Source organism: Cryptomeria japonica, chromosome 2, assembly GCF_030272615.1.
Source record: "Cryptomeria japonica chromosome 2, Sugi_1.0, whole genome shotgun sequence".
NCBI lineage: Eukaryota > Viridiplantae > Streptophyta > Pinopsida > Cupressales > Cupressaceae > Cryptomeria > Cryptomeria japonica.
This window is the reverse complement of record NC_081406.1, coordinates 587589535-587661623: the sequence shown is the minus strand read 5'-3', so window position 1 is coordinate 587661623 and position 72089 is coordinate 587589535. Positions and strand designations below refer to the sequence as shown.

Below are 72089 nucleotides of genomic sequence, written 5' to 3'. Positions count from 1 at the left end.
CATATTTGCACTCACTATTCATCACAAAGTGCTGCTCATATTTTAGTACTCCCTGTTCATCACAAAGTACTATATCTTGGTACTCACTGTTCATCACAAAGTGCCTTGATCTATCCTATCCTAGGGCCTCTGCTTGAGTGAATCCTCTTGAGAAGTTTCCTAATTGGCAACGTATGTTCTATCATAGAATTGTCAATCCTAGCCCTATTTGTTATCCTAGTCTTCCCTAGAGGACCTGCTTGAGTGTATCCTCTCAGCAACTTATCCAATCGACAGCGTATGTTCATCACAAAACTACCGATTTGACCTAGAAGACACAAATTCACATTTTTGGACACAAACGTGCTTTCATGACATAAACGCTCTTTTAGACCGCATAAACACGCCTGGCACCAACACAGATGTGCCTACACATTTTTGACATTTTTTGGACCCTATTCTAAGTGCATACCCTACCTAGCATGCATTAATGACAACAATAAATGCATCAAAGTACAAGGAGGTTTTGTGGTACTTACTGGCTCTCCTGCCTCTGCTGGCCTCTAAAATCAGCGAACGTGATCGAATCTGTGAACCAATGCCATCGCTGCTGACTGCTGCTGCTCTTTTCTCTCTCTACACTCTAATCTCTTGGAGGTGTAGATTACAATGAGGATGTATTTCCCTCGTGGTCTATCTTATAGACTACCCTAGCCCTAGTCTCCTATGTCAGTCTTCATTATCCCGTGACTTTGTCACTTTATCCAGTCAGTCCATTCTATCCTGTCTTTCTTATCGAGAGATTGTCTGCAATCTTTTCAAACATTTTCATCCAATCTCTTGAGGGGGCATATCATTCCCATCTTGGGGCAACTCTGTATCAGTTCATCTTATCTTCTTTGAAACAACGCAACAAGCCACATTGTCTCAAAGAGGGGCAAAATGTAGACACCCAAAATTGTCCAGTCTAATTAAGTAAATATTTTATTTATTTAATTATCTAAGCTTAATTCTTCTATTAATTAAATAAATCTTTATTTATTTAATTAATTCATTTATCCTCTTCTAGCCTTATTTCTCATTTAAATAAATACATTTATTTATTTAAATTATCCTTTTCCTAAATTAAATAAATATTTTATTTATTTAATTGATCCCACTTCTTCTATTAATTAAATAAATCTTTATTTATTTAATTAAGTCACTAACCTTTTCTTACCATGACACATGTCATTCATCTCTTAATTCATACACTACCTATCCCTTTCATTATTTTATTATTTCTTTTACCTACCCTCTAATCATAGCCGACCATTTATCTTTTACACCTCTCAATCTTTTCCCTCCATTTTTTATAGTGTCTTCTATATAAGGAGATACTTCCTTCATTATCAACCCTAATCAATCATTCTAATCAATCTATGCATCCTCACTATGCATTCAGTCCCTCATTGACTACTTGACTACACTACGCTTTTGAACATAGGCGATCCTACTTGCAACCACATTCCGTTCTTTGTTGAGCTCTTGTGCACACATAAAATTTCAGAGCAAATATATCAAGCAAGATCAATGGAGATAGGAAGAATGGAGATCCAAACCCTATTGGACATGTGATGGTATAATCTTTGTGATTTCATTTGATTTGCATTGTCTTAGGTAATCTTCATATGTTATGGTGGATCTTTGTTGTTGTTAGGCTAGGGTTTTGTGGTTGAATTCATTTAGCCTTTCAATATCGTTATTATTTTTATCCATTTTCACCATATACAGTGTCCAATATTGGATTCGCTTGGTGTACATAAGAGGGAATGTATGGATATGCTTGCGAAGCCCACACCAGCAGAAGTCACTGAGAAAGAAACACTTGCACATTTACTGAGTGGACTTGTATCCATATTTGAATATTCAAAACCGACTGGGATACCTATGAACAGTTGCTAGAGAAAGCTTACCCAGAAATCTTGAAATTGGTCAAGCTTCGGTAAAGTAATCTATAATTACTCTTTCAATTCTTTCACCCATCTTTGGCATTGATGCTAAAGGGGGATTATATGTATGTGAAAAATATATAATCCTAGGGGGAGGATATTAGACAAAGAATATTTCAGACAGAGTCAATCAGGTCAGAGGGAGCATGTTTTAGTTGAACCGGTAGGGAATCAATTTTTCACATGAGTGTTGCCATCAATGCCAAAGGGGGAGATTGTTAGCAATTGAAACTCATTGGATTCATATGTTTTCATTAATGACAACACGATTCTCTAGAAGGCATACACTAGGAGATACCAACATTGGAGTAATCAGGGTCATCACTGGCACCGACACCGACATCCAGCACTTCAGTGAAGCCGACATCAGTCTGAATCCGAAAGGTTTTATTTGTAAAATCATTTTGTAGTTATTTTATAGGACCGACATTGAATATCTTTTGTATTGTAAGCCGACATAAGGCATATTATTTGTAAAGGGTATATAAGTCAATATGTTAGGTTATTTTGATATATGACAAGGTACTAGAATAAGGTGATGGAAAGGATATGTATGTAGGTCATCTTGTATGCGAAAGTAATATCATGCTATGATCAATAGATGGTTTGTAAAGCATTATTGGAGAAAAGGAGATACCGCTAGAAGGGTTCAGGGTTTATGAACCGGTACATAATAGAGCTATAACCGGAACTCTTTTAGGCATTGTAGATGCATTTTGTGAGTTCATCATTACCGTTTTATCTCAGCAAAAGCTTGTAGTCAGTGAGACTCTTTTGTGTTGAGCAGTGTGCTCTAGGCAGTGTGCCTTTCTGCATGTGCAGGCCCCCATGCTATGTAATATCTTTCATATGGCCAGTTAATTGATATTGTGGGTCACAAATCCCACCGTGCTTTTTCCTCTTTGAGGTTTTCCACAAATAAATTTAGTGTGTTATGGTGTTCATACATGTGGTTGGTTTATTTACTTCATGTTTTATGTTTCTTTATTTACTAGTTTATATGTGTATCTTATAAAAGGTTAAAATCTTGTATTACCAGCAGAACACTGATTCAGCCCCCCCTCTTAGTGTTCTTGGATTCATTGTATTCCAACAAGTCAAGTATTTATTAAATCAAGGATTTCAAAAAGTGTCTATCAACAACAATCTTTACTTTAAAGTTGAATCAAATAAGATCTTAATTGTTGTTGTATATGTGGATGACACATTTTTTAGAGGAAAGATGGCATGTGCAAGAAGTTTTCTAGTGAAATTAAAAAAGAATTTGAAATTTCTATGATTGGTGAGTTGAATTAATTTCTTGGATTGTAGGTCAATCAAAACAATAAAGGTATTTTCATTTCTTAGTCAAAGTATGTTAGAGATTTGTTGAAAAAGCTTGGATTGAAGAATTTTAAACCAATAAGTACTCCTATGACAAATGGATGCAAGTTGACTAATGGTGACAAATCTTCTAAGATCGATGCAAGAAAGTATAGATCAATGATTGGAGCTCCCGACTGATATACCTGACTACTACCAGACTAGATATCATGTATTTTGTTTGCCTTGCAACTAGATTTTAACAAGATCCAAAAGAGTCACATGTTGTTTTAGTAAAGAGAAATTTTAGATATTTGAAAGGTACAAAAGATTTTAGATTGCGATATCTTAGATGATCAGATTTTATGCTAAAGATTATATTGATGCAAACTGGGTAGGAAGTGTTGATGACAAAAAGAGTACCAGTGGTGGAACATTTTTCCTTGGCTCATGGTTAGTTGCATGGTTAAGAAAAAGGTAGGTTTTTTTGTGTCTTTATCAACTGCAGAAGTTAAGTAAATTGCAGCTGCATCATGTTCCACTCAGATACTCTAGATGACACATACAATGAAGGATATTGGTGTGATATTTGATGAACCAATATCAATCATGTGTTCTAATACAAGTGTGATAAATATCTCTAAGAATCTGGTACTACATTCTAGAACAATGCATATCTCTATTCGGTATCACTTCTTAAGGGAAAAGGTGTTGGACAATGAAATAAAATTGAAGTGTGTTCCTAAAAAAGAGAAAGTTGTATATATCTTTACGAAGGCTCTGTGCAAATATACCTTTGAGTATCTCTAACTGAAGTTGGGGGTATTACCCCTTCCTAGTTTGAACTAGTGCATTTAGCAGTGGATTTGTCAAGGGAACTTCATGCATATTTTAGTCTAGACTAATCATTGGGACTTCTTCTTAGGGGGATCTATGTGGAATTTGAAGATAGTTGAGTTGTTTCTCACCTTTGACCTTGATATAAAATGGGGAGAGATTAGATAGAGTTTGATTAGAGAGTCTGGAGATGTTTTTGGGAGAGATGAGTTATGATTTTGAGTTTATATTTTTCATTGATGAAAGTTTTTTATTAAAAAGAAAGCGGGTTTTACAAGGACATGAAACCACAAAGTTATAGGCTATATGAAAATAAACATCCAAAGTTCACAAAAATAGAGAAGTTGTCACATAGACAAAAAGGATAGCAGACCGAACCAAAAGACAACATAAAGTTGAAACCAGACATACACTAACCTAAGGACTTTAAAGTCTCTGCAATCTCAAATATGAGGATGTTCATCTCTTGATTCGCCTTCTTTAGGTCTCAGAACTCCTGAGTGGAAAACTCCACCTTTCTCTTGAGGTTGGCTCTGGTTCTCTTAGAGGGACAATAATCCTCTTTTTGGCTTTTTCCTTTGTCAGCATCCATGTCCATGATCAAGGTACCCTGTTGGGTCTTATCCAACTTCTCCACTAGTGTACTCAAAGAGGCAGCAAAATTCTTCACAATTTTATGGCTTTGCTTCATAATGGTGCTCATTGTTTCCCTGATTTTACCAATTTACCCTTCAAGCGGCATGGTCTTTTTCTCATTTTCCTTTTTCATTTTCTCCATTAGTTCCACGGTTCTTTGGATACAATGTGCCATCGACAACTTCTCTTCTTCAGTCCACACTACCCCTGTAGTATTCTAAGGCTTCCCTTTTTCTATCTTTCATCTAGTTTTCTAGACACTGCCTTGTTCTTGAAGTTAATGTCTTTTATTTCATGAAAAACCCATTTAAAAACCCTAAAGAAATCAACAACACCATTTTTGGCAATTGCCAGAATATCATCTCAAAATTCCCAGTCTGGTTAAAGTAATGGTCTTCAGGTTTGAGGTCTTTAGGGATTCTAGGCGCATTCTCTCTGTAAGTGGCAGGGTGACAATAGTAGGATCCTTCAGAGGGATTAGTGGCATCAAAGGAGTCTTTTGATGTGTCCTCAGAGTAAGAAACCAACTTCTTCTTAGGAGGGGCCTTCACCTTGTTTTTAGCTTTAGAAAGGGTTTTCACAAAGAGATGTTTTTTACTCGAAGGCTTACTCAAAAGGGTTTTCTTAGGCACCTTATTAGAGGGGGGAGTATTTTCCTCTTCCCAATCAAAATCTAGTTCATCATTTCCCTTAGACAAACTAGTTTGAGTATCATACCCTTTCAAGGCCAGGACTGAAATGGGATTAGACAAAGCTGACATGTTAGCAAAGTGCTCATGACTAAGCTGTATGAGACCCGCATGCATGATAAGGTAATTACTAGGGCTATTATGGTGTTCCTAAATACAATGTTTTAGAGAGCACAACAAGTAGTAGGGAAGATAAATCCTAACCTTGTGCTGGAAGTGATTGAGGAGGACAAAATGGTAGTTGCAGACTCTGGTAAATCTACCATCCATAGTGATGTATTCTATTAAAACCTTGAGCACCTCCCTCCAAAGCTTCTTAATGCTACCGACCTCAAAATAGTTGTTCAAAATTTTAACAAGCACTTCCCTTTCCTCATTGGTTTTAAGAAATTTAATAACCACTTCATCCGAGATCTTTCTGTCATGAAAGAACTTCATCCCATTTGTAGAAAGGCCCATAACTTCCCGAATAATATTCTCGTCTATCTTCACCTTTCTCCTAGAGAGAACAATTACTTCCTCCTTCCAATTTTTTGGCAAAATACTTCACTATATCTGGGTTAGTGCCATGAAGTTTCTTGAGGAAAGGTCTCAGCCCTCCTCTATCAATTTGCCTCCAAACCTGCTAGTTTTTCTTATGCTTCTCATAGCTTTTCAGCTCCACCCTCTTCCTACTTCCCCCCATTTTTCATTGATGAATGTTACCATCAATGACAAAGGGGGATTCTTGCAAACATGAAGATGATGGTGTGTTAGTAAGGTTGTCATTGATGTCAACATACTGACTCTATGTTTCTATGATTGGTTTGTGCTCTGTATTTTTGATGTGTTGTAGTTGTAATTATGAGGTTTTGGTATATTGTTAGAAGTTTCTTTGGGATGTCATGCTTATGATTTGGTGCTCCAAAAGTGTTCTCAGTGATGTTGGTAATATTTGATAGTGTTTGTAGTGCTCTACTTTTCTATGCATTTTTGTTTTCGATGATGATATTTTGGATTTAAGCTATTCATGTCTTTATCTTTGTTATCCTAATTTGGGACGTGTTGGTGTACTCCGGAGTTGTGGTTGCTATTTTGATCATTCTAGGTCTGTTTGACCTTGAATGTTTTTGTCTTTGCTTTGGTGAGTGTGGTGTATATACAGCTTGTTATTTTGATCTATGTAGTGCATTGTGGTTTGGTGCACTTCTCATTCCTTTCCACCACATGAATGTTTAGTACAAACCTATTTCAAATTATATTCCAGTGAATTGTTCTTGGCCAAGTTGGGAAAAAATTATTTCAAAGATTAGTATAAATAAAGACGGCGATAATGAATGACACATAGAAGAAAGTGGATTGAAAAGGAAGATCTATTTTCTATGATTGTGTGTAAGGTTATGGTTGAGTAATGTGATAGTGTACTATTACTATTTGGTATCAAAGGAAGTGAGCCAAAAGTTTCTTTCGATATTGCAGTGTTGTAGAAATTGTGCTTTAGTTGTGGATTGTTTCTTCTTCTTTTGGAAAATATGCCCTTCTTTTTTGGCAGTTGTAGTTGAGTAGTGATCCCACTTGCAATGTGCATTTTGGTAGTGAGCCACCCTTTGTAAAAATCATCTTAACTTGTGTCACCCTAACAGGTGTTTCATAACTGAGGATTAGCATTCTTTGTGGTTTTTCCCTCCTTGGACCTTGGAGTTTCCACATAAAATCTGGTGTTCGTGTATATTTTATGTCTATTCTATTTCATACTTATATCTATTTATGGTTAAGTAATCAGAAGTTTATTTGTTAAATCTGAATCTGTGGAATAAGTAAAGGATTTTAATTGATACAACTGATTCGTCCCCCTACTTAGTTGTCAAGATATTCAACATCCTTTTACCTTGCACTCATACCTTGAAACTTATCAAAAAGTGAAAAATAAATATGACAAATTTCAATCACTCAAGGAAACATTAGGAATTTTCTTTGTTGGCATACCTTAAAGTTGAAGTATAAAATTTCTAATCAAGACTAGGAGACTTACCAAATGGTTATTGATTCAATCTTTTTGCATTTAAACCAAAGATTATGTGTTGTGACAAACCTTGACCTGGATATGCTCAAAGTAGTTTCTAGATTCTTCATTTCAAAGCTAGAAGCTCTCTAATTGATATTCTTAGTTTTCTTGCCACTTGTGTACGTTGTATCAACTTAGTTGTCACTAGTAGTTGCATTCCTCTTAGTGGATATAGAAAAAATATTCCAAGGCATTTGGTCTGTGGTGTTGGAGCCTAAGTTGGCTCATTTTTCTTAGTATTTATTCTATCAACGACTTCCTTTGGAAACTTTTATCACTTATATGGAAAAAACTAGTCCTAATTTCTATTTTTATGGTCAAGTTGACTCCCTCGAGCATCTCCTTTTATTTTATCCTAGAGATCAATAACCTTGGAATTGGATTCAATATTTCTCTAGTACTTTCAATCCTAAAACTTTCTCTTGGCATATGGTTTTACTCAATTATTGTTCGTACATCCCTCACAAGTATACCTAAATTTGGCACACTTGCGCGTTGGAAATTCTCTTTAGTATATAAAAAAAAGGAATGTTCAGATTATTTTAATTAGATTTTTTTTAATAATTACTTTTCATTGTATTTTATGGTTATCATTTTCTATAATGTTCTTATGCATATTCAGGTGCAAGAAAGAAGAGAATCACTTTAATTTATGAATCTCAAAGAGTTGTTGAACCATTGGGATAATGTCCCTTGCATTATTATTTAATTTCTTCTTGACTCCACATCTTCACATGGATGTAAACATAGATGTTGCCTCTCCCATCTCCCAGGTCAGACTTTGGCTATCTAGATACTATCAAGTTCTTGTGTGTGTCTCACAAACTCTCTAGTTCTCACTCAATAGCATTTTGATGGGAATAAAGATGTTGCTTATCTTACTAGATGGTGGTCAATTGATGAATTCACCATTGATAATGTTTGGGTGTAGTTGATGATAATGATCCTCCTCCTCCACTTGGAATAGTCATGGTAGTAAAGTTATGTTTTAGGGATAGGCCATTTTTTTTATTTCACGGTTGTACTCACACGTGTGCATTTTTACCTCCCTCTTTTATTTAATGTTGTTGTATTTTTCATTTATTAACACAAATTTAAATAAGAAAAATTGATATAAAAATAATTAAATTGACTTAGACGTACTCAAATAATCACTTTTTTGAATGAGATGGTGCCTATACATTATAATTGATTACATGATTTAAAATGAGGTCTTAATTTGGACATGGGGTGTCTTATCTTTTAATTGGCAAAATTTTGGAGAACAATGACATATATAATGAATATATATATTTGGGAGGGTGAGGCAAATAGGATTTAGGAGAAAAGTTATTGAAGAATGAGTGTAGTCCAAGATACTAAATGTGACAAGTATTATTTAGATATAGATTTTAGGCCAATTAGCACTTCAAGGGTTTAACTACTCTATAAAATTTAAAATTAAGTGTGTTATCCCTATGCTAACATCTTTATGGATCTTAATTTATCTAAATCCCTCGACATAGAGAATTTTTTTAAAAATTGACAAATCATATTTGGAGTTCAATTTTGGATCGTGATGGCATCCATCTTTTGTACAATTGGTACTTCTCAACAAGACTCTTGGCATTATATTGTTTTCATATTAAGGTCTTGAGATCTTCCTCCTAATAGAAGAATGATCTACATTTATACCTTACTATATATTTTGTCAATAGGGAGGTAGCCTCTTCTATTTCTATTGTGTGTTTCTCCTTGTCAATTGGATACTAAGACAATTTTTGTAGGTGGTGTAGGTGTGAATTTACTAGAGTTTGTGTTGGATATTTCATTTAATAGTTTTTTCCTAATTGTACACTCCTATCCTCATTTTCTATAACCATTTGGGGCCTCAAAGAGTTTTTTCAGTCTTCTCTTTCTCTCATTTTATTAGATTTTCAGATTATGATGTTTCTTGTACCATTGTCCAAAAAGGAAAGAGAATTATTTTTAAACAAGTGTCATAGTCACATGCTTTGACCAATGGTGTGAAATTGTTTAGGTCTAGGTATGATATTATTTAGTCATTTTATGTCATTATTTTTCTTGGCATCTTTACTATAGTTTTTCTATAATCCAACCATCAAGTGCACTAGTCCTATCTTTTAACTCTTCATTAATAAGGGACCCTTTCAAAAATTCTATTTATTTAATCAAAAGTGAGGGTGTTTGTGAAGGTATAAATCGAGAGGGAAAAATATCAACTATGTACCTCTTTACCTCTATTTTTTTCCTCCACTTTAATCTACTTTAAGAAATAAAAAATTAACTATGCTAGAGTACATAAAATTATCTTCACTAAAATTAATAAAATTGATAGTAAAGCGTTCTTGAATAATGTCACTTTACTATTAATTTTCAAGAATATTCTTTAGATATATAAAACACCTAAGATGTAAAACATATATTATGTTAAAATATTGTAAAAAAATATTCTAAACATCTTAAGTAATTCCATTTTTTCCTACATTAGATCTTAGAGAGGGTAATCATAGATTTAGAATAGTTGTGACTTGCATGAAACCTGGAATTAGAGTTTGGGAAAGTAAAAGTTGAGGGAATAATGTTGCATTTGATAGTCATGGAGTTGTTATATAATGGGCCTCCAAGAAGGATATAATACATGATGAATAGATGTAGTTTAGGATCCATTAAAGATCATTTTTATTGAAGATAAAATTTAGAATTTGTGTAATCATTTAGGTTAATTTTTAGCATACTAAATATTGAGAATTTCTTTTGAAAGTTAATTTCATTAAATAATATGTTAGATTTATTCTAACTAAAAGATGTCTTGGAAACAAGTTTTTAAATGAAAAATTCCCTTAGATATATATATGTGGAGTAAAATTGGTTGGAAGTTATGAAGAGATAAAACATTCCGACAAATACAGTACCCCCATAGTTCTACTAATGTAAATAACCTTCTTTAATAAAATAAAAATATATTTTATCTATCTAAAAGTATAGTTTTTAAGAATATAGGTTCAAAATTATTATCTATTATTTGTTGTTTATTTTGACTAAAAGCTAATCATCGAAGATCAAATATTAGGTTTGACTATTTTCTATGAAAAAAAATAGTATAAGTTTTATTTAAAAATTTGAAAATAATATGACACACTAACTGAAAGATTCCATGTCAACATGCTATTATCACTTTTTTACCCTAGATAAATAGTTCTAATTATATTAAAATAGGAGAGGCTCAAATAATTACATAATTGCTAAATTGAAGAAACCAAGAGTCTCATGAGAAGTGAGAACCCTAAACTAGATAGAAAAGTTATCAAAAAAGAACAAAACCCAGCTGACACCCAAAGCCAAACATAAATAAACTATACTAAGATGAGACCAGCCAAAAAAATGAGAAGTAAACAGACACACCCACCACCAAAGACATGAACCAATGGTTTATCTAGTGGGAGTTTTCAATTTTCCAAACTTGAATCATCACTTTTACTTTCTCAAAGAAGGAGAGATTCTTGTTCTAACCTTTGCCTAAAGAAATAGCAGGAGACTTTGTTGTAGCTTTCACCCTTGACATTGACAACTCCATCTAAATAGAAGAAAATGACTCCATGTGTCGTTTCTTCTTAGCATGCCTTTTGCCAATTTTCTCCTACATGGTTTGGAGAGTCATAGAGTTCTTCTTTGACATTTTGTTGTTTAGGACCATATACTTGCCTTGAAGCTCCTCAATTACCCTGAGCCTCTCCCTCCTATCTTCTTTCTAGTCTATCTTCTCATAGAGCCCCTAAAATTACTCTTCCAACCCATCCCACTTCTCAAGTTCATTTGATAAATCATTTAGTGCTCACCAAACCTTTTTATCCTTTTCATCCATTAGCCAACTAGAGCCTTTAATGTTTTCCTGAGCCAGGGCCTCAAGCCTATTAATTTCCTTATTTTCCAAATTGAGTTGGCTAAGGAACCAACAAATTATGGCTTCTTATTTGTTGTAGGCATCACAAAGCTTATTGACCTTATCAATATAGGATGGAAAATCTCATTTCCTCAAGTTGCTAGCAAGGGAGGAGGGAGGAAAACCAAAAGGGGGGGTAGAAGGGGTGACAAAATTACCAGAAGGGTTTTTTAGAGTCTACTTTGACCTAGTAGACTAGGACAAAGAAGAGTCCTCAAAAAAATTCTCGTCTACCTCCAGCTCTTCAATAATGTATTAAATAATGGTAGGGGCTAGGGGATTCTTGTTCATACCTTAGATAAATAGTTGAGAGAAAAAATGTGGATGCACCTTTAAAATTTGGTTTTAGTACATAATAGTTTAAAGATTTATCACAAAAAAATATAGTATCAAAATATAAATAAATTGTGTGTGAAAGCTTTAAATATTTTCCTATTGTAAAGACAATTTTAAAGGAAAAAATCATTTCGAATTCATTCAATAATGGAGTTCAAATAATAAAATAATGTGCATATTATAGATTCATTTCCTAATATTTGTAGAACATCCACACCATATTATATATGTGTTACTTGAGCCAATTCAAGCAATTATAATACAAAATAAAAAATTATCTTGAATATACTCAATTTGTTTTGCTAGTGTGTTTGTATAGAATGATATACATACACTCCAACTCTATAAAATTTACTTAAAATTCCCTTGAGCAATTTTCACCTTACATGCATACAAATATCTTCCTTATCCTACATGATTTTCAAATGACCCTTTACTTTGGTGGATTCTATAGCTTAATTTTTTATAGTCACAGTACCAAATTTTTTTAGCCTTGAATTATAAATAATTATGTTGGAAGAATGCATGCTTTAAATAGTTAAATTTAAGGGAAAATTCAAATATAACGATATTTAAATAAATTGACATATTTTGTCATCATTACATGAGGTCTATCCTACATATAGTGTAAGCCAATATTATGTCTTTTATATAATGGATTATTTTTATAGAGACTTGTTCCTCTAATATATTCTAGATAAAAATGTCAAGTATCATAATGCAATTACTACTACTTGGTATAGGGATCATTCCTCTTATATATTTTATTTTTCTTTGAATATAAAATAAATTGATTGGAAATTAATATCTGCTAGAAGGAAATGTTTTATTAAATTTCTTTATGAATTTATAGTTATATTTAGATGGTTTATTATAAAGTAATGAACACATCCAAACAAGAGGACACTAGATTTATGTAGAAACCTAGAAGAGAGAAAAATAGCAAGAAAAGCTACTTGGATCTACATGATATGTATTAGATCCTAGACCTATGGGTGCAATTACTACTAGTTGGTATAGGGATCATTCCTCTTATATATTTTATTTTTCTTCGAATATAAAATAAATTGATTGGAAATTAATATCTACTAGCAGGAAATGTTTTATTAAATTTCTTTATGAATTTATAGTTATATTTAGATGGTTTATTATAAAGTATCAAGTATATAGTTATATTTAGATGGTTATTATAGATTCATCATGCATATAATGGATTATTTTTATAGAGACTTGTTCCTCTAATATATTCTAGATAAAAATGTCAAGTATCATAATGCAATTACTACTAGTTGGTATAGGGATCATTCCTCTTATATATTTTATTTTTCTTCGAATATAAAATAAATTGATTGGAAATTAATATCTACTAGCAGGAAATGTTTTATTAAATTTCTTTATGAATTTATAGTTATATTTAGATGGTTTATTATAAAGTATTAGATTAAAAAAAATATTTATATTTCATTAATAAATCTAACTAAAATTCCCCAAATCATATAAAATCTAGTGTATTATGATAGTTCTCAACCTCTTTGTAAGAAGTGGCTATCTAATTCATATCTAGGTAGGTCTTACATGGTGTGATTATAGAATCTTATCTATATTATAAATTATAGATTCATCATGCATATAATATGATTGATAAAATAATTTTAAGTTATTAATGTCCCATTAAGTTTTTTTAATTTATCGTCTACATGCCATACTTGGTGGCTTTACTTAAGAAATCTTGTTGATATGTGTGTTAGACACACAAATACTAAGAAGGGGATGAATCTGTTAGGTCCCAGAGACAATTGAGAGGGGGGGGGGGTGAATCAGTTGTCTAATGAATTTAAACCAAAAACCAATTAACCAACTTAATGCTTAATACTGGTAAACCAGTTAAGTGTGTTGGTAGATAGTGTTAATAGTAGATTACTATACCGGTAGAGATTAATGCATGAAACATAAACGTAGAGTCATCCACAACACATAACACCAATATTTTGTACGTGGAAACCCTGTAAGGGGAAAAGCCATGGTGGGAAACCTTACCCACAATCAGATGATACTACTGTAGATAGTAAGTGTACATAAATGGGGTTTGCACATGCAAAAAGGCCAACATCCTAGAGCTCACTGCTCAATCACAAAATGGGAGTCACACTGACTACAGTCGGATGGTTAAATCCAATAAGAATGTACTGCACAAAATAGCATCTTCATATGTTGGATTCAGTATCGGTGTAATGCTGATATGCTTCTACAAAAACCTAGCTTCACCTTCAAATGATGTCTTCGTGTATACCTCTGGTTAATCTCGCATATACCTTCACATAATTCTTTTTCGCATTCCATATTCAATCTTACAATTAAGATCTTATATTTATACCATAACCTAAGACCAATTTTAGTAGATCAGCTCTACAAGATATTACAATAAAAACATTTTACATACAATATAATATCAGATGCAATATCTGATTAAACATGTCATCTTAATGCATTTACAACAATAATAAATCATCTTCATAGCGTGCCATGCTGATCTGGAAAAGATAAACCTGCCGGTGTAACCCTAGATAACCCTAGACCTATTTGTTGGTAAAAGAAAATATGCAAATATGAATATACCAATGATCAATTCTTCAAAAAAAAGTGTCCATACGATGTCTTCAACATTATCAAGTGTCTTCCATATCATTCTAGGTATCGGTGAACATTATATCCTATCGGTGAACCATATACCAGTAACTGTGCAATAGTTACATGCTTGCTGGTGAATGTTGTTGGATCTCCAAAGTGCTAGTGTTTCAGTAGGTGTTGACATCAATGACAAAACCATACCAAAATACCAACAATCTCCCCCTTTGGCATTGATGGCAACACAAGATAGAAAAACCATCAAAGTGCCAAAACAGAAATGCCAAATACCAAAAACCAACAATCTCCTTTAAACAACAATTTCTCCCCCTGGGAGCAACATGTGTTTATCCAAAGATTAATCTTTAATAGAAATCTCTCCTAAAAAGATAATGTGTTTTTCCATAGATATCTCTCCCCCTTTGACATTAAATGCCAAAGATACAAAAATCAAGTACATACAAAATACCAACTACTCCCCCTGAGAAGTAGCTTCCTCATCAAAGACCAAAGTAAAAGATTTGTCTTTCAATTCTGCCGATTGATGACAATCATCAACTGTCTAAGTCTCTACCGGTGGTGATATGACTCCAAGCTGATCTCTGAGATATTCAAAGGTTTCCTTAGGCAAAGGTTTTGTGAAAATATCTGCAAGTTGTTCTTTAGTATTCACATAAACTAGTTTTATCTCCTTTTCTTCAACTTTTTCCCTTAGAAAATTTAGTTTGATAGAAACATGTTTTGTTTTAGAATGTAATACTAGATTCTTAGATATATCAATTGCTACAGTGTTATCACAATATATAGTAATGGGTTCCTTGCATTTTACCTTTATGTCTTTCAACATTTGCTTAAGCCATAGTACCTGTGTACAGTTAGTTGCTACTGCAACATATTCTAATTCTGCTGTTGATAAAGATGTACAACTCTATTTCTCACTCAACCAAGAAACTAATCTTTTTCCAAGAAAGAATGCTCCTCTAGTGGTTCTTTTTCTATCATCCACATCTCCTACCCAATTTGCATCTGTGTATGCACATAGGTCAAAATTTTCATCTCTAGGATACCATAATCCAAGATTTGTTGTGCCTTGTAAGTACCAAAAAATCCTTTTTACTGTTGATTCATGATTTTCCCTAGGATTACTTTGAAATCTAGAAACAATACATACTGTATTCATAATATCAGGCCTTGTTTGTGTTAAATATAGTAAACCTCCTATCATAGATTTGTATCTAGTTGGATTAACAGGTGTAGATTCATCCCTTTGAGATAATTTGTCATTTGTAGTCATAGTTGTGCTTACCGGTTTAGAGTTATCCATCCCAAATTTCTTTAGTAATTCTTTCAAGTACTTGGATTGACTCAAAAATATACCTTTATCAGTTTGTGAAATCTGCAATCCTAAAAAGAATTTTATTTCTCCAATCATAGACATTTCAAATTCTTGCTGCATTTTAATAGAAAATTCCTTACATAATCCATCTTCTCCTCCAAAGATTATATCATCAACAAATACTTCAATAATCAAGATGTCATCATTAGTTATTTTGTAATATAAATTGTTATCTGCATTTCCTTTAGCAAAACCAATCTTTAAAAGATACTTATCCAACCTTGCATACCAAGCTCTTGGGGCTTGTTTTAATCCATACAAAGCTTTTCTTAACCTACAAACCATATCATTGTCATTTGTCAAAGAAAATCCATCAGGTTGTTCAATATATACTTCTTCTTCAGGATCTCCATTCAAAAATGCACATTTAATATCCATTTGATAAACTTTGTAGTCCTTGTGAGCTGCAAAAGCCAAGAATAATCTGACTGCCTTAATTCTGGCTACTGGTGCAAAGGTTTCATTGTAATCAACTCCTTCTTTCTAAGAATATCCTTTACACACTAGTCTTGCTTTATTTCTGATAGCCTTACCATCTTCATTAAGTTTGTTTCTAAATACCCATTTGGTTCCAATTACATTTTTATCTTTAGGCCGGGGAACTAATGTCCAAGTATTATTTTTCTCAATTTGTCCTAATTCTTCTTCCATAGCTTTAATCCAAAATTTATCTTCACATGCCTCATTGATAGATGATGGTTCAATTTGAGAAATAAGACATACCTCTTCATTTGCCAATCTTCCTCTCATCATAACTCCTTTAAATTTGTTTCCAATTATCTGATCTTTGGAATGATTCAATCTTACATACCGGGGTGTCTTAGTTTGCTATTGTTCTTCAATTACTGTGGAATCCTCTGATGATACCGGGGTAACTAGATCTTCATTCTGTACCGGTTCATTTGTCACAATTTCTGTTACCGGTTCAGAGTCTATATACCTTGAAGTTCCTCTGAATTGTTCATCAATCTTTACATTTGTACTCTCAACAATTTTTTGCTATCTCTTATTAAAACATCTACATGCCTTGCTCTTAGATGAATAACCAAGAAATATTCCTTCATCACTTCTAGGATCAAATTTGCCAATATACTCATCTCTTCTAATATAACATTTACTTCCAAAAATTCTGAAATACTTAAGGGTAGGAGTATTACCAAACCATAGTTCATGAGGGGTCTTACCGGTTTCACCTTTGATGTGAACTTTGTTGAATGTATAGACAACAGTGCTAACTGCTTATCTCCAATACACGTGGTAGATTTGCTTCAGATAACATACTTCTTGCTGCATCCAAGATAGTTTTGTTTTTCCTTTCAACAACTCCATTCCGCTGTGGTGTCCAAGGTGCTGATAACTGTCTTCTAATTCCATTCACTTCACAGAATGTATTAAAGTCCTTAGATGTGAATTCTCCTCCTTGATCTGTTCTTAAACATTTGATTTTCTTACCGGTTTCATTCTCAACCATTGCTTTGAACAGTTTGAACTTTCCAAGTGCTTCTAATTTTTCTCTGAGAAAAGTAACCCAACACATTCTAGAATAATCATCAATAATTAGCATAAAATATCTATCACCTTGTAAGCTTTTAGTTCTAGCTGGACCGCATAAATCAGTGTGAATCAAATCAAGAACATTATTGGATTTTTCTGGAATACTTTTGAAACTAGCTCTAACTTGTTTTCCAAATTGACATTCCTTACAAATTATATTATGAGGTTTCACAATTTTAGGTAGATCTCTAACTACCTTAGAAGTACTGATCTTTACCATGCAATCAAAGTTTACATGACATAGTCTCTTATGTCATAACCAACTTTCATCTATATGTGCAATCAACCATGCCTTTTCACTATTATTCAAATGAAAGATATTACCTCTAGTTTGATTATCGGTTGCAATTTCCAAACCAGTTCTATTCATGATTTTGCATTTTCTATTTTTAAATTGTAACTGAAATCCTTTCTCAACTAATTGACCAACACTTGAAAGATTATGCTTTAATCCTTCAACATAGTAGACATTGTCAGTGTTATGCTTACCATCAAGAGATATTGAACCCTTACCTTTGATTGAACAGGCTTTGTCATCTCCAAATCTTACTAAACCTCCATTCTATTCTTGAAAGTTGAAGAATTTACCTTTGTCTCTTGTCATGTGATGTGAGCATCCTGAATCAATGATCCATTCATCCTTTGCTTCAACTTTGGCTGCTAGGGCTTGTTCTACCGGTTGAGCAGTAGGTGTCGGTTGATCTTCTGTTATAGCAACAAAAACCCATCCATTGTCTGTTGGATCCTCATCAGAATCATCAGTCACACCTTTATCAGCAATGTAACAGGATTTGTTGTTGTTCTTCTTAAATCTGTATCTCTGATATTTAGGATTAGGCTTGTATGTTCTTCTAGCTTCTTCTCTTAGTCTAGCATGTCTATCAGGGCATCTCGAAGCCATATGACCAATCTTATTGCAGTTGAAACATTTAAAGGGTGCTTTACCTTCATACTTACTTCCAACTGGACCTTTTGGCATTTTTCTTGCAAATAGTGCTTCAAGTTCTTCAAGCTCTTCATTCTCCTTTTTGGTTTCTTCAAGTTCTCTTGCATAAAAGGCTTTCTAGTCTGATTTGTCAAATGATGGAGTAGATTATGTTGATGCTTTAAAGGCCAAATCAGTTTTTATAGTAGCAACAGGACCAAATTCCTCTATTTCAAAGGCTGAAAGTTTTCCAATCAATGTATCCCTAGTTACTGATGTATTAGGCATTGTTCTCAACTCATTTATAGCAGTAACCTTCATTTTATATGTTGGTGGCAATCCTCTTAAGATTTTTGAAACAATTTCATCCTCACTCAAAGTTCCTCCACAACATTTAATACCCAAAACAATTTCATTTACTCTTTCCATAAAAGTAGAAATCCTTTCATCTTCTTCCATTTTTAGATGTTCATACCTGACTTGGAAGCTTTCAAGTTTTGCAATCTTGACTGTGGAATCTCCTTCATTTAGTGTTTCCAAATGATCCCAAATAGCTTTAGCAGTAGACCTATCTGATAGTCCCATGATTTGTTGATCTGATAATGTGCTTAGAAGTGCTTCTCTTGCTTTGCAATCATTCTCTTCATCTTTAGCTAAGGTAGTTGGAGCAATCTGACCAGCTACAGCAGCAGTATAACCATTCTTGGTAACTTCCTAGATGTCTTTACTGATGCAATTCAGATGTGTCTCCATCCTGATCTTCCATATCCCATAGCTGGTTCCATCAAGTTTAGGGCTGTCCTTCCTAAAATAATTAGTAGACATTGGATCTCCTCAAGTTGTTAAACTAATGCAAAAGAGGACTAAGCTCTGATACCAATTGTTAGGTCCCGGAGACAACTGAGAGGGGGGGGGGGGGGAGTGAATCAGTTGTCTAATGAATTTAAACCAAAAACCAATTAACCAACTTAATTCTTAATACCGGTAAACCAGTTAAATGTGCCGGTAGACAGTGTTAACAGTAGATTGCTATACCGGTAGAGATTAATGCATGAAACATAAACATAGAGTCATCCACAACACATAACACCAATATTTTGTACGTGGAAACCCTGTAAGGGGAAAAACCATGGTGGGAAACCTTACCCATAATCAGATGATACTACTGCAGATAGTAAGTGTACATAAATGGGGTCTGCACATGCAAAAAGGCCAACAGCCTAGAGCTCTCTGCTCAATCACAAAATGGGAGTCACACTGACTACAGTTGGATGGTTAAATCCAATAAGAATGTACTACACAAAAAAGCATCTTCATATGCTAGATTCAGTACCGGTGTAATGCTGTTATGCTTCTACAAAAACCTAGCTTCACCTTCAAATGATATCTTCGTGTATACCTCTACTTAATCTGGCATATACCTTCACATAATTCTTTTTCGCATTCCACATTTGATCTTACAATTAAGATCTTATATTTATACCATAACCTAAGACCAATTTTAGTAGGTCAGCTCTATAAGATATTATAATGAAAACATTTTATATAGAATATAATATCCGATGCAATAACCGATTAAACATGTCGACTTAATGCATTTACAACAATAATAAATCATCTTCATAGCGTGCCATGCTAATCTGGAAAAGATAAACCTGCTGGTGTAACCCTAGATAACCCTGGACCTATTTGTCGGTAAAAGCAAATATGCAAATATGAATATACCAATGATCAATTCTTCAAAACAAAGTGTCCATACAATGTCTTCGACATTATCAAGTGTCTTCCATATCATTCTAGGTACCGGTGAACATTATATCCTGCCGGTGAACCATATACCAGTAACTGTGCAATAGTTACTTGCTTGCCGGTGAATGTTGTTGGATCTCCAAAGTGCTAGTGTTTTAGTAGGTGTTGACATCAATGACAAAACCATACCAAAATACCAACAGAATCAACATTTAATAATTTTTAATTTAAAATAGCAGATTCATTACACCATCAAGATATTATAAATAAAAAAACAAGTAATGAACACATCCAAACAAGAGGACACTAGATTTATGTGGAAACCTAGAAGAGAGAAAAATAGCGAGAAAAGCTACTTGGATCTACATGATATGTATTAGATCCTAGACCTATGGATGCAAACTAAGATCTTGAATATCCATCACATTATATTAGAACATAAATAGGTTTAGCTATAGTCCTAATAGAATATCTAAACACTTGATTTTGTGTTCCTTTGTTGCAATGAATTTTTTAATCTGGATAATATGAGATTAGATTATAAAAGTAATCCCAATATTGTTTTACCTTCTAAATTAAACAAGAAACTACATGCTATATAGAAAAAATGAAAACATATAATATTAATCAAAATTTGATACATTTTTTTTTGGAGGATATGTAGACTAGATTATTTTTTACACTAAAGGTAACTGTACCCCTACATGGTTCTCTATTAAATTAAAAAAAAAAAACAATGATAGATATTAATTATCACATTTAAAGACCTAGGAAGATTTAAAGGAATGGAATAGGTACATGTCCTCACTTAATGAGAGAGATACGAAAAGTAAATATACGATAAATTAAATATTTCATTAAACACTTTGTATATGAATATAGACTCACTTAGTATGTGAATATATATATATATATATATATATTTGATTTTGGAAAATAATTCAATGTCTTATCCAAATACTAATTTAATCCTACATTTAATTATATTGTAATAAATTTAATTAAAAAAAGGGTGAGAAACAAATGTAGAGAATAATTTTATTTTATTATATTTTTGAATTTAAATAAAAAATTTACAAAGATAATTTAAAACCACTCTTGAATAACTATTATTCATAATCATAGTGATATAAGATGATTCATCTTCTAAGGACTATTAGCTACAAAATTGGTAAAAGGAGCACCTTCATATTGAAAATTTTGGTGATCATAAAGATGATTTTGTAGTGTAGAAAAATTAATCTTTGTGAAGAAATATAGTTTCCTTAAGAATCAATATCCTACCTTATAGTTGTATGAATTAGAATTTTTTATTTGTAACTAATGTATCCTTTTAAAAATAGTTATAACTAGAAATAAATGTATGAAATTTTCATTTATCTCATTGATTGTAGCTGTAATAAGCTAGTGGAAATATATTTTTAATATTACAATAATAATAATAATCTAATTTACATAAAAATAGAAAAGATAGGCTTCAAAGATGATTATGTGATGTTGTGAAAGTTTTGTACATGGACACTAGTGCTTAGCATGGACATCCTTGCATCACACTATCTTCAAACACAAATTTGAAATGAAAAGTATAGAATGCTTTAAAATCAATACGTACAAATGTAAAATATATATCATGAGCTCACTATGTATGAATAATAATTATAATACTAAAAATGGAGAGAGATGTACTACGAAGCTTCAGTATAAGGATTAAATTAATTATTGAGAAATAAAAAAAAAATGTTACATATACAAGTTTGTGCTCTCATTGATGTCAAACTTGGTGATTTGTTGGTGGTTTGGATTCTGTGAATTTTGATATATGTGTCAAACTCATTGGTGGTTTGAATGTTGATTTGGAAGTGATATGATGTAGAGGTATATGAATATCTTGTGAATTATATACAGTGTGCTAGTAGGGATCTATGATGATGAAATAAGGTACTTTCAAGACTATATGGATATTCTATTTCTGTCTAGAATTAGAAAGGTATAAATATTGGCTTGTGGATCAACAATGAGATGACATTAGGTATTTTGGATGGCAAATATTGATGATATGTTGTGTTTCCAAAGGATTGATGTCTTTATGCTTGGTCCAAAAATTGTATAACTATTTCAGGTGACTGGTCTAGTGAACATCATCATTGTATGGTGGTTTGCGGTTATACTAGATATGTATCAGATGGATGTATAGTTTGAAGTGCAATTATTATGGAAGATCAATCTCTCCATATTTCTATTTACAAATGCACAAATGTGTTACAATTGGAGCTATTTTTGTTAGTGTTCAGGGATAATGCAGTTACATGACATTTCAAAGGAATATGTTGCATTTCTCAACTTACTAGTAATCTAAAGGGTGTTATAGATATTTGATCTATGTTTCCTGTCACTTTATATTTCTTTCATGATAGTTTGAAAGTCTTATTATTTTTTATTTGAATTAAAATATAGATTGGTATGTGTTGTCCTTACATGTATTTGGGTCTAAGCGGTTGTTTGTGGTGTAGTGTAGAACCTTTTTGGAGATAATTGGAACATGTGTCGATATGGTGTGAATCTTCACACATATCTTTCTCCTTCTGCATGTGTGTTATAGATTATTTTGGGTTTGTTAGTGCATATACACGCTACATTTCTATAGGTTGATCTAATAGAGGATATTGAAGATCCAGTTGATGTATAAAGGACATATTAATTGATTAATTATGAGGAGATGATGGATATAGATATGAAAGAATGATGTGAGTTTAAGGTAATGTGTGACATGCGAAGCTAAAGTGTAGTTTAAAGGTCCAGATGTGGTACAATGCAACAATAAAGGTTGGATCAGATGAGTACTAAGCTATGAATTATTATCTATGTGCTATTTATGTTTATTTATATTAATTTTATATAACTATTATAAGGATCTGTTAAAGTTTTTCTAGTACCCTCCTCTTAAGGTTAGTGTAGGAAGTTGTTCCACTACTTCCTTACAAATGTTGGCCCTCAAAAATTAAATCTAAAAAGATGTATGCTACATATAATTATAACCCCCTCTCTCATTCAAGCTCTAATTCCTCTTGAGATCATCCTATGAGCTGTAGTACCCCTGCCCTAATCAATTTCTAATCTCGGTTTAATCTTGGTTAGTTTATCTTAATATAATGATTATAGTCAGATGTTTGATTTAACGCATAGCTGTTGATGTGGTTTCCACACTAGTTGTATGCAAGTTGTTTAGTGTTCCTATTTCGTGGTATTAATATTGGGCTAACGCTTTCATTAAGTTTATATATATATGCATGTATGACTCTTGGTGCAGGAGATTTTAGGTACAACGCCACATGAGTGCGAGGTTCGTCTTCACCTGGATTTGCAGGTTTGAGTGTACCTCTTTAATCCTTAGAGTCGGATTAGTTGGTCGTAGGACCCTAGTTGACCTTAGTCGTGCTCAAGTGAGCATTGTCAGTCATCGTCGGTAATCCCTTTTTGTTCGGGTTTGCGAGTCATCTGTTTGGTTGACCTTCTCAGTTTGCGTGCTTGGTGTGTATGGTTAAATTGATTAATTAGTCCTTAGTATTTAATTTGACTTAATATGTGTTCGTGCATTAAAGATTAATGGACTAGATTAATCAGGATTTCATTATGCGATTATCGTTGATATTGGATTGCTCGTTTTAAATTGGGAGTAAGTTCAATTTAATGGTTGATTTTGAATATTAAATGCATTTTGTATATGCTGTTGAAAAAGAAAGATTTAAATTTGATTGCAATAGAATTAATTTAATCTTTTGGCATTTTTGAAATAGAAAGGTTAAATTGAATTAAATGAGGAAATCAATTTGGAATTGAAAAAAAACAATTTAATTTGTTGATATAGTTAGAAAAGAATTATTTTTGAGAATTATTTTTAAATAAAAATTTTAATTCCAAAAATGGAATTTTGGTCAACTCTTCCTTATAACCTAAATTCTTGGGAAATTTGGGGAGGGATATTTTTTTTGGAAAACATTTGGTTGGAAAAAGGATTTTGGGATGAAATTTGGGGATTCTGGAAGGAGGAGGAATTCTTGAGCTGGCAGGTTGGGCTCTTCAGTAAATCTCTACCAGGATCGCGTATGAAGGTAGGATTCTAAATTGTTTTCTTGTTGCCAAAAGAATTTACTGTTCTGGTTGAAAGAAATGAATTTGTTATTGAAAAATCGGTTTGATTGATTAATAGAGTAGAATGGAAATAAGATCTTGAATTATCCCTCCTTGATTTCATTCTTTGTTTTCAAATCAATTTCTGGTTTGCTAAGAATGATTTAATATAAATAAAATTGAAATTTAGTTGGGGGTTTGGCAGATTAGATGTTAAATTTGTGAAGATCAATCTTATTTGGCCAATATGCTATTGGTTTTGGAGAAATTTTTCCCCTTTCCTGATCTGGGTATTTTACAATTGCTTATGAAAGAATAAATAAAAAAAACAAAAAAAAAAATTTATTTATTCCAGTCTCTGTGAGACTGTGTTTTTCCTTGCTGTCTATGAAATTTTTAACAGCAAATCTTAAAAAAAAAAATATGATATTAAATGAAATTTAACGCGTTGCGTTGTTTTGGTATGGCGGATTTGGAAGGGACGGTATTGCCAAGGCCCTCGACCCATGTTTGGGGAGAGCCAAGGCTTCCCTAAACCTTGGGGAGAGGCCTGCGGGAGGCCATGCCGTGCTCTCCACGTAGCCTAGGCTGGGTGGAGACCACGTCATGGTCTCCCCAGCCCTTCCTGTGGGGAAAGGGAGGCCCACGTGGCCCCCATGTGGGTCTGGCCTTGGGGTTTTAAAAATTCAGTATTTCATTTTTTTTATTATTTTTTTAATTAAAAAAAAACAAATAAATAAATAAATTTGTTAAATTAAAAGTTGTTTTTTTTAAATAAAGTTTTCAATTATTTATTAATGATTATTATATATATTATTAATGGAAATTAATATATGTATATAAACTAATCGATATTTAATTGGAAGTTTGTGCAATGCATTAATTATTAGTAAAATATATTTTATTGATAAAGATTAATAATTTTATATTAACTAATAATTAACTGGGTTATTGTGCACTATTAGTCATTAATTGTGTATATTTTATTTATCGTGGAATAATAAATATACTCATTAATTAACAGTTAATTTTGGATTCCCTTATATATTTATATTTCCGTGATCCGTATAGAGCAACTGGGCTTGGAAAATATGAAACTGTAGAGGTTGGTTTTGAACCAGTATGTCAATGATGTTTTATTGGAGATTAAATATCTTATTTAATTGATTAATGGTTGTCTAAGTTTTATTAATATGAATTTGGTTTAAGAACTCATTATGGCTTAATATGTCTGTTCGATGCTTTGAACCTTAGAGAGTTAGAAAACCAAGAACAACCTATTCCTAGATGAGGTAGATAACTATAATCTAATATAGATCATGTTGAAAACTTGATCAACTTTTAATGTTTAGATCATTTCGGAAAGGTTGTATCTGTTGAATATTCCTATGCGAGTTTAATTTCTGTATTCGCTTTTGCTTATGTAATGGCAAGTCGTGCTTGTTTGATGGGACCCTATCGTATGGATTGATTTGGGGTACCTGTTTCAGTCCTCGGTTCCGAGTTGGCTGTTGTTTTGTGGTAGTGTCGTATTTGGTCATATCCTCTATGTGGGTGTCGAATGATGATTCGTGGTTGACCTTAGTCGGTCAGGTCTCTAGTTAGAGTACCGTCTGTTAGTGTACCTCCTTGAGTCGTGTATGACTAGATGGTTGTTCCCTCCTTCTTGAAATTCGTTCGTCTGACCATGTGTATTCCCTGGTTTTGAGTTCGTCTGAGTATAGTCTAGTGTCGTATGGGAAAGTGGCTTTCGATTGGGGGCCGCGCCCAAAGTGGCTGCTGGGTAACTCGTCGAAAGTGAGTCTAATAAGTGATAATCTAATAGTAGATTAGGATGTAATATCTAAGTAAGATAAATGTGCCTCACACATGGGACGAGTGCTAACACAGACTCGACATGCTGTGAGAAGGCCTGAAATGGCAAACCATCATCCTTGTCTTCACGAGAGGATGTGTGGGTCCACATGAGGCTTGGATGGGCTGGAAGCTCGGATTAGGTTGCCAGGGTAACCCAGTGTATGGGGCCGGAACCTATGAAGACTTGCCATGGTAACCATACCAGGCTGTGTGATGACACTTGTCCCTACGTTCGTTAGTGTGTTGTCGTTTTGTCCTGTTAGGAGTACCTTTGTGGGTCATCCTTTTGTCTTTACCCTTGTGAGTACTTGGTTTCATGTTAGACCTTGGGTGGTGATGGCTCAGTTTTGTGGATGCTCCAATGGACCTTTGTATTAGCTTTGATTATGTTTAGCTGGATCCTTTTCTTTTTAGGGATAGTTTATGTATTAATTGACCGATGTGGTCGTTTGTATATTGTATATGTTTCGCCTTGATGGCAGGATTGTAATGGTGTAACCTCTTGTATTCCTAACTTTATTATTTATCAGAGGGGTCTTGCAGTTGAGCAGACCCAGAGATGTAGCCCTTTAGGGGTGAACTCCGAGATCATTATGGTGTTATGTGATGTTATTCTCTTATGTTTCCCTTATTCAACTTTTTTTTCATGTATGATTAGCTTATGTTAGAATGGATGAGTGGATAAATGGAATTAACTTTAAATGCTTATATGCAATTCTTTCTTGAATGCCATTTTGATCGAATGCATAAGTGGTTTAGATGAGATGTATCGTAGATGCATGTATGTAATCGTCTTTTAAAATGCAATAAATTGGAGTATGAAAGAATGTAACTTAGAGTAATGGAATATATTCAGTTGTTGTTAAGGAAATTAAGTATGCTTGAAAAGATCTCATATGTTTATGATAAAATTCTAGTGTGTTAGAATATTAGATGTATGGCTTGTAGTTTTATGAAAAGCTTGAATGAAGATTGTGAATAGATCTGAATGGATGAATCTTTGCTTGTGATTTATATTTCCATCTTTTGAAAGAAATTATCCTGATTAAGAATTATCTCGTATCCAAGATAATCAGCTTATTGGATTAATTGTGTGAGTAAAGTGAATTGTGAAATTGAAGTAATCTCGTTGGGAAACTCTTTAGGTGTTAGTTGATGTCTTCCGCTATGTAATCTGATCCTTTGTTACCTTGTTGTATCTTAATGTGGTGTAACCTTAAACAAAAAAATTATTGCACTCTAATCTTGTATTTTGGCTTATCCCTTCGGGGTTTCCTGGCGGGGCATTACATGAGCATTCAATAAAACATATTCAAAGCATTTAAGCACAAATATTCAATCAAGGTGCAAGAAGTATTCAAGTATACATATTTATTTAAGCAATTATGACCGATCACAATATGTTCCTTAATAATGAAAGCACACATTAACATATTCTAGAAACATTCAATCCTTATACGAGATTTCATGGAAAGGATTTCATACTTGAGGTAATATTTATCAATTAAAGAACTTCCATTATTTTTTTAACTTCTATATTTTTGAGGAAAAAATCTCTTTCTCATCACTCATTATTGTAGTGGAGATGAGAACACTAACATAAGGTTTGATTTAGGCAAGCTCCTATATATCACAAACATTCCATGTCATTTTTTATGTGCACAATTTTGGATATGATAGTAAAGAGTGTTACAAGAACACATAGTAGACTATAACAAACATTACCAATTTTTTAACAAGTGAAAACCCTTAGACTAGGGTGCTCAGCACATGTGTCTAACACTTTTTTATCTAAAGTTCAAAAAGACATATCTACAAGACCTCATTATTAATATGCTTTATTTTTCTTGCATAGGCACCATTAGACTGGGGAACCCAGAACACCATTCTGACATTTTTAGGCTTATCTTTTAGCCCTGAGTTCTTTTATGTGGCTTATTTCTAGATCTAAGCTATTGTGTTAGTTTTTTATTCTATAATTCATTATTAAATTACTAAAAAAATTATGTTTTTAGCATTAAACCTATATCTCAATACACACTTTCTAATATCAAATCTATTGCAACAAAATGAACACTAATATCAAGTGTTCATCTCTCCTATTAAGATTGTATGTAGACCTTATTATTGTTCTTGATGGTATGCTATGGATATTTGAGTTCTTAGTTTGCATCCATTGACTAGAATTTCATTTTAATACCATTCAAGATACAAAATCTTAAAATATGACTAAGAGATTCCCACATGAGTCTAAAATAAATCTAGGTCATAATTCATATATAGTTAGAGAAAACAAAATAAATGCAAATATAAAATAAAATCAAGGGAACAACATGATATATATGAACCTAAATAGATACCTAAAATAAATTATAAATGTGGTCATAGACATCAAAGAAAAATACTATGAGGATGCACTTATATAACAATAATCTCAAGGTTGAAAATTAAAGAACAACAAACATGTGTTTAAATTAAACTTATTGGCCATTGTTAAAAAACATAAGTTTAATTCTTTTGTTTATCATTCATGTAATCACCATAGTTCTATATATAGTCTCAAGTAAATGTATAAGTTGATGATCAACCACAAGAGCCAACATTAACTTGCAAGAAAAATACCTATCACACAAAATAGATCAAGCAAAGATAATATGCTCTATAACAACTATATAAATTTTTAATATTGCGCAAAGAATAATTGGAGATACAATAACAATGAATGAATGAATCCTTATAATGATGAGTGAATCCCAAGGTACAAATCCTAATTCTAAATTAGGAGAACTAAAGTAATACAAAGTAGGAGCTAAATTAATCTCAACTACATGCTAAAACTAATGCTAGAAAAGAAAAACAAAAAAATCTAGATAACAAAAAGAACCTAAATTAGCTTAAGCGAAAAACTAATATATGGAATAATGAATAATTAGATAATTTTCCTATTTAATTAAACACCCCCTCCTTATGATTAACTTAGGGATAAGCTAAAGAGCTAATGATGAATGCAAAATGCATGCATGAATGAGTCCCGATAACTAAGGTCTAATCAGGTACTCATGTACAAACCAATGCAAAGTAATGAAACAACCCCTCTCCAAAAGCAAGAGATGAAATGAAATCAAAAAGGGTACTACATATGACTAAGATGAATGAATCCAAGTGGCACCCCAAGTGTTGAATCAGCCGCATAAGTACAATCAAGATTCTCCATATGAGATAAAAGAAGAGACAATGTATCCCCCAAAATGAAGAAGCTCCAATGCCAAAGATGTAGGCTCAAGGACAAATTATGATGAAGATTCAAGACTTGACAAACCACATTTCTCCCTTTGGGAAGAAACAAATAAAGTGGCCAAGGTTGAAACAACTTCATGAAAGGCAATGGAAGAAAAAGTCTCATGGTGTGTGCCATGGAAGACTGCTCTTGAAACTGTCCAACTGTTTGAATCATGATATGCCAAATGAGAAAAATCTAATCCAATGAACTATGAAGATACCTAATGAACAACCTCTGAAGGCATCAAACATGGGATGACAGGAATTCTCAAACTATCATGAAGGAGGAATAGAATTTCTTCAATTGTGTTGCCAATGTTTGGAGTGTGTTATGTATTGAAAACAACCCCACAATATCTAACAAGTACTCATCTTGGACACTATTAAATTTGGAAGAGAACAATAAACCTACTGAGCTGAACTAATCTCTAACCAAGCAAGAGGTGGACGATAAACACAAGTCCTAGGAACCAGTATAGATGACTAAAACACACATAGTTTCAAGTGACTGAACCTCTCCTCATATTTTTAATCTACTCCCAATGCATGATAATTATGACTAAATACATTATCAAAGGGCGAAAAATAAGAGAACTCATACAACCAAGATGCATGATCAATACCACCAACAACAACAAGCTCTCTACTATGCATGTCTTTGATGAGCACTAAATCAAGGGTGATCTTAACTATCTTGCCAATCCCACTATGAGTAATCTGGTAAATTGAAAGAAGATTGGAAGATAATGAAGGGACATAAATAATAGTATTTAATGTGCCGCCATCAACCTCAATAGAACCACTCCCATTAGTACCAATGTAAGTGTTATTACCCATCAAAATTTATGAAAAAGAATGATGCTCAAAAGAAGAGAACATACCCTCTAATAAATCCATAGGATGTGAAGCTCCTGAATCTAGAAGCCACATAGAGGTCTAAAGATGTTTTGATGCATAGAGAGCATGAAACGTTATCTTGTCTTTACCATGTGCAGATGAAGAAGACCCAAAATGTCTAGGTCTTGAAGTGGGGTAAGAGGATGCACTAGATGAAGACAGCTGAATATTATTCCTTTAAATAAGTTATTTCATCTCATCAATCTATTTTGCATAACATCGATGCTCATCATGTCCTTGATTGGTATAATAAGAATTCTTAGGATTGTTCTTCCTAGATGACAACCCCTTGGAAGAGGTGGAATGTCTGAATAATGTCCTTGTGACTCTAAAGGTAGATTAGTAGATTATGCACCTCTATGCTTTTTCTTCATCTTCTTTTGTTTCCCTATAGACTTAGGAGTCTGAGAAACCAAAGTCTAAGATTAGAACTATAAGTTGAATGAAGCTATGACAACTTGGCCTACTCCCATGTCAAGCACTCACACAATACCTCAAATGAAGGCATAGTGAATGCAATACCCAAAGAATCAATGTTGGAATATAATGATGAAGAAAAGAACTAAAATTGGCCTCGAATCTTAGATATAATTAGGAATATGCACTCCTTGTCAGTCTTGTACTTGCCACAACCCTGTAACTATAATTTGGTGGATTTGAAATTCTCCAAAAAAGTCCTCAAAGGAAGTAAGTGAATCACACACCAACGATGTCAAATCTGTCTCAAACTAAAGTGCATGGAACTCTTTAATACCACCAAAATATTTTCTCAAATTTGATCCACATAGCCCTAGGTGTGGTGTAGGAATCAATATGGAATTGGAGACTATCTGAAACATGTAGTTAAATCAAACCCATAACCTGATGGATCTTATCCCTACATTGAATGATATCAAACTCATGAGTCAAATATGGATTGGTCTCATCTAAACAAGACCATAAACCCCTAGACTAAAGCAATTTAATCTTTGTAGTCTTTCAACTATGAGAGTTATGAGGGGTGTGTTTATCAATATAATGATCGAACATTAGGATAGGGTTATATCAATATAGGAATTTGAAAGATGAGGATTCTAGCCCCCCATAGTAAGCAAAATAAACCCTTTTTTACTTGTATAAGGTGAGAAATTACACAATCAAGAAATGACAAAAAATTGAGATCACCGAGTAAATAGTGAATATTTTAGAAATACTATAAACTTGAATAGAGGAATTTAAGAGATATCTAAAACTATTTGGAGGTTGAAAAATGGAATTTGTTTTCTCAAGTAATGGCCCTACAAGAAAAAAAAACTAAAGGTTGAGTTTGGGGACCTAGCATAGAAAATTGGTATAGAATCTGATCAAACCACTTGTAAATTTAGATCGGTATTGGAGTTATCTTTATGATAATATCTCATTTTCCCAATTTTGAATCTTTATGAAGAATATGTGAAAAAAAATTGTTGCCTTCGTAGGACAAGGAAGAAAAATATAGAGGAGGTTTGCTAAATTTAGAAGTGGCACTAAATATAGAAAAACCCACCCAAAAAGAGGTCAAATTTGTTGATGTCACCTACAAGGACTACCTAGGTCTGATGGAAGGTACAAATGTACCTTAGAATCTTTTTGAGCATTCAAAAAATTCAAACTCCCTTGGTACTAAAATCACACCTTTTTAAAAGCACAAATTTAATAAATTTTTTTGCAAACTTTAAGATTTGTTTTTGAAAATTTACCAATGAAAGAGATTTTTCACTTATCCCACAGTCATACACCATACGGTTAGATATATTTCCATACAACACATAGCAATCCTCAAAAACGTTTCTTGATTTTAAATTCCTAGTGTGAGATTTTGACGATTTGATAGGTGTTTCAATATTTTTTCGACATTGCTAACACAATGGCAAACTTCATTTGAGCCCAATGTGAATATAAAATTTACCTAAGTAGGATCCCTCAAACATGCAGACAAGAACTTGATAGAAAAACTCTAAGATTATGTAGAAGTTTATGATCAACAATAGGAGAAAAGATTCATTTGCATGCAAAGAACCTATCACACAAAAGAAAGCAAGCAAAGATAATAGGCTCTATAACAACCAAAGGATTAAGCAATATTTCACAAAGAATAATTAGAAATGTAATTACAATGAATGAATGAATCCTTATAAAGGATGAATGAAACCATAAGTGAAAACCTTAATGCTAAAATTAGGAGAAAAAAAGCAATTAAACATACGAGCTAAATTATCCTCCTAGATATGCTAGAACTAATGCTAGAAAACAATAAAAGAAAACTCTAGATAATGAAAAACACCTATGTTTAGCTTAAGTGAAAAAGTAATAAATGACTAGATAATTCTCCTTATTACTCCAACAATAAAGTTTCATCAATGCACAAATAATCTATACAACATCATACAATGAACCTAAAAAATATTTGGTTATTTAATATGATCACTTATGCTTTGGAGATAACAAATTTAGTGTTCTTTGATCAAATATTTCACTTTCTTCATATGCATATGGTTTTAGTCTAGACTAACATGTGTGTTTCAAGTTGATTATGGATTTTGGTCTCTTCTTTTGTTCACATGATTTTTTTAATCTCCCCTACTATTTGTGCATAAGCTATTACAATTTTTTATGAGAAAAATGTGTGAAAATGAAGATGTGTAGGGTTAAAACTATTTCATATGTAGATAATTAATTCCTACCAAATCAAGGTTTGAAATTCAATGAGAAATTATATTGATTTATTGGAAGTTTAACATTTACGGTCCCATGTCCTTGATGCTTATGGTGGAGAGTCTAAATTAATATTTTCATATGTACATAATTTGATAAACCAAACTAACCTTAAATGAATATAAGGATTTTTTTAAAATTCAAAGATAGGCAAATCTTTACTATTAGACTTAGAAAATATTGATAGAGCATAAACTTTGAACATCATAATGAGTTTATAGATATTAAGTTGTTTTAGTGAGATCATTTTGGTACCTATTTAAAAGCCATTAAAATTTAACCAATCCTTACAATATGTTGAACATAATGATAAATGTGCAACCCCAAAATGGGCCCTATTAGACCACAAGGAATAAGTTAAAACAAAAATCAAAATAATGTTCCCTAATTCTGATAGAATATGGATATTTAATTGAGTCTACAACACTATCTTAGATACATATAATGGGGGGCAATTGTGTGTTTTTATCCCTTTTCATTTTTTCATTGGGTATTTTCTTACACCAAGTTTATCTTGCTTAGATATGTTTATTTTAGCTAATAATGTGTGTGGAGATAGTGGTTTATCTTCATATTCCACCTTCTTGTCGTTTTGCATTTTTTATAAATTCACTCACTTAGCCTTATTCAACTTCATTCCCTCATTATATTGCATGTCACTTTAATTTATTGTTTAATATGAAATATTATTATTTACTCTAGGTAAGTGCACCAAGATGGTGAACAAAAAAGTGGTGACTAGCAAAAAATATGCCTAAACTGGATGAAACAAATACATGTTAATGCTCTAAAAATCTGAGCCAAAACAAATACGCATTCTTTAAATTAAAAATCCTATGTATTCTTTAAGTTAAAAATGTGTATGTGCTATGTAGGAAATGTTGAGACAAAGAATTCTCTAAATGACTCTTCATCTCACCCTCTCCTAATCTCTTTATCTCCCCTCTTCCTCTCTCTACCTAATTCTCTTTACATCTCTCTCTCTCTCTCTCTCTCTCTCTCTCTCTCTCTCTCTCTCTCTCTCTCTCTCTCTCTCTCTCTCTCTCTCTCTCTCTCTCTCTCTCTCTCTCTCTCTCTCTCTCTCTCTCTCTCTCTCTCTCTCTCTCTCTCTCTCTCTCTCTCTCTCTCTCTCTCTCTCTCTCTCTCTCTCTCTCTCTCTCTCTCTCTCTCTCTCTCTCTCTCTCCCTCCTCCCTCCTTCTATCTCCACACACTCTCTCTAACTACTTATCTCTATGTACCCTACCTCTCTTTGAATATCTCTTCTTCCCTCCCTCTTTGAATACCTCTCCTTCTCTCCCTCACTCCAACTCTTCAATCCACTTTTGTCTATATCACCTCTCTCTATCTCTCTCCTTCCCTCTCCATCTCTCTCTCTATCTATTTACCCCTCTCAACTTATCACTATATCCCCTCTTCCTCTCAGTCTCTTCCTCTATATATCTACCTCCCTACAAAACCTCTATTTCTATCTTTTCTTCTATCTCCCAAATCGTCCCTTGCCACTTCTATTAATATCACCTCTCCCCCGCTCTTTATCTCTCTATTACCTCTTTTTCAACCTATATCTCTCTCCCTTCCTACCTATATCTCTAACTATCTCTCTTTCCTTTTCTCTCTACCTATCTATGTCTACCTACCTCTCTTGCACTCCCCCCATACATTATGAAATAGACAAAAGTGGAGGGGATATTTGGAGTGAGGGAGGGAAGGAGAGGTATTCAAAGAGAGGGAGGGAATATTAGGACAAGTAGTTAGAGAGAGAGTATGGAGAGAGAGAGAGAGAGAGAGAGAATAGTATGAAGAGAAGGAGGTAGAGAGTTAGGGGAGAAAATTAGAGAGGGATGAAAAGAGAGGTAGGTAGAGACAAGGATAGGGGAGATAGAGTGTGAGATAAATAAAAAAATAGAGGGAGGGAGGGAGGGAGGGAGTGAGAGAGAGACAGGTAGAGAGAAATATTTATGTAGATGAATAGAGGTAGGGAGGGAGGGAGGTAGAGGTATGTGGAGAGAGGGAGAGAGGAGATAGGGAAGTAGAGACAAAGCATGGGAGGGTGGGACAAATAGAAAGAGAGAGAGAGGGAGAGGTATGTAGAGAACTAGAGGTAGGGAGGGAGAGCTGATGTATGTAGGGAGACAAAGAGGAGATATAGATAAGGAGAGAGAGAGAGAGAGAGAGAGAGAGAGAGAGAGAGAGAGAGAGAGAGAGAGAGAGAGAGAGAGAGAGAGAGAGAGAGAGAGAGAGAGAGAGAGAGAGAGAGAGAGAGAGAGAGATGTGAGATAGAGAGGAGAGAATGTGTATCACTTATTTAGATAAGAGAGGGGAGATATAAAGAAGGGTGGGAGATATAGGTTTAAATACCAAGGAGAGAGGAGAGAGTGAGATAGCGAGATGGCGGAGAGGGGGAGTGATAGGAAGAGAGATGGGTATAGTAGAAATGGAGAGAGAGAGAGAGAGAGAGAGAGAGAGAGAGAGAGAGAGAGAGAGTGATAATAGGAGCTTAGTGATTACTGAAATTTGATTAAGTTTGAAGAACCATAAGATCTAGAGCTTGGGGAGATAGGAGAGAGTGAGAAAGAGAGAGATAGAGAGGGAGAAGGAGAGAGATAGGAAAATATATAGGTCTATATCTTAGGGGATACAAAGGGTATGAGATAGAGAGATAGCAAGAGAATGATGATTTAAGCCCACTAATTATTGAATTTTGACTAAGTCTAAAAAATCATAAGATCTCTTAATATCTAGAATCTAAATTATGACTCCCAGAGATCTGAAACCACTCTCAAACATCCTAACAATATATACATAAAATATAACTAAATATATTAACTTGTACTTAAATGTTATATTTTATGTATATATCTTAATGAAAACATTAAGGGAAGGCTAAAGGAATTGATGTTTAAGTCCATGTTCCTTATCTAACTTAATATAAGAAAAATGCGATTGCTTTTTTCTTGCTAAACTGGTGCAAGTTATGTGATGTGCATGAATAGGTACCTAATTTTAACGATGCGTCCACTTTGAAAAATCATGGAAAAAAAATAATCAACCAAAAATTACAAAAAGATAAATAACTTCTAGTACTCACTCTTAACTATCTTTCTGTTGAAGGGTTTTTCAAAATACTAAATAAAACTGTAACCATTTTGACACGTACACTAGACACTATGTTATGTTTTATTGGAAAAAGGGAAATCTTTTATGTGCGTGAAGTATTTGAACCTCTTAATATTATCTATTTTTGAAAAAAATAGTAGTTTGGAAACTAGATCAGAGTATACAATTCTTCTTCTTTATGTATTTTTAAATTTTGAGTGGATGAGTGTCAAATAGCTCGTCCAAGTTCAGGTTTAACTAATTTCAGAAGAAAGAAAAAAAGTGGCCACTTATACCCCCCTTTTTGTTCATCATCTTGGTGCACTTACCCCTCTATGATCCAGTATTGAGAATGGTTGTGACTATCAATATGAGATTTTGTCTTGGTTCTTTTCCTATTTATGAAAAATCCAACAATAATTGGTATCGATCATACTAAGACAATTCAAGTTTTATGTTGAGAATTATAAGCTGAAATGAAATATCTATAAAGGTTTGTAGAGAGTGGGTTACAACTAACTCGATCCTGACTCTCTATTTGAAAAAAATGGGATTCTTTTTTGGTTTATAGGTTAGTGGTGAATTAATAAAATTGGGACAAATGGTGCATAGACAACACTCTCTAACTTAATACATAATCCTATGGTATGCATGCACACAAAAGTTATCCACAAAGATCATATTTTGTCAAGAAATATAGAGAGGGGTTTTAATTACAAATCATTTGTATCCAATAGGATTATTAAATGCAGCTACCATACCACAATTCAAAAGATTCGAGGTTTTAGATTGTATTCATAAAAAAAGAGCATACTAAGTAAAAGGAAAAGTAGCTAGACCAGGGCATCAATGGTCTTGATGATACATCCTTAAAACAGAATGGAATAGAAACTTAATCAACTATCAAAGTAATGATGCAATGTATTATCCACGGAAAAGACACAACGAATACAACATGATGATGGCTTTGGTAAGAATATCATAAACCCAACACAAATCATGAATAAGTAGCTGAGGTGAAAATAAAAATATATTCAAAACATGAATAATATCACTTGTAGCTCTAGATATGGATTAATGGAAGCAACAAAACTTAAAACTCAACCATGATAGGGCATCTGTAAATGAAATTTTTGAAGAGATCACAAATATACCTTGAACTTATGTTTTAGAATATCATAGTTAGAGAAAACACATTCATAAACAATATTATCAAAGATGAAACTATTTGAAATAAAGAAAAATAAGATAACCATTGCATGTAAATTCTTTACGAATTTATAGAGTAAATTTAAGTGCCTAGACAAAAAATTCTAAAATGTAATCGCTTTTGTAACAACCTAATTAGAGAAAGCTATCATTTTGAAATAGAAAACCATGAACAAACAAGATCTATACGTAAGACAAAAAGAAAAAGACCCCAACCTACTAGAATCCCAATAAAAAATCTCCAATTCTAAGAAAAAAGGAACAACTTGTAGAGGGTCGAAGTTATTCTGGCTCCAAAACAGACCTTTTGTACACCGTGATAGCGACGTTTTAGTCAATCACAGCTGTTTATTGCAAAATCAACGGTGTAAAATGCGCGACCAACACACGTGTTAGTCAATCCATACTACTGTTTTGGAGCCAGAATAGACGCGTCCCATGTAGAGGCCTCACTGATAAGCTCTCATGCCCCAAATCTATGCACTTGGAATGTTTCTATCTAACATATATGCATCTAGAGAACTATAAATGGGATTTAGTATATAGACTCATACATTATCGCATTCATTTGTACATGTTAAATATTACTTCTATTCCCCTTTTTACTTCATAATATTTAATTAATAACATCCCTTCTAATAAACTTTTTAATTCTAAATACTTCTTATTTTACAATATCTACAGACCACTCAGTTTTTCTGACCTCTTTCTTATAACTATCTGATGTTTTACTTCTTTTTGTAATTGACATTTTAAGATCATTTTATTATCATATCTCAAATACCTCTTATTTAATACAATGCATTATCAAAAATTACTCAGCTCTATGAAGTACTGAGTAAACATTCCTCCATGTCCATTCATATAAAAAACCAAACTGCATCCTACTAGACGAATCGGTTTTCCATATTATTTATTATTCCCAAGAGAAATTCAAAGTTTTTCAGTAGCCCAAACTGAAGAATGTAGATTTGTTTATGCATTTCTCCCCAAGACTAGAGTGGAAAGGTTAATTGGATGCATAACAGAAGAATTTCCTCCCCATATTTCTTTTGAAAATATGGAGTAAGCTCTCTGTGTTGAATGAACTGCATCCCAAAACAAATATGCATCTGGATCATTGCAATACAGATCTGGCGGACTGGTCAGTCCACAGCTCACATTGGCTCTGAACAATCCTGATCCACAGCACGCTGATTTTGTTTCTTAAAAACCTACAAATTTAACACGCATTCAATTAATAAGACTGCAAGGCACAGAAAAAGATTGATAGATAAGGAGGTTATTGAAGTGGGCATTGACTTACCAAAAGCTTTGCCATTTCTAATCATGTTTGTCAAGTAATCATAAGAATTAAAGAGCATGATATTCACTTCATGTAGTTTTTTCAGAGCAACGTTGTATTTCTGGGCTAGTATATTTCCAGGTTCCGCACACTTTCCCTGGTATTGAAAATTATATGTAAATCTGGCAATAGGAGTACATCCTAAAGCGGAGATGTCGAGTATCAGAAATTTTCCGTCTCCAGCACGATAAAGCCTCTGCCACAATAAATGCATTAATTTTATTAATAATGGTACTGAAAATTGATCACGTCTGTAACAAAAAATTATTCTGAAACTTACTTGGATGTATTGACCATGTGTGCCAACCAGCAAAGTGACTAATTGTGCATCACTGAGATTTAAGGAAGGGCCGTTGTAGTGGGCATGAATGTCGTTGCCTCCAATGGAAATGCAGTATAAAGAATTTCTGAGGTGCGACTTTTTCCGTACACGCCTAGAGAATTCTTCAAATTTCGATATCTGATCACTAAATTTAACAATTTTCTGCACCAATTTAGGTTAATTTAATTGTACTTCAGGAGACTTTTTGGAAAGCACTTAAATATATTAGGTTACACTCTCTATTTTACTCTCATCCTTATGATAGATAACTAGATATCAAACTAAAATGCTGAAACAAAAAAGTAAATGCAATTAAACTTAAAAGTTAGAAATTTAATTCTCCTTCTTAATTATTTAAACTTATTAAATATATGTTTTTTATATATTTTTTAAAATGATTAATTATTAATTATGTTAAGTCAACTAGTCATGTTGAGAGATAATTCTAAGAGTCTGAAATGAGAGGATTTGGAAACAATCAAAGAGTTAGATGTAGAAGTCATTATTCTAAAGGGCTTTTAGCTTCCTAATGTGATAGAAAAGTATTCATTTCTAGAGTTTGACAAAAAACCCCACCTTTTGGGAAGAGGTAGAATTTCCTCATTATAATGATGTTGTAGGATATAATAAGACTAAGGATTTATTCAATAACTATTTGTTAATTATAGAAGATTCAATTTCTCCTTCTTATCCAATCATCTCGTGAATTAAAGAAAAATACAACATCCACAATTTTAGAGGAAGCTGGAGAGAGCATGTGATATATGAAAATCCATGGTTGATTCATTAGCTTAAACTCTATATGAACACTAGCTTAAACTCCATATGAACAAGATTGGCGTGAGGTAACAAAAAAGATGCATGAGGAGCCTAATCCATGCATGTCTACCCATCTAATGATTAATATCTCTTCTATTATGGGAAATGAAATATTACCATACACTTTGTAACTCTATTATATGGGGATTGTTCGTAATGCTAGTTTTTAGATTTTATAGTTATAATTTTTTAATAGTTTAAATTAATTATAAGAAGTTGTATAAGTATTAAATACATTTGGGTTAAGTGAGCTCCAAGTGAGTAGCTGCAATCACAAATACATTCCTTACTAATACGAACCCATTCACTAATTTATAAGCTTTATTAGATCTTAACCAGCTCTGTAAGATTGAACTTTGAATATTTGTTCTACGGGTGAAAGAACTTGAAAAGATGTGGTAATATTCATTTATGCTCACCTATGAAATCGAAAACAGTGAGGCCATTTGTGAAGCGACCAGTTGGGTTGGGGAAGAAGGAAACATTCTTAGTGGTACAGTTTGGAAGGAAATTGTTAGTTCCTGCATCTGCTAATGAATCCCCAAATACAAACATTCCTGGTACATGCGCACTTCTTCCTCCTTCAACTACTTGCAAAATCAAAGAGCTCATCATCCACCAGATCAGCATACTCTTAGCCATCGCTCTTATCTCCATTCTTTCTTAATGTGTAGACAATCATTGTGATTCAAAGCTGACATTTTTATAGCAAAAGATTGACAGACCAACTGTGGGTAATAATTGTAATATGGGAGCATCACTATGGAATATTATAACTATGGACAAAAGATACCCTCACCAATGTTTCTTTCGATCAAAGGCCTGCGGACTCTGCAATGAGACGCAGCTGTTGGAGGTCGAAGCAGACAAAGAATCGCTTTTTTTTGGTTTTGGACATTCATTTAACAGAATTGACTAAAGATGCTCAAATTTCTTGTCAGAGATTAATGGGATGGGCTCCAAACTCACTGGGATGGACTGGAATCTCGTGGAATAAATCTGCACTTTACATGTCTGGAAATTCGAGGGGTCAGACCATTTCATCTCGTACAAGTTTTACAGCTATAACTTTGATTGCAACTTCCATGTTGGGCCAAAATATGCGGAGAAAATGTAGATTAACGTATCCTACAACGACGAATAACATCGTGATTGTCAAACTCATGAATATCCCGTGGCTCGCCAAAGCTCTGAGGCAAACAAGAGCAGATACGAACTATAGATTGTTTTCTAATTCCGTTTTATTGTGAATTGACTTCAGCACTATAGATGCTTAGAGGTACAGTTTTTAAATCTCTTCTTAAAGGTAATCGAAATGGAAATGGAAGGAATTGGGTGAAATTGGATTTTTTTATAGTTTATGGTATCAGGAGATCTATTTTTGGTTCTATAGATGATTTATAAAATATTAGACTACTCCATGCTCTATGCAAGAGGCATCTAATTATGCTAGAAATGAGGTGTATATACCCTATCGCAACAGGTTTGAACTTGTAACCTTTCTTTGAAGAGTACAAGTTCTCTATTATTAGATCAACTTAATGCAAGAATTATAAATGCACAAAGGTGCAGTTTCACAAATTCATCTTAATGGTAGGAACTATAAATGTTTAAATGTACAATTTCCTAATTTATTCTTTCTAGTTTTGTAAATTGTTTAATTCAACAATTTCAGACTCTATTTGGCACTTTATTTATTGTGCATTACCCTACTTTATTTTATGTCCATTTATGCTCTATGCTACCTTAAAAATTCATTATTAATTTGACATGTAATATGTCATCAAATATCAAAACTAAGACTAGGTCCTTTGACACAAGTCTCAACATTTGTGTTTCCACTTCAGAGGACGCATTTTGGGAGGACATCCATGTCCAATGCCTTAATCTTGACAAAATGATCTAAAAAAGTGGTGACTACATCTATTGGCCTTTGCATTTTGTGATCCACTACCAATATTTATATTTGATCGTTTTGTATTGGTATTTTTATAACAAAGTAAATTTATGATGTCCATATGAAGAACATATTTTATCTTTCATAAGGTCTAATAAGCACTACAATCCAATTAAATCTAGAGAATTCATAAAAGGAGGAACAAGCCATAAGCACTTCTACATTTTCAATTTCATGACAACAATGCTATACTCAAGTATTGTTTCATTTCTCTTATTTATTTTTATTATCATGTCATGCACTAGCATGCAGCAAGACTTCAAGGAACACTACATTAAGCCTTTATGTATAACTCCTTGAGAGGGTTTCATATATAAGTTAAGCTTGTCATTGTAGTATTTATCATTTACTCAGCCTTTGTCCTTGTGAGGGAACAAAATCATCTCATCATTGTTGTTGTGGAGGTGGAAACACCAACATGGGGATTGAATTTGGCAAGCCCCTGTATAGAACAACTATTACTTTTCCATTCTTTGTGTGCATAGGAGTATATCACAATGAGGAAATTATGGATAAGAAGAGAATTCAATGACAAAAATTACCAAACAATGATCATATGAAAACCCTAGGACTAGGGCATATAGTGTCATTGTCCTTCTAACTTGACCTTGACTTATAGGAGACAAGTGTGTAAAGCTTCCAGATTCTAAAACATACACATGTAAAACAAAAATCCAAGCTAGAAACACACATGCATGCAACAAAAATTCACTCTATTTCCCTCCTACTATCAAGATCTTGTGTTCAAATAATAAGTGCTCTCAGAAAGCACATACACAAGAATGCATAAACAACTATGCAAAAAATGGATGTTAAGAGTGCTCAAGAATGCATAAACAACTAATGGATGCTCAAAATGCCAAGACAATAGATTTTGAATGCAAAGTCGTGGTCCCCAAAATGGGATAGGGGCTCTTCTTTTATAGGAATTCTCTGGGTGAATCCAAGTTATGTGATGAATGTGGGATAAAAGATTGGACTTGAGAGTTTGATCCCACATGTGCGAGGAGAAAGCGTAAATGCAAATGCATGTATTTGTGAAAATAGATAAATGATATTAGTATAAAATGTATAGGTGATAGACGATAAATAGGTGATCTAATAATAATATTAATAAATAATAAATGGAATTATAATATTAATGATAATATAGATATTATTGATGATATTAAAGAAAAATAATAATAATTAATGATGAATAATGATAATATTAATAATGGATAAATGATGAATAATAATAATATTAATAATGGAAAATGATGAATAATAATAATAATATTAATGATAATATTTTTATTTTTTTTGGTAAAAAGCATAGGCCGCATATTTTTATTAAGTATTAAAAAAGATTACAAAACTACAAGAATTATAGTACTGGTAGTAGAGATACAAAACAAGAGGATTTCATTATGCTAATATCAGTTATCAAAACATCTGATATATCATATCATAATATATCATATAGTAATGTTTTGCTTGACAAAAAACATACTATGATAGAGTCTAAAATCTAGCTTGGAAGAGACAAAAAGATCTGATCACTATAGTAGTTATAACTTAAAAGACCATATACAATGTCTAGTATCAACATATAACTATACAAAATTATAACTGGGGCTTTTTAGTTATTGCAACACCTTGAATCGACAACTTGGAGGAAAAATGGCTTCGTCCTATTCTTCATCCAACGTCTTCTGTTTTGAGGGATGACTTTCAGAATCCAAAGAAATTCCTTATCCAAAGTCATGAAAGGTGAATGAAATCTGTGAAAACCAGCTGCATATCCAGAAATAAATTGAAAACAACCACAACCCAGAGCACTGAGAAGAAAATGTTTCCTTGAAAAAATCATCAGTGTGAAGCCATTCTTGAAAAAATAATACATTTCAAAATCGACCAATGGTATTGAGGCCAAGGGTGGGTAAATGCTAATCTGGAAAAGGATAAATGATGGATAATAATATTAAGGATAATATTAATAATGGATAAATGATGATAAATGATAGTAGATGGAATAATGCATGAAAAATGAGGTGGATTCATCTGAGATTAAGATGGAAAATTTAATGTGTCTACATTTTGCCCCTCTTTGAGACAATGCAGCCTGTCACATTGTTTCAAAGAAAATTATGAACTAATACATGCCCTAGAGATATCCTGATAAGGGTGATGATTGATTGGTTATGCCCCCTCGAGAGATTGATCGAACAGATTTGATGGAGATTGATCTCTCGATAGATTACAAAAAGGATATTGGATGATTGATATTGCACAAGTGATTAAGTTGAGATGTACATTTGATGGAAATGCACAGTTGATGATGCATAATTGAACAATTGACGGAAATGAACAGTATAGCCAATTTGATAAGCTGATTAGGTTGATTAAGCTGATTAAGCTGATAGGGATTGATGTGAGTGCAAGATAAGGAGATCCAATTATTGATTGATTTATTGATTGATCCAGGGTCATTGAGATTGCAAGAAGAAAGTTAGTTGAAATGATAAAGTGATTAATAATTTCATAGACATGCATGAGTTGGATAAAGCATTTGATTGATCTCATTGCAATAAGAATAATGAAGAAGATGATGGAAGAAATGATGAAAAAGAGAGATGAAAAGGGCGATGAAAGGAGAAAAGTGATGAGAAAGAAGAATTATGAGAAAGAGGATATGAAAGGTGATGAAAATTCTTACGCTTTTGAATTGTTAAAGTCATCATCGAGCTTATTATGGAAAATGGAAAAACTCATCTAGATACAAATAAGACCCAAATGAATCATCATACCAATTTTGTGAAAGAAAACACATCAGATAAGAAGGATTACCTCGGTTTTCATCAGACTATTATGTCCTCGATGATCTTAAATGATCATGTCCTAAGATAAGCCATCATATTACTAAGGAACAATCCACAAGAAACAAACAGGTGAACATGCCCCATCCTCGCCTTTATAGTCAAAGACATCCTCGAGATAAAATCTCTAGTCAAAGATATCCTAGAAAAGCTAAAAGACATGTCACCAAAAAAAGAAAATAAAAAACAATCAAAAGAAAATAAGAAAATAAGAAAACAATATGTTTCATGCCGAATGATTTTTGTTCACAGTTAATGTGTTTGGTTTTAATAAGTCGATCAGATGTTGTTATGTTTGCTCAATCGTAATCTCGTCATGCCATGAGTTTGTTGAAGTTCCAAAGCTGCATGCTTGTTTGAAGTGTTTGTGTCATCGCAATGTTTACACGTATTTGGATTTTTATGATTTTTAGAGTTTTTACAAATGTTTTAATTTTTAGGGTTTTTCTAGGATATTTTATGATTTTTTCGAAACATTTTATGATTTTTATGATTTTTTTTCAAGATGTTTAATGATTTTTATGATTTTTTTTAGACCTTTGTAGAAGATAGTTCCTCCAACTGTGAGATGCAAACTATCGCAACCCACTCCTAAGGTTGAGGAGATGCCCCAATGAGGGATAAGACTAGCATAGTATGCGTGGGGTATGCAAACAATCCACAAGTTATGGTGGGGGTGTAAAAGCTATTATGGAATGGGAGGGTAGATACGGGTAGGGCATGATCAAGTAGAGTACTGAAGGAAGGAGAAGAGAAATCTCTACACATGGCACAGGTTGTCTGGTTTTCACCAGTGGATGAATTTATTTTTCTTTACTTTTTTATTTTTTCACCTTTTTTGTGTCACAAGGCGCTTGTTTACCAGGTTTTCACCAGAGACGGTCTTTTTTCAGGATCTTTTTCTCATTTTTTAATATTTTTTCAGGATTTTTTCCTCATTTTTTTTTATTTTTCAGGATCATTTTCTTATTTTTTGTATTTTTCAAGATCTTTTTCTCATTTTTTTGTATTTTTTCATAATCTTTTTCTCTTTTTTTTTTGTATTTTTCAGGATCTTTTTAAAGTTTTTTTTTTTTAAGTACTCAAGCATAGAATCTATGAAGGCGAATGCTATTGATTGCATCTTCAAGTAGTTCACCCTCAGGAGTTTCCAATTGATATGCTCCTAATCCATACACAATAGTGATAATAAATGGACCAAGCCAATTAGGTACAAAATGGCCCCTTTTCTCTTTGTCTTGCTAGTTCTTTGGATTTTCTCTAAGGACAAGATCACCAACATCAAATGTGCTAGATATGACTATGCGGTTGTAACTTCTGCACATGCACTGTTGATATGCTCTGAGGTGATCAAAAGAGGTTTGTCTTCTTTCATCCAACAATTCTAAGTCATGCAAGCAAGATACTCTATAGTCTTCATCACTAATTAGTTTGTGTAAAGAGACTCGTAGGGAGGGTATCTTGAACTCAATGGGCAATATAGTTTGAGCACCATAAACAAGGGAATAAGGAGTGGCGCCTGTGGGAGTGTTGACACTCATGCGATAAGCCCACAAGGCAGGGTTCAACTGGATATTCCAATCATGACCAGCTTCATTGATTATCTTTTTGAGGATTCTATGGATGTTTTTGTTAAAGGCCCCAACCTGTGCATTACCTTGAGGATAGTACGGTGTGGAGAAATGGTGCTAGTTATGAAATTTATCACAAAGCTCACGAACATCTTGGTTCTTGAAGGGACGGCCGTTATTTGTAATGATTGAAAGGGGGACACCATACTGAAATATGATGTAATTCAAAATAAATGTGGCAATTTGTTTTCCAGTGATATGGGTAAGAGGAACAACTTCAATCAATTTTGTGAAATATTCAGTAGTAGTGATGATGAATTTGTGGCCATTGGATGAGGGTGGATGGATTTTGCCCACAAGGTCTAGTCCCCACTAACAAAAAGGCCAAGATGTAATAAGTGGTAGGAATTATTGTGCTGGTGCATGTATCAAGTCTCCATGTATTTGGAATTGCTTGCATTTTTTAACAAACTGATAAGCATCTTTCTCCATAGTAGGCCGGTAATAACCAATACACAAGACTTTCTTCGCTAGGGTAGGACTGCTTGAATGTACCCCACATATACCTTTGTGCACCCCTCACAAGGCAGTGTTGGCAAGGTCACGCTCAAGACATCTAAGTAAGGTACCATCAACACCTAGACGATATAGGTTATCAACTAAAATGGCATAACGGGAGACTCAACGAATAAAAGTTTTTTGGGCTTTGTTGGATAGATCAGAAGGTAAGATATTATCATGTAAATAGGCATAAATATCTTTGTACCATTAGGAATTAGGAACAACAATGAGACATATCATTTCAGATTGTGGTACATTGTAGGCAAGCTCCAAGAGTGGTTCAACCAAGAACTCACAGTATTCGGTATTACTTGGCATTATTACAAGGGAGGTGATTGTAGCCATTGCATCAGCTGCTCTATTATTGTCTCGAGGAATTTTCTCAAATGTGATTTTGGTAAAGTAGGCCTTGAAATCATCAACCATTCTATTGTATGGCATAAGCTTTTCATCTTTTGTCTTATAATTATCATTACCTGTCTGATCACTAACTAGGAGTCACCGAGAAGACACAAATCTAAAATTTTCCATTCTATAGCCATACGAAGTCCAGAAAGTAATGCTTCATATTCTGTAATATTAATGGTACAAGGAAATTGTATTTTATAAGCCTTTGGTATGCAATCCCCTTTCAGTGTGATGAAACAAAGAAGCTTCCCTAAATGAAATTTTACACCATTGGGACAACCGCTCGAGTCAACATTGAAAGAACTCCTCAAAAATAATATTATAAAATTGCCAGAGATAAGGGAATACAACCCTCACGTTAAACCCCCGTGGTGGAATGGCGATCACTTTTGTGACTACCATAGACACAAGGGTCATAAGACTAACAATTGCAATAAACTTTGACACGTCATACAAGACCTATGAGGGAAAGATTTCAGTAGATGGACACACTCCTTCCAGTAACTCTAATTGTGAGATATTTAAGAATCCTTTCCCTAAGCATGATAAGGATAAAGGGAAGGTCCCTAAACCTAGTGACGGAATGAAATATACAATTGCTAAATATTATTATACCATAAACAACATCATTGAGGTTGATAATCATGTGAATACCATCATCATAAAGGGGAAAAAAACTGATTGTAATGTTACCACTCACAGAGGCACATTTACTCTTAAGTGGTCTAATTCGAAACCCGCTACACCATCTTCGCAATAGAACCTTTTAGAGCATTTAGGGAAAGCGCCTGCACATATTTTCATACTTGAGTTGCTCCGCCTATCCCCTGAACAAAAACCTATCCTTGATAAAGCGCTCCCTACTACCATAGTGCCTACAGACCTACATGTAGATCAATTTCAAGCTATGGTGGGACATATTGCCTCCCCTCATACCCTCACTTTTACCAAGAATGACGACATGTCCATGCAACAACCCCATAATGCGCCCTTACACATTGAAGTCCTTGTCCATAGAGTTAAGATCAAGCGAGTTCTGATAGATAGAGGAGCAAGTCTAAATATTTATACTCTGAAATTGATTAGATAGCTCAAGGGTCCAATAAAAATGAAGCTAATTCGAAGAAAAAGATTACAATAAAGGCATATGATGAAGAGGAATGCTCATATAAGGGATCATTTACCTTTCCTATTAAAGTGGGACATGTGGTGAAGGATGTGGTTTTCCAAGTCCTTGATCTCCCCTTGACCTATAACATTCTCCTCGGAAGGCCTTGGATCCATGCAATGCAAGTTGTACCTTCTACCTACCATCAATGTATCAAATTTCCACACAATGGTGTCGAAGTAAGTATACCAGGAGATCCAAACCCTTTTATGTATTGCAACAATTTGAGTTCTAAGAATAAATCCATTATTCCTAGAAATCAAGAAGCACCTCATCCCCAAGCATACATTGATCTTGAATCCTTAAAAGCATCCACTTCCAAATCCAATGAAGCTGAGATTAGGATAAAAGTAGAAGACCATGGACTAGGAGAATATTCTATGAGTCATGCTCTCTGCATTGAAAAATTACTTTTGTCTCGTCACACTTATGGAAAACCACAAATGATTGAAACCACATTGGACATAACTACTATAGTCTGCAAACCTAGTATTTTCAAAAAATGGGGAGCTTTGTATGATGAAATGGAAGAAGAGGATCTCCTGAGATGGTTGTATAAAGATGAAGATATAGAGAAAGAACAAATTATAGAACCTGAAGTCAAAATACCAGCTAAGAATTATGGAAAGGGATTGAAGATAATGAAAAGATATGGCTATGATAGTCACAATCCTCTTGGTTTACACAAACAAGGTATACTTGTACCGATCAAACCTGATGATAGACATAAGGTACCTGGTCTAGGGTATGATACGCATAAATATAAGACCTTGACTACTAACGGTAACTCGAGTGAGGTAAGAGAGTCTTCTAACGCAACATAGACCAACAAGGAAGGTGCCATTGATGACATTGATGATTTCATTGATATATATGACTATGATTCTATTTGTACCCTTGAGCCTATTCATAACCTTGAACCTAATTATGATCCTTTACCTCTTGTTCGCTCACAACTTATTGATTGAGACCACGAGGGATAACCCCAGTTAGATGTTTTTCAAAATGATGAGGCAATCATAACCTTTATTGGAGCACAAAGTGATTTACCCCTTGGGGATCATAGGGCTGCATTCACCATAGAACTCAATAGTGTGGCTTACTCTAGAGAAGGTGCCAAGCCTTTCAGTCACAAAATTATGGAAAATATCAATAGGTATTCTAGTGAAAACCATTTTTTTGCACTATTAGACCCCAAAAAAGTAAAAATAAAGGACACATCCAAAGGTGAAAACCTCTCTAAGGCACCTGAAGATGGAAGGCTTGACACACTTCTCCTAGAATTATATCATGAGAAGTCATATATGCTAGTGGAAAATACAACACTAACAAACTTGGGCACAAAAGAGAAACCAAAGATTATACATCTAGCCTCATCATTTTGAAAAACATCTAACTAGGGTTACCCCTTGTGGTACCAATGACATTTTTATGGTCCAGTCTGGGTCCCAAAGACCATGTGCCATTCTTCTCTATCTGGTCAAGTTCTTCCTCCATTGCCTTGATCTAGTCTTTATCTTTATGTGCCTCTTTGAATGATTTAGGCTCAAATTAAGAGATCATACAAGAATTTTCTCTGACCTTTCTTCTTGTAAGGATTCTTGAATCCTTATCTCCTATGATATGCTTTGGATCATGATTCATTTTGACATATCGAGGAATGCTCTTGACTGATTCCTCCTGCTTTTCTTCCTCATCCTCATCTTCATCAGCATCAGCATTTACTGGTGAAGGAACACTGTTACTGGTACTTGGCTGATTAGCAACCGGTTCCCAGAAGGTTACTACCGGTTCATCTTTTACTTTCTTACTGCTAGTTTCCTCAGGTTTTCTAGAGTTTTCATCAACTCTAACATTGATGCTTTCAATAATTCTCTGAGTCCTATTATTGAAACATTTGAGAGCTTTGCTCTTGGTGGAATATCCTAGGAATATTCCTTCATCACATTTTGCATCGAACTTACTCTGATGTTCACTCCTCTTGATATAACATTTGCTACCAAACATTCTAAAGTAGCTTACTACAGGTGTCTTACTGGTCCAATACTCATAAGGAGTTTTATCCTTACCTTTCTTGATGAGTACTCGGTTCATTGTGTATACTGCAGTGCTCACCACTTCTCTCCAAAAGGTGTGAGCAACCTTTCCTTGGATCGGCATTGTTCTTGCTACTTCAACCACAGTTTGGTTATTCCTCTCTGCTAGGCCATTCTGCTGTGGAATCCGGGGTGCAGACAGTTGCCTCTTGACGCCATGTTCTTCACAGTACTTGTTGAATTCACCGGAAGTGAATTCCCCTCCTTGATCAGTTCTCAGGCACTTGATCCTTTTCCCGCTTGTTAGGTCCTAGAGGCAATTGAGAGGAGGGGGGTGAATCAGTTGTCTTAATAAATTTAAACCAAAAACAACTTAACCAATTTACTACTTAATACTGGTGAACCAGTCTGTTATACTGGTGGAAAGATTTAATAGATAAATGCAATACCGGTAAAGATTAGTGCATGAAACAAAAAGACAAAGTCATCCACAACACATAACACCAATGTTTGTACGTGGAAACCCTGTAAGGGGAAAACCACGGTGGGAAACCTTACCCACAATCAGATGATACTACTGCAGATAGTAAGTGTACATAGATGGGGTCTACACATGCAGAAAGGCAAAGTGCCTAGAGCTCACTGCTCAATCACAAATGGGAGTCACACAGACTATAATTGGATGGCTAAATCCAATAAGAATGTACTACTCAAAATAGCATCTTCATATGCTGGATTTAGTACCGGTGTAGTTCTGATTGTCCTTACAAAAACCTAGCTTCACCTTCAAATGATGTATGCGTGTATAGCTCTGCTTAATCTCGCATATACCTTCACACAAATCTTTTTCGCATTCCACACCCGATCTTACAATTAAGATCTTACATTTATACCATAACCTAAGACCAATTTTAGTAGGTTGGCTCTACAAGCTATTACAATAAAAACATTTTACAAACAATACAATATCCTATGCAATAACCGATTCAACATGTTGGCTTAATGCATTTACAACAATAATAAATCATCTCCATAGCATGTCGTGCTAATTTGGAAAAGATAAACCTACTGGTGCATAACCTGGATCTATTTGCCAGTAACAGCAAATATGCAACTACGAATATGCCAATCAACAATAATCTAAGATAAGATGTCCAAACAATGTCTTCGACATTACCAAGTGTTTTCCATGCCATTCCAAGTGTCGGTGATCATTATATCTTGCCGGTGTACCATATACCGGTGACTGTGCAAAAGTCAGTTTATTGCCGGTAAATGTTGCTGGATCTCCAAAGTGCTAGAGTTTTAGTAGGTGTTGATATCAATGACAAAACCATACCAAAATACCAACACCACTTTCCTTCTCCACTAATGCTCTAAAATCTTTGAACTTTACAAAAGCTTCAGACTTATCTTTCAAGAATGTGACCCACATCATTCTTGAGCAGTCATCAGTGAGAATCATGAAGTACCTATCTCCCTACACACTCCTAGTTTTCATAGCACCACACAAATTAGTATGCACAAGATCAAGTAAATTGTCTGCTGTGAAAGATTTACCTTTGAAAGTTGAGGAAGACATTTTCCCCAGTTGACATTCTCTGCACAAAGAATTTTCCAGTTTGCTCAGCATCAACAATCCTCTGACTACCTTGGTCTTACTGGCCTTCACAATGTTATCAAAGTCTACATGGCAGAGTCTCCTATGTCATATCCAACTATCATCAAACTTAGCCATAAGACAGGTACTGATATTCGCATTCAGCTGAAATAGGTTACCTTTGCTCTGCATACCGATGGCCACCACTTCACCATTCTTTCCTTTGATTCTGCACACTCCACTCTTGAATTTCAGAGTGAGTCCACTATCATTCAATTGGGCAACACTCAAAAGGTTGTGTCTGAGACCATCAACCCCAATACACATTGTCAGCAATTCTCTTTCCATTCAGAGAGATGGACCCTCTGCCTTTGACCATACATGGTGCATCATTACCAAAGCGAACCACACCACCATCATATTCTTCCAAAGATAGAAACTTGCTCCGGTCACCAGTCATATGGTGAGAACAACCACTATCAATAATCCACTCATTGGAATTATCAAAGCGGGAGACAAGAGCCTTCTTGTCTGACACATCTTCCTTTACTGCAACAAACACAATGCCTTCATTCTCTTCATCTTCTGATTCCTCATCAGTGACATCTTCATCAACTGCCATAAAATAGTTTCTTCGGTTTCCTCGTTTGAATTTCTTGAACCTTTCTGGTTCGTCCTTGTTGTCACCATTTGGACAGTTTATAGAAATATGTCCTATCTGGTTACAAGAAAATCATTTCAAATGGAGCTTACCTCTGTATTTACCGGTTCCTTTAGGAAGTCTCCTGGCAAGAAGAGCTTCAAATTCCATCAGAATCTCCTCGTCATCCATTTCTCTACTCTGGTACAGCAGAAGCTTTAAAAGCTGATTCGGTCTTTTTAACACTGCCATCAAAACTATTTAGCTCATAGGCTGTCAACTTTGCAATGATGGAGTCTAGGGATACCTTAGTCTTGTCTATTGATCTCAACTCCTGAATAGGAGCAACCCTTATTGCATAGACCGGTAAGAGGGATCTCAGAACTTTGCTTCCCACAGTGGAATCTTCCATTTTACCACCTGCAATCTTTATATCTCTGACAACAATTTTTATTCTTATTCCATACTGTTGAATGGTCTCACCTTCAACCATCCGCATGTCTTCAAACTTCCCTCTAAGGCTTTCTTCCTTAGCTTGTTTTACATGCTCATCATCGCGATAGATATTTTCAAGAGTATCCCATACTTCTTTGGGATTTACTTTATCTTGGACATCAATAAACTCAATGTTAGATAGACTACTAATTAGGGCCTCCATGACTTGCCCATTCTCTTGTATTTTTCTCTTTTGGTCATCGACGAGAGTATCGGTAGGAGCAACATAAGCATTCTCAACATAGCTCGAGTGTTGAGAACCCATACTTCTGATGTATATCTTCATTTTGTCTTTCCATATACTAAAATTATCTCTGTTGAACTTTGGAACTTCCCTCTTCATCATTAGACTGGGATCTTTTCCTCAAGCGGTTAAGCTTATGACACAAAGGACCTGGGGGACACTCTGATACCAATTGATAACTCAATGATGGACGGATAGTACCAAACCGGTACTAAGAGGAGGGGAGGTGAATCAGTATAGACAAAAACACAATCCTAAACCGGTTTGTCACCAAACACTGTGCTTTGACAGACAAACAGTAACACCGGTCTTAAACAGAGTACAACTGGAAAAACCCAGAATAACTGAGACAAGCATAAACCAGTTGACACTTATCTTTTCATACAATCTAATACTTCATTTCCATTTCACCCTAGTGCATGAACAAGTAATCTATCATTAAAGATATATAAACAGCTAGATCAGCATGATTTACCTTCAAACACACACCACTTAAACCATCACATGAATAACACCACACATGACACATGGATTTTTCACATGGAAACCCAGCTGGGAAAAACCATAGTGGGGATGAATACCCACAAGTTTTTTTTGAACTCTTTAGAAGTCCGCTCTATTAGGAGCCTTGTCCGGTTAAAGACTAATACAATAGGTTCTGTTAGGAACCGATCTTGTTAGGGATCACCCGATTAAGGGATGGCTAGAATACCCAGTTAAGGGTTAAACCCTGTTAAAGGTTACCTTGTTAGAGGATTTCAAGAACTCAATTAGTTTGAGTCACCCTGTTAGAGGATTTCAGCAAGCTGATTAAAGCTACCCGATTAAGGGATTTTCCAACTATTGAAGTGGTTAAAGATCAACAGGTATTACAATGATCTGATAATAGCACTTAATGCCTAATGCAGATCCACTTAAGTTCCTTTCTTCTACACACACACAATGCAGGAATCAATCATCTTATCTCATCTGCTCTGGCAAGAATCACGTATCTCTTCACTTGGATACACACACACAACTTTTGCCAACAAGTTTAGAATGAAACACAACATCAACCTTATAGGAAACAGATAGGTCGGTAGCAAAAACCCTAAACCTGTTAGGTTAAGCAATTCAAACGGTTCAATCCTGACCGTTGAGCATATTGCATTAAATGCAATAGTTTTGAACCAATCTCAAGACATTCTCCATTGTTCATTTTCCACCGATTTCATGGTGACTGATAACCCATCACGCGTTATCACCATTTACAGACTTCTCACATTCCCAAGGTAGATAGGAACAATCTCCTTCATGCAAGATCCTTCACGCGCACAAGGCTAACGTGGCAACATGATCTATTCTTTGTTACAATGCTAACTCATCACACAAAGTCACCAGTTGAGTCATACAAGCTTGAAGCACTTCAACCGAAAACCCTGAAGTTGAGACTACCAACCAGTAGTCATACAAAGCTTCTATGTACCGGTTCCCATAACCACATGCCGATTCACCTGGAACAAACACACCACTTCACTTTGGCACATATACCGGTTCATAATGTTATACCGGTTCTCACATATATCAGTTCTTGGTAGCATACCAGTTCTCTCTTCTTCAGCATATTGACATCAATGACAACATACAATGTCATCATGTCCTCATACCGGTTCACATAATGCCAACAAAATTTGTGTCCCTATAACTCCTCCTACACAAACTTCTACAAGAGGCCTAGGAAGTGATATCCCTCCTTCTATGGATGAATTCCTTGGGCTTCAAAACTTTCAAGATTACCTTCAAAAACAACAAATCAAGAGAGCCCGCAAGAATGCTTCTTCTTCAAAGCATCCTTTTTGTTCATTTCATTGAACCCATGACCATAATGTTGATGATTGCCTTGATTTTCAAAAATATATTCAAGATGTTATAAATAGTGGCAAAATAAGAATTGTGGATACTGAAACTTCTTCTTCTAGCAAACCCTCTCCTTCATGGCAAGATGATATTTACCATCTTGACAGATTAGCTGCAAGAATCTATTGGAGATTGAAATATGACAAGAACATTTCCTTTCCTCCTCAAAATAAAAACAAAAGCAAGAGAAAGGTATTGAATATTGCATTTTTCATGATTCATATTCACATTCTCTTGGAAAATGTTATGCATTTAAGAAATTTGTTCAACTGCAATATGATCTTGCACAAATTTGTCTCACAATAGATGTAGCTGTATTTCCTGGTAAAAACATAGTGCCTTAGCACTTCTTTTCCCTTCATGTTGTTCTTCACCCTATGGCATAATTAGCCCATTTAACGGGGGCTCTTTATCATTAGTGGTTGTATTATTTCACTTTAACATACTTTGGGGCAGCAACATGAAGTTCATTTTTCTTCTTATTTCTATACATTTATCTCTCTCATTGTGCATTATTCATTATTAGATCTCTTTTCTTGCATAGGGTTATTCTCATGTGAGCATATAATTGTTCTTTGGTTTTCCTCTTTACTTGGAGACGGGCATCTTTAATGAGTACTGTGCTTCTTCTCTTTCCTTCATTCTCTTGGTAATATTACCTCTTCTATGGTTTCGATTATTTGCAAGTATGATGTGGCCCTTAGCAGGGAATGATCTCTTGAGAAGTATGTATCCCTTCCTTAAAAGTATTTGTTCCACTAGGATGCCCTATCACTTGAAATTAATCACCATCAGAAAATGTGTAATGTTTCTCCTCATTCTCTTCACTTGGGGGGCAAGGATTTTCACTCCTTTCCCTTTCCTTTCTTATCATTATTTATTTTAGGGGTTACATTTTTCATATGTGATTATCATTTCTTACAATGACATGCTTTTATGATTAATCCCCCATATGATGATTTTTTCCTTTTGAAGATTACCACTTCTTGAGACATGTATTTTACATTTACTAGTGTCTTTTCTTGCATGTGTTCATGTAAGTTCATTACACATTTTCTTATGTTTAATCTCTTTCTAGTAGATTTTGTAAGTTCTTCTCATTGTCCCTTAGATTGGGGGGCAATGATCCTTCTCTCTCTCTTTCTCTAGGGATCCACTTGTTGGCATATGTGTAGAGTTTGATGACATGATGATATTTTATGTTATCATTGATGTCAATATGTTGAAGTATGAACCGGTATGATGAAGTGTGAACCAGTATGTTGAAGTAAGTAAACTGGCAAGTGAACTGGTATATGCAAAGTTTGTATCAGGGTTTCACTTGATATGACTACCAGTTGGTAGTCTCAGCTTCAAGATTTCCGGCTGATGCATTACAAGCCTGTGTGATTTGACCGATGACATCCTATGATGAGTTAGCATTGAAATGAAGACTAGATAGCATTTCCATGTCAGCCTTGTGCGTGTGAAGGATTTCCTTGAGGATCTTGCATGAGAAGATTGATTCTATCTACCTCGGGAATGTGCAAAATCTTAGTAAATGGTGAAGAGTGTGTGATGGGTTATCAGCTTCCAAAAGTGATGAAGAACGGATGATGCAGAATGTCTTGAGATTTGTTCAAGATTGTTTTACCCTATGTAATGTGATTAAATGGTCAGGATTGGACCTATATTATTAACCTAGATGCTTAGGGTTTTAGGTTTTGGCCACCGACCTAATTGTTGTCTATAAGGTCGATGATGATTTTCATTTGAAGTTGTTGGAAAATGAATGTATGTGAGGTGATTCTTGCCAGAACGAAGAAGTGAATAGGTATCTACAAAGTGTGATTACAGATGTAAAGGAACTGAAGTGGATCTGCCTTGGCATTAAGTGTTGTTATCAGATCAGTGTATTACCTGTTGACTTCTAACCATTTCAGTAGTTGGAAAATCCCTTTATCGGGTAGCTTTAACATGATTTTTGTAAATCCTTTAATAGGGTGACTCAAAATCATTGAGTTATTCAAATCCTCTTGCAAGGTAACCTTTAACGGGGTTTTAACCTCTAACTGGGTATTTAGCCATCCCTTAACCGAGTGATCCCTAACAGGATCTGTTCCTTGTAGAACCTGTTGTAAAGTCTTTAACTGGACTAGGCTCCTAATAGAGCAAACTTCAGAAGAGTTCAAGAACAACTTGTGGGTATTCATCCCCACCGTGGTTATTTCCTAGTTGGTTTTCCACGTGAAAAATCAGTGTGTTACGTGTGATACTTTTTCATGTGATGATTTAGTGTTTTCTATTAAGTCGTAATTCATGTTGATCTAATGGTCATTGTATTTGTGATGTATTACTTTTTTAAGCATATGGGGGAAGTTGAGATGATATATTAGGTTTTGAGATGTTCTAAGTATTACCGGTTTATGTCTTTTACAGTCTTACTGTGTTTTACCGGTATTGTCTTGGTTTAGGTTGGCGATGTTGTTTGCCAGTTAGTGCAGTCTTTGCAGTTTAAGTTGTTAGAGAAATTTTTGTCTGTATTGATTCACCCCTCTTCTCAGTACCTATTGGGTATTTACTATTCATAATTATTCATCACCATTTTGTCCTATTAAGTGGATGGTGTGAGTTCTATTACTTAATGTCATTCCTCGTATTGAATTTTTATTGTTCACTCAAGGATTCTCTCTTATACAAGAGGTGTTACTCTTTGACTACGACCTCTTTCACACTTGGTAATGAACATCTATGATAAATTCACCCACCCCTCTGGGGGCTTGAAGTGAGTCATCCCTCATCAAGAATTCCTTTCAGCTAGAAATAGGAAGAAGGATTTCCTTCTTGTTCTTTCCTTTTTCTTATTCTAGAAGATGTTATATTTGTCTAAGACACCTCCTCTTGGGGGGTAGATGTATTTTGAACAAAGGTCTCTTCTTCTCCAAGTATCACTTTTACACTTATAGAAAGATATCTGTTTGCAGCCATCTTATCCTTGCTTGAAGAGTATTCCCTCTCTTGCTTGGATTTATAATATCATTGCATAGTAGATATCTTCTTTGTGATGAAGGTAGGTATCCTTGTTCTAGTTTCCTTAAGATATCAACATTAAACTATGTTGACATCATAAGGTGGGGGGCACCCACACTGCTCCTTTGTACTATACTTCTCTCATGCATGGTACAGTGAGACATTCTTGGAACCAAAGGTAAATCTCTTAGAACAAGATGTCATCACTTTTTTTTATAGTGGGTCATTCTCAAAACCAAAGCACAAACTCTTAGAGTGAGATGTCTTCACTTCTTCTTTTCTTGTACATTGAGATATTCTTGGAACCAGAGGGAAACCTCTTAGAGAAATATCTCGTCACTTTTTTTTTGTATAGTGAGTCATTCTCAGAACCAGAGCATAGTCTCTTAGAGCGAGATGATGCTACTTTTCTCTTATGCGGGGTGATTATTCTTGAAACTAGAGCACAGACTCGTAGAGCGAGATGTCACACCTTTCTTGACACTTGTACTATACATTCTATACAGGTTGTAGCATACTTGAGCATAGAATCCTATGAGGTGCTTTGAACCTCATTTGCACACACATGCATGAGGTTGAGTGGAACTAATGGTGTTCTAATTCTCTCCCTTTACATGGATCACCTAGACAGGCTCTAGGGGCAATATTTTCCATGTCCTTCTCCCCATGGATCGCCTATTTTTAGGGGTGAGATGTCCATGGTTTCTTTCTTCTTCACTTTTCTTCTCATGGATCACCAAAGTGTGTATTAATGTTCTCTCTCTTCTTCCTCTCATCAACTCATAGTTTTACTATTGATAGTTCAGTATGATGTCAATTTTACTCTTTTATGTGATTGCTCATGTTTATCTGATGGCATTGGTCTTTGTGTCTTGATTAGTTTGTCGTCTTGTGTCTTGTCGTGTGTCTTTTTTGTGCTTTGTCTTTGTTTTTGTGTGTCTTGTACCTTTTTATGTTCTCTTGCATATGTTGGTGTGAGTTGAGACCATAAGGTTGGGGGATTTTTGCTCCTCAATATTAGCGATGTCTTATACTCCTTGTGGTATTTCTCCATGTCCCTCATCTTCATCACTCTCTTTCTTATACTTTACCAATAGTAGTGGCATAAGACACACTCCCACTAAAGTGGGGGATAAATGTAGTGTCATAAAATTGTGCCTCTTGCAATTTTAACCACATTTGAGGTCCTCACCTTGGCGACATCGTCTCCTTCCTAACCAAGACCTATTTCTGCATTTTCACCCCTTTACCCTTCCTCCTTCAAGACCAGAGGCTACTCTAGACCCTGTCCAGGCCCCAAAATAGGATTGGACAGGGGCATGGCAGCCCTATCCCCCCTAGGATAGGGGTGTGGCACCCTTGTCCCCACCCCTTAGGGTGGCCCTAAGTTCGGTTTGCCCGGTCTCCTATGCATAATTTATCTTCAGGGTTTGTAATTCCTCTTTGTTAGCCTTCAGTGGTTGAAAATTAATCCTTTAGGAATGTATAAAAGGGGATTAAACTCCCTCATTTAGGGGGGAGGAGGAAGCATAAGGATAAGATACTTTATTTGAAGGTCATCCTCAAGCATTCAAGAATTCAATTCTTCTTCATTCATCCATTGGAGCAACATTACAATATTCATTTGCAAGCATGTGTGTGTTAGAGTTTTGTCATGTTACATGCCATTTCATACAACATTAATGGTTACATTCAAGAAGAAAAGAAATCGTCATCAACAAGTTGCAGATCTACAAGGTATACATTTCCATTGTTTACATTCAAGCATTTGCAATTACTTTCTTTCAAGGTTGATTCCTCAACCGGGGTTTGAATAAGGCAAACCCCTATCCACAGCCATTCTCCCTCTCTTTTTTGTGTGTAGGTTTCAGGTGTACAATTGTAATTGTAGGTTTGGGATTTATTTGCAGAGATGAAATAACCCTTTTCATTTCACGAATTTTGTGGAGGACCATTTACATTCCCGCCAAGGTCCCGATGACTTTTCTCCAAAGTTGCAGGGCAGATCTGTATCAGTCTAATTAGCTCATATCCAAAGTTACAACACGATCTCAAACTGGTAACTCCTCATTTCACTCATTTCCTCTCTCTTTTCCGTATAGTCAACAAGTCATCTTTCTCATTTACAAAAGTGGGTAAATGGTGCAGGAGCACCTAGCTTTGAGTGTATTTTCTATTTTTTGGTGTGTTAGTCTTTAGTTTGGTTTAGGTTTGTGAATAATGGCCTACTCATAGGTCCACTTGTGTGTTTAATATTTATTTGTAGGATGAATGCTAATTAGATCATGTATTTACTCAATTTTGGCTTATGAGCCCTTGTAAGCCTAAAATGGCATAAACTTGCATTTTGGTGTCAAACGTCTTGAAAAGCCTAATTTGGAATTGAGACATGTCATGTTAATGGTTTCAAGTAATCCTAGGTGGTTTAGGATGAGTGACAAGGCATAAAAGGCAAAAATGCACTTTTTGGAAAAAGTTGTCAATGTTGCTTGACAACATTTTACAACTTTTGAGCAACTTTTTGAAAGTTTGAGCGTATCAGTGGTTACGCAACTGATGGAGAGTTGTTTAGAACTTAGATGGGATATAAATTCTCTTAGAATGAATGTAAATAGGTTGGTGAACACCTTGAGAAAAATTGGAATACATTGTGAAGACCTTTTTCCATATTTACCTTGTATTTTCTCAAATTTGGAGCAGCAATCCGTACCTCATGGATTGATGTCATTGCTGTTATTTGATAATTGATTTTAAAATTTTCTTGTAGTTCTTAGGAGGCATTTGAGTTAGTCTTTGTTGCAGGTTTGAATTGAGTTTTTGATTTTATATTGCTCTCGGCCTGAGAAAGGGTTTTAAAGCCCAAACATAGTTCCAGCTTGAAGTCCTTTGAGTTTGTTCAATAACCCTTGGGACTCGAGACATGGAACCTTTGTACAGCATATATAAGCTTTGTTTTGGTTCAGAAGGTATTAAAAGGCCATTGGACATCATTTTCTAGGTGAGCTCAGTCATAGACCAGTTAGGAAATGATTGAAAATTCCTAAGTGCTTGCAAGGATGATCAGGTTTGAAGATGCCAAGTTTTTGGCATGAGTAAGTGAGGTGTGGTAGATCCTATGTGGAAGTTTGGAGGTGTGGCAGACCAAGGAAGACATTAAACCCTTGGAAGAATACCCAAAAGACCCCAAAACCCTTCAAAAATGCCATTTTTGGGTTCCGTACCTATAAGAATAGACTTGGTTTCCTCACCTAATGAATCTAAAAGTTAATCCAAAAGGGTACTTAGATGATAAATGATATTTCCTGGCTCTTTGAGACAATTTTGAATAATTCCACAAAAATCGGTTAGGTAGGGCTAATTGGGGTTCTAGGGCTACTAGGCCTAGAAAATAGGAGAAAGAGGGAGTGATGGAGAAATGAATGATACCCAATCACAAAACCAGTTGATTGGCTTGGAAAAAACTTAAGGACACCTGCTACAACCCCTACAAGCATATGTTAGAAGTTTGATAGATTGAGGTTGGATTTACCCTTGTGAATCTCAACCATGCCTGAGCAGCCAGTGAGCATATTTTGACTGGGAGCACTCCTAAAGAGTTTGAATGTTTTGATTGGTTGATAGACTAGTATAGAGTGAAGAGAGCCCACTAAGATATCACTCAAATTCCTATTGAAAAAGGATTGACTCTCTTTGAGTATCCCTCCCCATCAAAGTGGTATCAGAGCAACCGAGATTTGGGAAGAAGCCAATACATGACAAACACTGAGTCAGTACGAGAAAATAGTCTAAGGATGGTGACCAATGCAGAGTTAGCTAAAAAATTAGAAGATAAAGAGGAAGAGAATAGACTCCTCAAGGAAAGATTACTACAACTGGAGAGCAAACTAGATGCAATTGAAGACAAGACTGAGAAAGTGACAATAAGGTCAATGAAGGGAAGGGTAAAGAAGTTGTAGAAGAGGATAGCATGCCTAAACTAGATCCTATTCTACCTGAAGAACCTTTCCTTAAAGCCATCAATTCCTTAGGAGGAAAATCCTTGGAAGGAGTGCCACTTTTTTGTGGAAAAATGGAACCGAAAGTAGTTATGGAATGGATTGAAGGATTGGAGAATCACTTTGAATGTGATGGGATCAGTGAGGCACAAAAGGTGAAGGTAGCCAAATACAGATTGAGAGGAGCAGCCTTGACTTGGTGGAAATTCATCCAAGAAGAGAGGCAAAAGGAGGGTAAAAAACCAATAGCATCTTGGAAAGGAATGCTAGCCAAGGTGAAAGAAGCATATATCCCCAAAGATTATGAGATCCAATTGCACAAAAGAAGACAAAAATTGAGACAAAGAGACTTAGATGTGAGGAGCTACACTGAGTAATTTCAAAAGTTTTGTCTGAGATCCAAGGTGGTGGAAGATGAAAGCATCAAGGTAGCCAGATACTTGAATGGCTTGAGATGGAATATTCTAGAAGAATTGAGTTTGTTATGTCCTAGTACCATTCATAAGTGCTATCAATTGGCACTAAAAGTGGAAGAAAAGAGAAAAAAAATAAAGGCACAACAACAGAGGCAGAGGTAGGGGAAGATATGGCAAAGGTCAGAGAGGTAGATTTCGTTGAAGAAGTGTAGACCAAAGATCCCAAGGGGAATCCAAGTTGTTTGAGCAAAGTGGGGATTCCAATAGCAAGAGTAGCTATAGAGGAAGGGGATCTAGCAACTCTAGTAGAGGAAGGTCTAGTCGATCAAGAAGAGGGTCCTATTTCACCATAATGAAGTGCTACAATTGTCATCAAATTGGACACCCGACCTATTGATATCCTAAGAAGTATTCTTCATCCCAAGGAGGTGAGAGGAGAGTAAATTATGCTCAAGAGTATGCAACAAACATGAAGGCATCAGAAGTGAGTTTGGATTTAGAGGTTGGAGAGAATCTTATGATAAGAAGAGTCTTGATTAAAGAACTGGTTAAGGAGAAACCTAGCCAAAGGAGATCCTTGTGTTAGGATAAAATGCAAGATTATGGGAAAGGTATGTAGAGTGGCAGTGGATTCTGGATCCACATACAACATAGTGTCAGAGGAAGCAGTGACTAAGATCAACCTACAAATAATACCACATAGTGATCCTTATAGGGTTAAATGGCTCAACAAGGGGAAACATGTTCTTGTGAATGAACAAACTTGGGCGAAGTTCACTATAGGAGGCTGCAAGGACAGAATCTTGTGTGACATTCTACCCATGGATGCTTGCCACCTACTCCTAGGTAGGCCATGGCAGTTTGATAGAAAAGCAATACACCATGGAGAGAAGAATGCTTATAATTTCCAAAAGGATGGAATCACCTACAAAATTCAGTCCATAGGAGACCAAGAAGAGGGTAGATCAATGAGTTCTAATGTGCTTCTAGTTGGTGAGAAAGAGTTCATCAACACACTCAAGGAAGGAGGAGTGGGGTTTGCAATTATTGTAAAACCAAAAGAAGACAACAAAGAGAAGAAGGTTTTATTTCCCAAAGAAGTGCAGCAGGTCCTAAATCAGTTTAAGGACATTATTAGTGATTGAACACCAGCAACTTTACCTCCTCAACGTTCTGTAAGTCACCAAATTGACTTCATACCCGGAGCTTCATTGCCCAATAAGGCATCTTATAAAATGATACCAGATTAGAACAAGGAGATAGCCAAGCAAATACAAGAATTCTTAGACAATAGACTAATAAGAAAGAGCATCAGCCCATGTGCAGTACCCACCATTTTGGCCCCAAAGAAGGGAGGTACTTGGAGACTTTGCACTGATTCTAGAGCCATAAACCAAATTACCATCAGGTATAGATTTCCCATTCCAAGAATTGAAGATTTGATGGATTGTTTAGGAGGTGCTGAATAGTTCACCAAGATAAACCTCAAGAGTGGTTACCACCAAATCAGAATCAAGAAGGGAGATGAATGGAAGACAACCTTCAAGACCACAGAAGGACTCTATGAATGGCTTGTCATGCCATTTGGACTCACAAATGCTCCTAGCACATTCATGAGACTCATGAATGAAGTAATCAAGGAATATACTGGTAAATTTGTTGTTGTTTACTTATATGTCATCTTGATTTTTAGCAAGTTTAAAGATGAACATCTTAAGCATATAGAGATTGTATTGAGGAAACTATGTGATGAGCAACTAACCATCAATCTAAAGAAATGTGAGCTTATGAAATGGGAATTGATATATCTTGGGTTTGTCATCTCAAGAGGTGATTTGAAGATGGATACCTCTAAGGTGGAAGACATAATCAGTTGGCCTACACCTAAGACAACAAGTGAAGTGAGAATTTTTCATGTTTTGGCACAATTCTATAGAAAGTTCATCAGAGGATTTAGTGAGATATGTGCACCCATGCTTGATACAATCAAGGGAGGTATGAAAACCAAGTTTCAATGGACAAAGTAAGCACAAAGAGGATTTTATCTCTTGAAGAAAAAGGTATCTACTCAACCAATCCTCATTCTTCCAAGCTTTAACAAGCTCTTCACCATTGAATGTGATGCAAGCAACATAGCGGTTGGAGCAGTTTTAAGCCAAGACAACAGACCGGTTGCATTTTTTAGTGAGAATCTCAATGATGCAAAGAAAAGGTATTCCTCTTATGATTTGGAGTTGTATGAACTTGTTCAATCTCTTAAGAAATGGAGGCATTATTTGCTGCCTAAGGAATTTGTGGTTTATACTGATAATCAAGCTCTTAGCTTTCTCAATTCTCAAGAAAAGTTGAATCATAGGCATATTAAATGGGTAGAGTATTTGCAGTCATATACCTTTACCATTAAACACAAGAAATGACAATGTAATAAAGTAGTTGATGCATTGAGTAGAAGGTTGCTAACGGTGCAAGAACTGTAGCTAAAAAGTATTGGAGTGGATAGTTTCAAGAATTTGTATCAAGATGATGACTTTGTTGCTGCCTACAAGGTTTGCCAAGAGTTTGGAAACTATATTCATAGTGAATATGCAGATTACACCTTACAATATGGACTTTTGTTTAAAGGGGGACAACTATGTGTACCTAAAGGGTCTATGAGAGAAAATTTGATGCAAGAGAAGCACAATGGATGCCTAAGTGGACATTTTGGTATGAACAAGACTTTGGAACTTTTTCAAAGATTCTACTATTGGCCTAAGATGCAAAGAGATATCAGGAAATATGTGGAAGAATGTGTATTTTTCCAAAGAGCTATAGGTACCTCTTCCAATGCTGGTCTTTATCAGCCTTTACCTATCCCCAACCAGCCATGGGAGTGTGTAAGTATGGATTTTTTTGTTGGTTTGCCTAAAACCAAATCAAGTTTTGATAGTATCTATGTTGTGGTAGATAGGTTTAGCAAGATGGCCCAATTTATTCCATGTAAGGTCAATCATGATGATAGTCACATTGCTCACTTGTTTTTCAAGCAGGTTATTAGAATTCATTGTTTACCTATCAACATTGTATCAGATAAAAATACAAAGTTTATTGGTCATTTTTGGAAGGCTTTGTGGCAGGGATTGGGTACTAACTTGTCTTTCAGTTCAGCCTATCATCTCTAAATAGATGGCCAAATAGAGGTGGTCAATAGAACACTTGGAAACATTCTTAGATGCCTCACAAAGGAGTATGGACAAGCTTGGGATCAAATTATCCATCAAGCTGAGTTTTCCCAAAATGACAGTGTGAATAGGTCCACTAGTAAAAGCCCTTTTGAGATTATGTATGGCCTTCATCCCAGAGGTGTTTTGGAGCTCAGAGATGTTGGAAAGATGGGACAACAGAGTGGACATGCTTTGGACATGGTTCAATCCATACAAGAGGTTCATGAGCAGGTTAGGACAGCCCTACTAAACACCACTCAAAGAATCAAGGAAAAAGTAGATGAGAAAAGAAAGGATATACAATTTCCAGTTGGGGACATGGTCATGGTTCACTTGAACAAAGCAAGGATTTAGAAAGGTGTCCCTAGTAAGCTTCAAATGAGGAGGATTGGTCCTTCCAAAATCTTGGCCAAGTATGGTAACAATGCTTACAAACTAGACCTACACGGAGATATGGCTTTATCACCCATCTTAAATGTTATAGATTTGGTGTCGTATAAGGGAACCCTTCTATAGGAGGGTAGTAGAGTCTCAGAGGTCTCTCAAGAACTTTCAGACCTACCCTTACCACCTGCACCCATGCCCCAAGCCGAGAAGGTGTTAGACTCTAGAGTTCTCAGGCAAACAAGGCGTACCGTCTATATGGAGCACTTGATCAAATGGCAGCACCTTCTAGTATCTGAGGCTACTTGGGTACCTGAGTCATACTTTTCTAAGCTTGGATTCCCCCTTTCTTTATTTCCTAAAGGAGTCACTTGACTTCTTTCTCATTGGGGGAGTATGGTGCAGGAGCACCTAGTTTTGAGTGCATTTTCTAATTTTTGGATTGTTAGTCTTTAGTTTGGTTTAGGTTTGTGAATAATGGCATACTCATAGGTCCACTTGTGTGTTTAATATTCATTTGGAGGATGAATGCTAATTAGATCATGTATTTACTCAATTTTGGCTTATGAGCCCTTGTAAGCCTAAAATGGCATAAACTTGCATTTTGGTGTCAAACATCTTGAAAAGCCTCATTTGGAATTGAAGCATGTTATTTTAGTGGTTCTAAGTCATCCTAGGTTGTTTAGGATGAGTGACAAGGCATAAAAGGAAAAAATGCACTTTTTGGAAAAAATTATCAATGTTGCTCGACAATATTTTACAACTTTTGAGCAACTTTTTGAAAGTTTGAGAATATCGGTGGTTAGGAAACCAATGGACAGTTGGTTATAATTATATGGAATATAAATTCTTTTAGAATGAATGTAAACAGGTTGGTGAACGCCTTGAGAAAAATTAGAATACATTGTGAAGACCTTTTTCTAGATTTACCTTGTATTTTCTCAAATTTGGAGCAACAGTCCGTACCCCATGGATTGATTTCATTGATATTATTTGATAATTGATTTGTAAATTTTCTTGTAGTTCTCAGGAGGCATTTCAGTTAGTCTTTGTTGCAGGTTTGAATTGAGTTTTTTATTTTATATTGCTCTCAGCTTGAGCAAGGGTTTTAGAGCCCAAACATGGTTCTAGCTTGAAGTCCTTTGAGTTTATTCAATAACCCTTGGGACTCAAGCCATGGAACATTTGTACAGTGTATATAAGCTTTGTTTTAGTTTGGAAGGCATTAAAAGGCCATTGGACATCATTTTCTAGGCGAGCTCAGTCATAGCCCGGTTAGAAAATGATTGAAAATTTGCAAGTGCTTGCAGGGATGATTAGGTTTGAAGATGCCCAGTATTTGGAATGAGTAAGTGGGGTGTGGCAGAGCCTATGTGGAAGTTTGGAGGTGTGGAAGACCGGGGAAGACATTAAACCCTTGGAAGAAGACTCAAAAACCCTTCAAAAATGTCATTTTCGGGTTCCGTACCTGTACGAATAGACTTGGTTTCCTCACCTAATGAATCTAAAATTTCATGCAAAAGGGTACTCAAATCATAAATTATTTTTCCTGGCGCTTTGAGACAATTTTGAATAATTCCACACAAACCAGTTAGGTAGGGCTAATTAGGGTTCTAGGGCTACTAGGCCTAGAAAATAGGAGAAAGAGGGAGTGATGGAGAAATGATTGAAACCCAATCAAAAAACTAGTTGATTGGCTTGGAAAAACCTTAAGGGCACATGCTACAACCCTTTCAAGAATATGCTAGATGTTTGATAGATTGAGGTTGGATTTACCCTTGTGAATCTCAACCATGCCTGAGCGGCCAGTGAGCACATTTTGACTGGGTGCACTCCTAGAGAGTTTGAATGTTTTGATTGGTTGATAGACCAATGTAGAGTGAAGGGAGCTCACTAAGATATTGTAATACCCTAAAAATGGTCATCTAAACCATGAGCCCCTAATCTCGACAATATCACCAAGGTCCTAACCAAAGGCAATTAAATCAATCTTGAGCACACAATTAATTCTCTAATTATCAAATGTCACATGGAAAAATCAATCACTCAATATTAATTAAATATTTATTTAATTAATTTATCATTCCAAGCAAATCATTTTAAACAATTATCTTATTTATTTTAATTGAATATCCTAGCATATTTAATTGAATAAACCAATTTGTCATTAAATCATCCAAAAGAGGAATTGATTTAAATTAAATAAATCAATTGAGCACAAATCTTCAAAAATGGAAATAAATCAAAAAAGGAATTGATTGACCAAAAATTGAAAAAAAAAGAAATCAATTGTAAGAAAAACAAATTAAAAGTTGATGAATAATCTCAAAGAAAGCAATTAAAACAATTAAATCTCAAAATTGAATGAAATAGAGAATAAATTAGTTTTTTCCTGATTTTAGTCTTAATTTTAGTTCAAATTTCTTTAAAACTAATAAAAGCATCCAATCACATCAATTCACTTGGATTGTGCTTCCTCTTGGGAAATCTTGACCGCTCATCATCATTTGATCTCAGCCTTTGGTTTCTTTATGAATTTTCTATAAATTCAGGCTCTCATCTCTCATTCAAAAAGATCCTGGAGAATATATTGTTATTATGCTGTTTTTGCTCTAGGTTCATTGAGAATATTGCATACATATTTAAATCATTTAGCTTAATATTGCTTAAATCTTTATAGATTAATCTTGCATCCATCTAGCATTAATATCATGCTCATATAGATTTAAATCCTTCGTCTTGGTGTTGTCTAGTCACTGGATTGCTTATACAAATCTGAGAGCAATCTTATACTTGCATCTTTTAGAAGGAAATGGGTCGCTTTGTAATGGTTTATTATTCATTGATTATTGATTTACTAACCATGCATCTAATGACTTAATTGAAGTGTTGTGTATTTCAGATACAGATATAGGTCCACTTTTCACACACACAGATATCACTCAACTTCCTATTGCAAAAGGATTGACTCTCTTTGAGTATCCCTCCCCATCAGTAAATCACACTTTAACCCTTGCAATCCACTTGGAATTGACATCCTTGTTTCCCTCGGATTTGGATCTAGTGGATTCAAGCCCCTATTTTGAATGTAGAGTTCCTCTAAGTAAAAATTATCCTAGTGGATTCCTTTCTCTCTCTTAGGTGGGGAGTCACTAGGGTTCAATTTTCCACTTTATAGATATGAACTTCCTCATCTACCTTCATTGCAACTTTGTGGGCAAACATTTCCACATTCAGAGTCATGGTCATGGCCTTTGTAGTTGTAGTATCTACCACCCTCTATACTAGAAGACTTCCAAATAATTGGTCTATTTAATGACTCAGGGTTGGTCTTCTTGTAATCAGGTGTAGATACCAAATGACCAATTGTCAAGGTGATCATAAAAAATTGCTCTCAAGAGCACCTTATTTCTTTGTTGTGGATCCATTATATCCAAGTAAATGTCATGACTTTTCCTTAAGGCATCAAATGCTAATGCAAACAAAATATCCCATCCCTCTAGGATAAGCACGCCACTTTTATTCATAATCTGTCTTCCCATCTCAAGGGTCATGGTGGCCATTTGTTCCTTGGTAGATTTTAGCAATTCATCATTCAACTTGAATCTTTCATCTTCACTTAGGCTATCAAGTCAAATTCCTTTCCTTCTTTCTAGTTCATCTACCTTGTTCCTTATTACAAGTTGTCGGAACTCCCTTGTATTGATGAACTCATCATAATCCATGAATTGTTCACAAGCATTCAACCCTATGTCTTCACTGAGGTCACCCCCAAGCTTAAACGAATCAAGTGCCCACATTTGAGAGGGGTATTGAATTTTGACACCCAACTTGGTGTCAAACCTATGAGGAGGTAGAGGTGCCTCTCCTTGATATTCAAAGCCCTCAAATTTTTTAAATAGAATATCCCTCCCTGGAGAGAGTGTATACAATGGAGTGACAACTCTTGGGAATTCTGGAATTTTGTGTTGTGAGCTTCTTGAGGATGAAGAAGTCATTGGTTTTTTCATGGCAGTTTCTGCAAGCAATCTACGTGAGGGGAGCTGATCTGATTCTATTTGGGCAGAAGTAGGAACAAATGAAGGCTATTCAAGGCCAAGTGGAGGAGATGATGGAGGGGAAGTAGGACCAATGGGGGAACCAATGGATTGAGAAGAACTAAGCCTTTCCTCCTCTACCTCTTGAATTGATGGCACAAAATCCAATGTATGCCTCTAATGAGGTAGAGTGATCCTATCAACATCTAGATAAGTGGCACATATAGCATTCATCCTCGCCTCAGGAATCAATAACATTTTCCATGTTGGAGAACATGTGCTATCCTCCCTTTTCTTCCCATGTTCCTGGTGCAGGGGCATCTAGCCAGGGAGATGTATCATGAAGGCAAACCACATTTTTCTTTATTTTTAATGTTTCATTAATTATTTTAAGGTCATAAAAGACCATTTGTATCAAAACAATTCATGTTGTAAGGCTTGATGAGCCATTTTGTGCCAAGAGACCTAATAGGTCATGATAGGGTCAATTGTGGACAAAGTGTGAAGAACATCCAAAAAGGTTTGAAATATTGTAATTGAGAAAATTTAATACATTATATCATGTTAGGCGTGTCATGAAGGCTAGGACCAAGTGTAGTGGTAATTTGTCAAAAATTGTATAAATTGCAAAGTTGCAACATTGCTAAAAGTACAAAAAAAGATGTAAAATGTCATCCATCGGTCATGACTTGGTTGGATAAGTTAGAAGGATTTGAAATTTGTTTTTAATTTTTTATAAAACCATGTTTGGTTGATATCATGGGGGTTGAGCAGGTTTGAGGGGATTTGACAAAGGTTATCCATCAAACCATCAAACTGTCATAAGGTTTTAAGGAATTTGTGACTGTCACAGAGCCATGGAGGATCAAATTTTATGTAATTTTTATATGTATATGTATTTGAATGATATATTAATTAAATATATTTCATATTAATCCTTTCTTATGCATTTTTGTGGAGTATTTGGCAGGATATGGTTGTTTTTCCAAAAACTATCAAAAGCCTCTCAAGAGTTACCCGTTTTGGTAAAACCCTCATAACTTTTGTTTTAAGCGTTGTATCTAGATATAAATTTGAGAAAATTTCTACGACTAGACAATATAAAGTCTAACCAGAGAGATTGGATTCATGATAAGTATGTAAAAAATTATTAATGACTATTTGTTACAGTTCATGGTGAAAATCAGACTAGTAAGGGCAAGAACAAACCTTTTGCAACATTTGGTATGGCCACGTGAGGAATCATAATAAAGAAAGTATATATGTGATGGAAATTTCTCTGAATCCTCTTTCCATTTCTTTTTGTCTGACTTAATTTGGCTAAGAAGTGAAGAAGTTGTGATTGTTTTTGTAAAAACTATTTTTTAATGATGAAACCCTAAACTAGGGTATTCTATGGCAATAAAGAATTTATTCTCCCATGTTGTGGTGAATGTTATAATTTGAAATATCATAACACAATTGTAGCGTCCTAAAATTGCGACACTTGCAATTTCGACTGCATTTCGGTCTTCACGATGGCGATGCAACACACAACCTGAATGGAGACCCCGAAACTGGCTCACGACACTGAAAACTGCATTTTTCAAGCACCCTGGCCTGAACCTCCTTGCACCCTGCTGTCCCGGGAGGTGGGACCAGAGAGCCCAGCGCCCTAGTCCTTCAGGACCAGGGCGCCCAGCGCCCTGGTCCCTGGGTCCTATTTTGGGCCCGGTCTCCTAAGGGGTCTCGGGTCTTTTTGTTTGTAATTTGGAAATTAACTTTCTTGGTCGGCCTAAGGTCGGGAAAATCAGTCTATCAGCCCTAAATGACAAGTATATAAACTACATTTTTCTCTCTCATTTGGCATGAGAAGGACATATGTGTACAAGCGTGGAAATTATACTCAAGCATTCAAGCATTCAAGCATTCCTTCAAAC

General features: G+C 34.9%; 1 protein-coding gene across 1 annotated transcript; it reads right to left on the bottom strand.

Moving 5' to 3' along the window:
• Positions 1-38181: 38181 nt before the first annotated feature.
• LOC131867059 (GDSL esterase/lipase At4g16230-like) lies at positions 38182-40334 on the bottom strand. The gene is made up of 4 exons (XM_059215483.1): positions 40112-40334; positions 38832-38995; positions 38513-38747; positions 38182-38384 (listed from the first exon to the last, which is right to left on the bottom strand). The coding sequence occupies exons 1-4, from the start codon at positions 40332-40334 to the stop codon at positions 38182-38184; spliced, it is 825 nt and encodes a 274-aa protein (XP_059071466.1).
• Between the last annotated feature and the right edge of the window lie 31755 nt (positions 40335-72089).

What these genes read in the sequence shown, in the direction of transcription:
- LOC131867059 (XM_059215483.1), bottom strand. Translation starts at nt 40,334, where the DNA reads ATGGCTAAGAGTATGCTGATCTGGTGGATGATGAGCTCTTTGATTTTG. An exon ending in CACATGGTCAATACATCCAA is followed by an intron (nt 38,748 to 38,831) that starts GTAAGTTTCAGA and finishes TTATTGTGGCAG; the next exon opens with AGGCTTTATCGTGCTGGAGA. An exon ending in TAGAAATGGCAAAGCTTTTG is followed by an intron (nt 38,385 to 38,512) that starts GTAAGTCAATGC and finishes GCTGTGGATCAG; the next exon opens with GATTGTTCAGAGCCAATGTG.